Source organism: Dama dama, chromosome 30, assembly GCF_033118175.1.
Source record: "Dama dama isolate Ldn47 chromosome 30, ASM3311817v1, whole genome shotgun sequence".
Classification (NCBI taxonomy): Eukaryota; Metazoa; Chordata; class Mammalia; order Artiodactyla; family Cervidae; genus Dama; species Dama dama.
Genome location: NC_083710.1, coordinates 55,216,079 through 55,288,167, shown reverse-complemented (window position 1 = coordinate 55,288,167; position 72,089 = coordinate 55,216,079). Strand labels below are relative to the sequence as shown.

At 39.6% G+C, this 72,089-nt stretch overlaps 1 protein-coding gene across 2 annotated transcripts; it reads left to right on the top strand.

Moving 5' to 3' along the window:
• The first annotated feature begins 38,792 nt into the window (after positions 1 to 38,792).
• EDNRB (endothelin receptor type B) lies at positions 38,793 to 66,691 on the top strand. 2 transcript variants are annotated; one of them, XM_061133061.1, is made up of 8 exons: positions 38,793 to 38,980; positions 39,798 to 40,329; positions 58,959 to 59,071; positions 59,206 to 59,410; positions 61,036 to 61,185; positions 61,449 to 61,582; positions 62,157 to 62,265; positions 64,169 to 66,691. In XM_061133061.1, the coding sequence occupies exons 2-8, from the start codon at positions 39,850 to 39,852 to the stop codon at positions 64,301 to 64,303; spliced, it is 1,326 nt and encodes a 441-aa protein (XP_060989044.1). In that variant the 5' UTR covers positions 38,793 to 38,980; positions 39,798 to 39,849; the 3' UTR covers positions 64,304 to 66,691. The 2 variants fall into 2 exon arrangements, with proteins under 2 accessions (XP_060989044.1, XP_060989045.1); XM_061133062.1 differs by lacking the exon at positions 38,793 to 38,980 and having other exon boundaries at positions 39,573 to 40,329.
• Positions 66,692 to 72,089: the final 5,398 nt, after the last annotated feature.

Genomic DNA, 72,089 nt, shown 5'->3' with positions numbered 1-72,089 from the left:
TCTTCCCATATTTAACTGTTTCCTTCTTCTGATGCAACCTTTATTACTCCCTCAACACCAAAACTATAAAGTTCTCGGGCATTTCTTAATTTCCTCAATAAATGATTAATTTAAATGAAACATGAAAAGAGTCCTTTTAACCTAATGCTCATTCTTATCCATAAGGCCAAAAATTAGATCAAAATACTCTGACTCTTTTGGCTTTGCACAGCTGTACTTACTGGGATGAAACTGAAAAGAAGTAACCAGTGATCTGGGCTGTGAAATTCCTGGCAGTCTAGTGAAGACTCTAGGAAGACTTGAGGAAAAAATAGTATGCAAACCTTTCTTGTGTCTGTGGACATAGACATGTTTTCAAAGGACAGATTTACAGCTCTCATCTGATTCTCAGAAAGGTATAAAATGGAGGAAGAAAGGTTAAGAATCATCTGATCAGAAATAATGATATTCACATAATTAAGGGCACTTAATCATTTATATAGTGACAATGCTTGTTCATCTCTCACCAAGTTCTTCTTTCTCTTTAAATCCTTATTTATTCTCTCTCTGGTTTTAGTCTTTTATCTCTTGATATTCATGAGAGCCAGTCCAGAAGTCAAAAAGTTAGGAATTCAACAGGCACAGAAAGATTAACAAATTGGTATGACTTTCAAGTCTGATGAAGGATGATAGAAAAGACAAGTATGGGAGGAACTGGATTATCTATGCTCCTATCATCTTCCTCAGTCCTTAGTAATTCAGGGTTTCCCTGGTGGCTCAAAGGTAAAGAATCTGCCTGCCAACGCAGAAGATGCAAGAGACACAGGTTCAATCCCTGGGTTGAAAAGATCCCCTGGAGAAGGGAATGGCAACCCACTCCAGTATTCTTGGCTGGAGAAGTCCACGGACAGAGGAGCTTGGTGGACTACAGTCCATGGGGTGGCAAAGAGTTGGACACGACTGAACAGCTAACACTCTTAGTAATTCAAGATACCAGGGGAGGACCACAACCCTCTCCCTCTAATCTCCATACTCCCCTCCATTTCCCCAACAACTCACCTCGCCATCTGAATATTGTGTTTTAGCTGCAGGCAACAAGAAACAGGACACCATCGTGAAAATCCACATCCTACACTACATCTCACTCAAAGTGGGATAAGGAAGTAAGAAGATGGCTGTGTTAATACTTGGAAAGCACACTTGAACACAAAGCTTTATATTTACAAGAAGCCCTTCCTTCACAACTCTCACCTTAGGATGACTCATTGCTCAACACCATTGTAGAACATCTTTAGCACTGGTCTAGTCTCGTTGGTATAATGCAAATGTTCTCAGTGTTAGTTGCAGTTTATCCCAGTAAGACCTATGTTGGACTTCAGTCTACGGTACAATATTAAATTTGTGCGTTTTATATGTTGTTTGTTTTTTGCTTGTTAGTTTGTTTTGGCCACACCATGCAGCTTATGGGGTCTTAGTTCCCCAACCAAGGATTGAACCCAGGTCCTCATTGGTGAGAATGTGGAGTCCTTACCACTGGACTACCAGGGAATTCTCAAATTTGTAGCAGTTTGTTATGGCAGCAATAGACAGTGAGAGACAGTCCTAGTTCTGACATTATATCACCACTTATAGTAGTTTTGCCACAATGCCTTCAACCCTTCAGGAATAAATATATCCCTTTGTTAGTTCTGATGATTTTTATTAATTATTTGCTAGACGGAGGAGCCTGGTAGGCTGCAGTCCATGGGGTCACCAAGAGTCGGACATGGAGCAACTTCACTTTCACTTTTCACTTTCACACATTGGAGAAGGAAATGGCAACCCACTCCAGTGTTCTTGCCTGGAGAGTCCCAGGGACGGAGGAGCCTGGTGGGCTGCCGTCTATGGGGTCGCACAGAGTCAGACACGACTGAAGTGACTTAGCCGCAGCAGAAGCAGTCTTTATATTTAAAGCTGTCATTAATGGTAATGTCAGTAGTTATACTGTCTTTTGTTTTAAACTCAGCCACTACTTGAATTCCACTACTTGGCTTTTTCATTGTCATTCCAACAGGCAGTTGAATAAATATTTACTGAGGGTCTGCCCTTGCAAGGCATTTTCACTAGTTATAGATGAAAGTTTACCTGTACTTCAGGAATTTTTAAAATAGTTTTTCAGATCCCAAATAGGTGAAACTTAAGCCATTTTCTTGAATTTTTCAAAGTTTTGCTGACTTGCCTAGGTGTGTAGAGGTCAGTTGCATGTTTATTGGTTCATCTCAAATCTTTATTTAAAATGTACATATGCACTGTAAATAAGATTAGCTTATTTTATAATATTGATAAGTTCCAAAAAATAATAAAAATGCAACAGGATTTTGAAGTAAGCTTAATAAAATTTATCATGACCACTATTGAATATTAGTATGATGTTTGTGCTAAGCTGCTTCAGTCATGTCCGATTCTGTGCAATCCTATGGACTGTAGCCTGCCAGGCTCCTCTGTTCATGGGATTCTCCAGGCAAGAATACTGGAGAGGGTTGCCATTTCCTCCTCCAGAGGATCTTCCTGACCCAGGGATCGAACCCATGTCTCTCACATCTCCTTTGGCAGGTGGGTTCTTTACCGCTAGTGCCACCTGGGAACAAATGATATATTAATATAAGGGTAAGTAGATGGGGCCATAGCTAGGGACAGGGTTGGTTTCCTGTTGATTGTTGGATGATGGGTGTATTGGAGCTTAATATAATGTTTTATCTGATTATGTAGCAATGTGAAAATCTTCACAATATGAAATTTTAAAAATAGGGCACATTAGAAAAGGCTCCCAGATGACTCAGCAGTAAAGGACCTGCCTGCCAGTGGAGGAGACATGGGTTCGATCCCTGGTCAGGAAGATCCTCTGGAAGAGGAAATGGTAGCACACTCCAGTGTTCTTGCCTGGAAAATCTCATGGACAGAGGAGACTGGTGGGCTACAATCCATGGAGTTGCAAAAAGTTGGACATGACTGAGCACACACACACATGCACATTAGAAAGGGTGGCCACATTTTTTTTACTTAATGCCAGTTGAAAGGAAAGTTGGAAACTACTTTTTTTTTTTTTTAATGAATTGATTCTTAAAGTCATCCTCTTCTTTTCATTTTCCCTATTTCAGCCATCCTAGTTCAGACAATCTTTATGGGGTCTCTGGTTTCTTGAAATCAACTCCTACCTAACTCCTCATACTTGGACATCTCCCCAAATCCATCCCTTTTACCATTGTCATGATATTCTTTATGCTATTCCAACATCCATAAACTAGTCAAGGCCATTGTGAATGTAAATTCCTCTGTCCTTTTTTTAAAAGGGTTTCTTATCCTTTGGCTCAAACTCTCTTTTTCATTTCTCTTTAATCCACTAGATTCTAGAAAGTCCAGTCTTTTCATTTTTCTGAAGATGTCATGTTGCTTCTTGTCATACAAAAACAATCCTTCTCTTCTTCCTGTGGTCTGATTTTACCAGTCTTTTAAGATTGATTCATTTCCCTAAATAACCATTTTGTTTTTGGATGCTCAAATAAATGGATTATAAAAGACACATGTAAATCTTTCATAACTTTAAAAATACATAAAAAATAATAAAAATACATAAAAGTTCCCTTAAAATATATTTGATCTTAAAAATACACATATAATTATATATATTTTTCCCCTTAATAAGTTCGTGGTATTTACTTAATTGTATCAACTTGTTAGTGTCAGTTACAGAGGCACTGGTCATTTGGATATTCAAAATGTGAGAACCTAGTAGAATTTTTGCTTCCTCTAATCTAGGTTTTAGCATTAGATCATTAAATCTAAACCAAACTTGCTATTCTATCATTTTTAGGTATTACTTAGAGGTAATGTTTTTACCTTTTGCCAGGTTCAAAGTCTCTCTAAAGGTAAACAACCAAATGACAAAGACAATGAAAAATATAAGATGGATGATCTTCTTTGTTTATCTTGCAGTTTGGAATCCAGCACCATTCTCAGATTCTTTTGCCTGCTGTGGACTAAGGCTGCCTAGAGAGTGGTGAGCAGGCTGGCTCCCTAAGCATTTCCTTTGGAGCCATTGTCCCCTGTGCAATGATCTCCCTAAAGCCCTGCTCGGGTTAACCTCAAAGGAATGCTGTTTGCCTGAGGCCAAGACCTCTACAGTGCAGCAGGGTACACTATCAATCTACAGAACCATACAAGGGCCCCTTGATAGGTTAAAAAACATCTTAAGTCCAAGGCATCATGAGATTAGGGGTAAAAATGGATCTCAACTTAAAAATGCAAGCACATTATCTAATAGAGGGTCTCTGTTCTCAATTAAAAAAAATTTTTTTTGCTTTGCTCAGAATATTTCTACTCAAAGAACACTAAATATTATAGTACCTCAATTTCTATCAGATTACATTAGTTTTTTGCAAATGGACCTTATCGCTCTTTTTGCTTTTCTTGAGGTCTCAGCAACTCAAATAGACTAAGATCTAGCCAAATGTGTGGACAGCCTTGGCAACGATGTGTGAGTTGTTCACTTTGAAAGCCTCTGTGTAGTCCTGGGGTGACTTCAACATGCAATTGAATGACCTCTTCCTTCTCAGCCCCCTTTTTGTTTGTAAACTCTTCCTTTAGCATCCTTGACACTAACCTCCTTGTTCTCCCACCTCTTCAACTTCAGAATCCTTTTTCAGTCCACCTATTCATGTTGACTTTTAAAAAATATAGTCTCTTTTTTAAAATGTTGGAACGTAATTGATTTACAATATTATGTTAGTTTCTGTGATAGAGCAAAGCAAATCAGCTATATGTATACATATAACCCCTCTCTCTTGGACTTCGGTCCCACCCACTCACCCCCACCCCACCCTTCTAGGTCATCACAGAGTACCAAGCCGAGATCCCTGCACTACACAGCAGCTTCCCTTTAGCTATTTATTTTATGCATGCTCATGTATTTATGTCAAACCTAGTCTCCCAATTCATCCCACCCCCACCTTCCCACCCTGTGTCCACATGCCCTTTCTTCTATGTCTGTGTCTCTATTCCTGCCCTGCAAATAGGTTCATCTGTACCATTTTTCTAGATTCCACATACATACGTTAGTCTTGACACATGCACAACAAACTCTCTCCCTCTGTTCACTTTTAATTACTTTTCTGTACTTTCAGCCACCAGCACCTCATTTTCACCCAAACAACAGCTTTCTCCTAGTTTCATTCCCTGCAGTGTTCTGTCTAGTCACCTCTGAGATACGCTCTCAGCCTCAACTCCTTTCCCAAAAAAGAAAACAAAAAACCAACTCTTTCTGATAAGGATGTGCAGCTTCAAAAATTCTCCTCATTTACTGCTGGCGAAAATGCAAAATGGTACAGCCTCTCCTAAGACAGTTTGGCATGAAAATCAGTAGATCAAATATTGTCAACTTACCTTCTATAGTGAAAGTGTTAGTCGCTCAGTCTTGTTCAACTGTATACGACCCCATGGACTATATATAGCCCACCAGGCTTCTCTGTACATGGAATTCTCCAGGCAAGAATACTGGAGGGGGGTTGCCATTTCCCAGGGGTCGAACCCAGGTTTCCTTCATTGCAGGCAAATTCTTTACCATCTGAGTTATCAAGGAAGCCTTTCTATTAACTACCTATAAACTTGTTGGCATCTGTTCCCACTCCCCCACCTCATTCCTTCTGTCTACATGAAGGAGGGCCCCCTCCCTCTGTCCAAGGTCAGCCTTCTTTAGGTCTCATCTTCTTTGTCTCCAGTGGCCCTACCCTAACATCATACTTATTCTTCTAATATGTCCTTAGTCTCTCCCTCTCTCAACTGGTTTCCCCTCTCGGAATAAATATGCTTAACTGTTTTCCCATCTTAAAAGAATCTCTCCCTTAACCCCTATCACTCTTCCACTGATTGGCAAGCTATAAGCATCACTTGGTTGTAGTGGTCAGGACATTCAAAATGTAAGTGAAAAAAAAAAACAAAACTCAAATTGAACCGGCTTAGACAAAAACTGGGGTTTACTTACTCCCACAACACAAAGAAGTGGTGACTCACCAAAGAATTAGAAGGGGAGAGATTCAGCCAATACTCAGGCAGAATCAGAGACTCAGTTGTCATCTGGATTCTCTATCTTGGCTCTATATCTCTCTGCATTTGGCTTCATTTCCTCTTAATACAGTTTTACTTTCTTCACCTATTAGGGCATCAGGTCTCTGAATTTTATCAAATATAGCTTCTATCATCAGGGAGGATCTAACCTCTGTTGTCTGAATCTCACATTAAAATCCCTAGAAAAGGCACCAATTGACTTAGTTGGGTACCAGGACTCAAAATGGACAAATCATCATGGCAAAGGTAAAGTCCAAGCAGTCAAGAGTCTGCCTCTAGGTCAATCCCCTGAGGTCAGGGAAGAGATCATATGCTGTTGTGGAAGTCCTATGGTAGCCACACTTAAGGTGACAATTCCAAAAAGGATGAGAGAAATGCCAGCAGAGAGAATCAGAGAAATCCACCAGAAGAACTTGCCCTGAGATATGACCTTCCTTCCCACTCAACAGAAATTCTTCTGAGGAAACATTATATCTCTGTACTCTTGTTTAGTCAGTCAGTCATGTCTGACTCTTTGGCCACCCCATGGACTGTAGCCCACCAGGCTCTTCTGTTGATGGGATTTCCCAGGCAAGAATAATGGAGTGGGTTGCCATTTCCTTCGCCAGGGAATCTTCCTGACCCAAGGATCAATCCCACATCTCTTGGATCTCCTGCATTGGCAGGTGGATTCTTTACCATTGAGCCACCTGGGGAAGCCCATATGTATATATTATCTATATATATGGGAAGCCTATATCTGTACATATATATGTATATATATACATATATAATCATTGTGTGCTTAATTGCTCAGTCATGTCTGACTCTTTGCTACCCTTTGGACTGTAGCCTGCCAGACTCCTCTGTCCATGGGATTCTCCAGACAAGAATACTGGAGTTGGGTGTCATTTCCTTTTCCAGGGGATCTTCCCAACAAAGGGCTCAAACCTATGTCTCCTAGATCTCCTGCATTGCAGGAGGATTCTTTACCCACTGACTCATCAGGTAAGCCCCATATATATTTATATATCTACATCGGCATCTATTAAGACACCTTTTAATATATTTATATATAAGCCCATATCTATATGTATGGGAAGCATACCTGTAAATTATATATCTAACTGCAGGCTTCCCGGGTAGTACAGTGATAAAGAATTCACCTACCAGTGCAAGAAATGCTGCCTGAGTCCGGAAGATCCCCTGCAGAAGGAAACAGCCACCCATTCCAAGATTCTTGCCTGCAGAATCCCATGAACAGAGGACCCTGGTGGGCTACTGTCCCTGGGGTCGCAGAATTGGACATGACTGGGTGACTGAGCATGTACACATACCCCAACTTATACCTATGTATCACCTATATATCTTTATTACCTCTATATACTAGTCACAATGGAAAACTTCTCTCCCCTTAGCGTATAACAACTATTATTTACTGTTTATCACTATTGACAGCTCTTTCTCTCTCCTGAAAGCCACTCCTCCCTGGTTTGTGTGAGGCAGCCTGTTCCCAGGAACCTCATCTTTGGCAATTCCTCCAAGCTGTATGTTACAGACTTCCTTTCCTCTGCTAGATCCTCTTTCCCCAGTAATTCTTGGGATATACAAGCTCTCTGGCTTATTGTAATACCTTCATATGATTTGCTCTGGGTGAATACTTATCTTCCTAGTAGGGTGACTGTTATAGAAATTGGGTCAAAATCTGTGTACTCAGAGAGTATTTCCCTATAATTTTTATCATTATATTCAAATTTCTGAGATCGATGCACATTATGGTCTGGACCCCACTCACTTACTCTTTCCCTCTTTCATTCCTGCCCTTTCTCTTGTCACAGGCCACACCTTTTACTCCTTTGTCTTCTCTAGGAACAGAACTTCTCTGCTTCTACTTTTTTTTTTTTTTTACAGATTTTATTCTAATTCCCAATTTTCCTTCAAAATTTAATTCAAACGGAATGGATTATTTAACACATAGTTTTCAGAGGCAGCAGGGAAGACTATTATTTGGGGTTGAAAATTAAGTTACAACTTTAGCTTTCAGTAATTACTGTGGTCAATCCCAGAAGAACCTAGAAAGAGTTGTAAAAATTTGAAAACAAAGGAAAATGAGAAAATTGAGAGTTGTCAGTGAATAATTACATTTCTAAACAGATTAAGTGTAAAACTAACTTAAAAAGACAATGTGTGAAGATTCAATCAATTAACAATTAATAGTTTAGAGTTTTGGTTAGTTCAAACAAAAAAAAATATTTAAAAGGCAAATCACAAATTAGAGAAATACGTAAAACAGATCTTCTCTTATTACCCACATATATAAGTAGCTTTTGAAAATTAAAGCACTATGACCTAAGGGGAAAAAATTCAAAAGACATAAAAAAACATAGATTTTATAATTTGAAAATGAAAATAAATAGACAAAAATTTAATAGCAGTTATTATTTTGGGGGGCTCCAAAATCACTGCGGATGATGATTGCAGCCATGAAATTAAAAGACGCTTACTCCTTGGAAGGAAAGTTATGACCAACCTAGATAGCATATTAAAAAGCAGGGACATTACTTTGACAACAAAGGTCCGTCTAGTCAAGGCTATGGTTTTTCCAGTGGCCATGCATGGATGTGAGAGTTGGACTGTGAAGAAAGCTGAGCACTGAAAAATTGATGCTTTTGAACTGTGGTGTTGGAGAAGACTCTTGAGATTCCCTTGGACTGCAAGGAGATCCAACCAGTCCATCCTAAAGGAGATCAGTCCTGGGTGTTCACTGGAAGGACTGATGTTGAAGCTGAAACTCCAAAACTTTGGCCACCTTGTGTGAAAAGTTGACTCATTGGAAAAGACCCTGATGCTGGGAGGGATTGGAGGCAGGAGGAGAAGGGGACGACAGAGGATGAGATGGCTGGATGGCATCACTGACTCGATGGACATGAGTTTGAGTAAACTCCGGGAGTTGGTGACGGACAGGGAGGCATGGTGTGCTGCATTTCATGGGGTCGCAAAGAGTCGGACACGACTGAGTGACTGAACTGACTGACTGACTAAGTGGTTAAGATTGAGGTGATTTTTTAGTTCTTATTTTATTCTTTTCTTTACATATTTTTCAATAATTAAATTATATGTCACTGACAAAAATGTAAACTATGCATAAAATTGTTCTAACGGCAGTATTAAAAATGCTGAAAAATTGGAAACAACCAATGCCCAAGAAGAGTCAAGAACCAAGTCATCTCAAAAAGGTATCCATTTCATGCTGAATTGGGTTCTAACTTCTCAGTGTGGCTAAGGAAATATTTCCACTTGCATTAATTTCATCTCACCACCTATTTAACTGTGGTTTTCTTAGCACTAAAATGTAAAGATGTGACTACTACAAGTCCTGAGTTTGAACAACAACAACAACAAAAAACACAGTATCAATATACTTCCAGTAAAGATATCAAGTACATGTAGACAGGGGCACAACTATTCTAAACTTTTATTTCAATCTGTAATCCACTAGATAGTCTTGATAAGCTCCCATATTATAGAGAAAATAGAAGCCAGGTGTGAACTGCATCAGATGAACTCATCAGCTATCACCTGGTTTATTAAGCTCCTTAAAAACCACTAGTATTTGAAAAGGCATGGAGAATTGCAGAAGCAGATTTTGAGCGCCTACCATGTACCAAACACTGCCCTGTGCAAAGATCCCCAAGCTCCAATAAGAACATAGACTTCAGGGAGCTATCTGGGTGTCCAAAGGCTAGTTAAGTTTTATTTTTAGGGCAGAGACTTGTAACCAAATTTCTTTTAACTCTCCAAACCCAAGTATGTTATTCCCACAACACCATTGACTCTAACTTTAAAAATTCTATGAACCTAAAAGAAATCTAGTTTAATCAAAGGCAAATCTCTCTTCTGCTTTTCTCAAAGATTTTTTAACACATTAGAGACTTTTAGGAGAACTGGATTAGTTGACCCCTGAAAGCAATATTGAATATGCCTTGCAGTATATCACTAAGTAGCCTAGTTAAGATCTAGATAGTTTTAGGACAAAAGCAATTAAATATTCTCTTACCACCAGTACTCATTCCTTTCTAATTGCTATTAAGAAAGTTAGAAGTGCATCAAATGTCTTTGGCAGTGATATGTTCAGAAAATGTTACAGAGCTGAAAATGAAGTTAATTGATCTTAAAATCTTGAGGTGCTCATTCAATAGGAAATAAAATCATTAAATTAAATTAAATCCATCCCTATTTTTAATGAATGTGAAGACAGTATAAAATCTATGACATTATGATCAGTGTTATTATTACTATACATGTGGTTGTTATATCAAAAACCTCAAATCCCCAGTTTAAATACACATGTTTTACACACATTAAACCCTCAGAGTTGTACGTAAGCAACACTGAAACTTTAATAAAATGCTTTTTTTTAATTTAGAAAAGCTTATTTAGTTATGTTAAGGCTTTTAAAGAATACTCTTTGGTATTCTCCATCCTGTAACCACATAGGACTCATTTGGAAACATGCTCAAGTTAAATGCTTGCTTTAAAGAACCTTTTCTCACCCTTGCAAGTGTGGAAATAAATCATGTGTATAAACTTGAAACTGCCTGGTGTGATTTTTATGGAAACAACAGTGGCAGTTCAACAATGGAGCAGAGGGTGGGGGTGCTGTTGGTTATAAATACATCACTGATAACGTCAGTGTATTTCCCTTGTCTTCCCCACAATGATCCCTGGGGAAATAAAAACTCTGCTACATGCTAACTTGAATTCCTGTCATTGTACTCTGCACATCAGTCTCTGTAGTCTCAGGCTTAGGGCCTGTGGCTGAGGTTATCATCCTGTATGTCCCACACAGCCACTGACATGGAAATGAAGTCAGTGGAGAAGGGATTGTTCCTTTTTCTTACATAGGAGAGGCAAATGACTCATGAGCTCAGCAATAAATCACAGTGAACCAAGACAACTGAACATTAGGGCAAATCTTAGCTGGAAAAACTAGAGGTTTCCAGAGGAAACGATATTAAATATAAATCCTTTCCTATGTGTTGATAGCTATATTTGCTTCAAGTTCCTAAACCGTTGAAAGTGATGACACAACCAGCTTTACACCATGCCAAGTGGATCATTTCCTTCCTTCTCCCCTCTGCACCGCACCCTCCCCCTGCCTACCATTTAAGAAAAAAAAAAAAAAAGCTGAGGACAGCAAACTCTTCTGGAAGATAGCCTTGAACTTTAGTCTGGTTTATCCTGAGAGCTTTCTGCCCTTTTCTTTAGATAACACCTGTTCTAGAGAGAAGCAGGTGTGTAGTTTCTCTGCAGGGCTTCTGAATTTGGTTTCTCTGACATTTCTATATGTCTATGATAGTTCACATACTTGTGACTTTGGAGAGTCTTATTTTGTAATTATTAGTGCTTCAGACATGAGTCAAGATGTGTGGCACCATAAATCTCAGGAGATGACTAATGATGCCAAGCCCTGGTAAAGCATGACCATCTTACTCTGATAGTTCCAACAGCTGTGTCATATCTGAGTCTGTTTCTCATGCCTGCTTTGTCTCTTCAGGTTGTGTTTCTTGGCTTTTGGCATGCCTCAGAGTAGTTTGCTGAAAGATGGGCATCATGTACCAGATAATAGGAACTGAGTGAATAAAGGCCTTTTATGTGGGGCTTTCTATTAATCTGCTTAGAAATTGGGCTGTATTTAGTTTTGCTGTAGCTGTGGGATTCACAGACTTCAGATTCCTATGGTATCCTTGATTTTAGTCCCCACTATTGACCTGGTGTTCCCAAAGTACTCTTCAGAGAGTCGGAGCTTTGATCTTTCAACTCTCACCCACTGTTGTCATATGGAGCCCTGTATATGTGGCGTCTCTTCCAGGGAAGGAGGTATTGGCTATAACTCTCTGGATTTGCCTCTCTGCAGATTTTGGTGTGAGTTTGCCTAGTGAATTCAGTTCTCTGCTGGGTCCTAGAATTGTTACTGACTTTCTATTTGTTAGGCTTCTTTTTGTCATAGGATTGGAGTCATGACCCCTAAGCTCTTTATAAATGTCAGAGCTGAAAACAAGAGTCCACATTCATGTCTCAGGAATCAGCAAATAGGTGCATTTGTTTAATCTATTTAATCAAAAAGAGTCCAAATGTTTGTACCAAGATCTCTCTAGGAGCTTTTGCTTTTTATTTTTATCAACATCAGAAAGAATCTATGTATCTTCAAAACTAAAAATTAAATCATTTGTACAAAACATAAGATATACACACACACCAAAAAAACCATCAACCTCTGAGATGGAAGATATCAAAACAGGGCAGCACTATCATAGTCCCCAGCTCTAATCCAATAACCTTCTAAACCAAAGGACGGTGAGTTCACAGTAACTCTAAAGGATTCACTCAGTAGTTCAGTAGCTGCAACTTCTCCAAGATCTCACACATGGAAGTTTTCTCACCAACCTCAAATTTTCTCAATTCAACCCTCAGTTTACCAACTCCATTTATTCACCCCAGGGAGCTCTAGCATAAGTCGCACAGCCCAGGAATTAGGTCAGCTTCCTCTTACTTTATGAGGTTGGCTCCCACCCAACTTGCAAGCGCCTATCCTCTAAAGTGGATGACTTACTCTTCACTAAGTACTTTGGTACTTTTACTCATACTGCTTCCACTGCCTGGAAATACTACTCCTTCCACTCTGCCTTTTGAAATTCCATTCATCTTTTAATTAATGATAAAAACTTCATCAAGCTATCAACTGTATGTGAGTTTCTGTTTTTGAACTACACAACCCTTTATTTATACCTTTATTATGCATTTACCATACTCTCTGCCTTTTATCTAAATTTAGGTTCACCTACTTTAACTCCTCTGGTAAATGAGCTTGAACTTCTTGAAGAGGTAATCTATACACAGTGCCTTATACATTGTAAAAAATTGTCCATCTAATGAATGAAGGGAAGAGATTAAGTCTATGCTGGAAGCAGTGAGCTCTTAAAGCCTACTGAATGATAAGCTCAGAGCGGGAATGGATCCTATTGATAACCAGGCCCCTACTTTAGATCGACTCAACATCGAGGGCCAAGAATTCTCTGACAATCTTTGATTAATACTCCCTGTAGAGCATTTCTGTTCTCACCTGGACTCATTAGACATCTCTCTGCCCAGTCAAACAACCTGGTAAATATTTTGAAAATTTACTCCATAAGATTGGTATTTTAGTCTCCAAACTACCTGATAGTCTGAAATTTTGCAGATTTCACTTTACAATCTGTCCTCCAGACTAAGTGTGAAGTAAGACATATTGTTCCATGATCTTCACTGTTTAGATTCTAAGTGGTTTTTTAGCTGCAGTGTGACCATCTCTAATATTAGGACTTCACTTTCTTGAGTTTTCAGAAATTTTCTGTGTCTCTCCCAAATTTGTTTTGATATTAAAGAAAAGAACTTTATTATATAAATCTAAAGATGTGTTGGTAGATATCTTTTTAGAAAATTTTTCTTAAAATTTTCTAGAGAGCTTTGAGAAAAATCTATTTACTTATTCAAAATTCTGGTGTCTTAATTCAGGGTGATGGATGTACTTTTTGATCACTGAAATAAAGTAATAAATAATGAAACTTAAAAATCCATGGAAGAGATATTAAGATAATGAAGGGGAAAGGCCAAAAATAATTAGAGCTTATAAGTCAGGAATAATAAAGGCTGAGAAAAGGATGAGATAAAAATGTACACAACCACTAAGGTATTGAATAAGGCAAAAAAAAAAAAAAAATGACTGAGTGACTAAATTTTAGAAGAATAAAGTTAGGGAACAGTCTGTAAAGTTTGATTAAAATCAAAAGTGGTACTATTTTTGAAATAAACTGGTAAAGTTACATCAATAAATATACCTTCATGACAAATTAAATAAGCTAAAGAAAAGTTTCAGTAAATGAATAGATGTTTCAAGGATTATAAAGAGAAAAATGAAATCCTTGAGTATGTAAGAAATCTCTGTTGCTATGGAAATTACTCTGAACAGTAAGACTTCTTTAATGCCACAGGTTTTAACAACAGTCAAGGCTCTACATAAATATTTAATATGATGAGATATGTATAATCTAAGACATTAAAGTTTGTCTATATATTAAAGGCAATTTAGGTAAATCACTCTCAACTATCATATCCACACAGCAAAATATTTCTTTACAGGACAGGGTGTTGCACATTTTCAGGCAGTTAAATCAAAGAATAGCTTTTACAAAAGAAAGGGGAATATTTAGCTAGAGTGTAATAACCACAATATGTAGCAGTTGGGGAAGTCAGAAATTGATTTCTATTTTAGACTGAGGTTGCCTTAAATGGCAGGCTAACCATTTCCAGCAAAAAAGAATGTTTATACTAGCAATAACTAGTTACAATATATTAGGTAGATTTTTGCAAATGTGTAATTGTTAGGGAAATGAAAGTGGAGGGAGCCTTGTTCAGGCTTCAGAAGCAGGAGAGCAGATCTCTGACCTGCTTCTGACCTGCCTGGATACTGCCTGTGGGGTGAACCCACTGCCCAGGACACTTTCCCAATTAGGACTCCAGCTTGCTATTAACAAGGGACTTCCCAGTGCTGTCCAAGTCTGGATGTAGGTGAGACCAACTTGGTGATGTACATACTGTTACTTCCCTCTATTGTTTCTATTTCTTTCCTTTTAATAACTTTATATTATAATTAAATCAAATGATCTATTAAAAATTGAAATTGTTTATAATGAGTGGTTTCTTTTGTTAATGAACTGTTTGAACTTAAAGTAAATCTTTCAGCAAAACAGCAATACTCCCTGAACTAATGTTATTCATATAATCAGTATAAAATAAAAATAATCTAGTTTGTTAAGAGTTTTTATAATTTGGAAGACAAATGTTTCCTTAAATAGCAATGTTTCTGAAAACACCTCAATTCTCAATTTCCTTTTTTCACTGACGTGAGTTAATAAGAAAAAAACACTGATAGTTTTCTTTTTACCTGCATGTTAGATTCTGGATAAACATGGTCACTACTAAGATTGGATACATTATTAATTCCTCATATTGCAATGTCAATTGAGCTTTATTTGCTGTAAACATTACTGAAAACGATTCACATTTTATGCTTATTAATTGGTGCAATACGATCTAAGCAAAGAAAAGGAGAAATAGTAGGAAAAGCCTGTTTGACTTATCTGAGATATGGATAACCTAGTGGCTACCAAGTAGGCACTGGACTCAGATTTCTTGAGTTTTTGAAATCAGCTTTATCTCTGTCCAGCCTTGGGCGAGTTATTTAACTTCCTTTTCCTTGAAATTCCTCATCTGGAATTAGCTATCTCTCAGAGATGTTGTGAGGATTAAATGAACTAATACAGAACAACAAAAACAGGGCTTGGTTTATTACAAATACTTCATAAATATATGGTATCATCACAGGTTTTTTCTGTTAATACTTTCACATGGTAATGAAGCCCTTTATACAATAATCTTCAAATTGTGTCAAACTGCATCATAAGATTACCATAGACTTTCATGAAACCACAACTTAATATTGAACTGACACTATAACTTTATACTCAAGACAATATTGCACATAATTATGCTGGTATTCCCATCAAGGTTTTTTGCTTTATAGGAGCATTAGTTCACCAAATATTGATTGAGCATTTACCATGTGCCAAATGGATTCCAGGGTGTACAACTGTCCCTAATGCACATACTTAGAAGGCTTCCAATAACTCATTCTTTTGGGAAAAATTTACACCATGGTCATTGTTATGCACTGAATGTACCTCTAGTTCCTAAAACTCATGTTGAAGTCCTAATCCTCAATGAGATGATATATTTGGATGGAGCTTCAGTAGGTAATCGGGTTTGGAAAAGGTCATGAAGGTGGAGCCCCCATGATGGTATTAGTGCCCTTATAAGAAGAGGAAGAGGGCTTCCCTGGTAGCTAAGTGGTGAAAGAATCCACCTGCCAATGTATGTACAAGACATGTTCCATCCCTGGTCTGAGAAGATCCCGTATGCCACAGAGCAACTAAGTCCATGCATCAGAAGTACTAAGTCTGTGCTCCAGATCCTGGGAGCCCCAATTACTGAAATCCACATGCCCTAGAACCTATGCTCAGCAGCAAGAGAAGTCTGTGTACCACAGCTGGAGAAAGCCTACGTGAAGCAGTGAAGACCCAGCACAGCCAAAATAACTAAATAAAATACTTTTTTTAAAAAAAGAAGCAGAAGATACACCAGAACTAATTCTCTCTCTCTCTCTCTTCCCACCATGTGAGGATTTAGTTAAAAAAAAAAAAAAAAAAAAAAAGCCACCTGCAAGCCAAAAATCCTGGCACCATGACCTCAGACTTCCAGCCTCCAGCGCTCCAAGAAATAAATGTCTGTTGGAGCCACCTGGCCTATGATATTTTGTTATAGCAGCCTGAGCTGACTAAGAAGACACTTCTGTTCCAGCTTTCCTACTCCAATTCTGGTGGTCTGCGCACCCTCATTTAAACTGCTTAAGAGAAACATCCTAACCTATAAAACAGAAATGAGGTTGCTATGAGGAAAATGGACTAGCACAAGTGAAAGAATCTTGTGAACATTATGCAACTGTTAGTTATTTGGTATAACACTAAAAGAATTTTGACATTTTTTTTAAATTAAGTTTAGTCACTCAGTCATGTCTGAGTCTTTGCAACTCCATGGACTGTAGCCTACCAGGCTCCTCCATCCATAGGATTTTCCAGGCTTTCCGGGTTGCCATTTCCTTCTCCAGAGGATATTCCTGATGCAGGGATCAAACCTGGGTCTCCCACATTGTAGGCAGACGCTTTACAGTCTGAGCTACCAGGGAAGTCCTTATTTTTAAATTAAGCAACAACCAATCAAGGTAATCCAGTGCAAACAGTTGTGCTCTTTGTGAATACTTGTAATTTCTAGATATTTATTTTCCTCAGAGAAAACAGACAAACCTACCATACCACCTCCTCTCTCCTATGAAATATTTCTTCCAGAAATAATTATGAATGTCTATATGGGTTTCTTGTTGTGTTGTTGTCTAGTTGCTAAATCATGTCCAACTCTTTTGCAACTCCATGGATTGTAGCCTGTCAGGCTCCTCTGTCCTTGGGATTTCTCAGACAAGAATACTAGAGTGGGTTGCCATTTCCTTCTCTAGGGGATCTTCCCAACCCAGAGATGGAACCTACATCTCCTGTATTACAGGCAGATTCTTTACCACTGAGCCATCAGGGAAGCCTCTATAGGGGCTTAAAAACAAACAAAATAAAGTTCTCTGTTACCATCACCCTGAGCCTCTTAAATGTCTTCTCTCCTTTGTGTTTTCTGACTCCTCTTCTTCCTTTTTGGCCATCCTTTTGCAATATTTTTGTGGAATGGCTTCTACGCTCACTCCCATACCCATCTTGGATGAGAGCATCCAAACTAAATGACAAGTCCCAAACATTTAACTGCATCTAAGATGTGAGCTCCAGACTCACACCTCCAATTTTCAACCAGATGTCACACCTAAATATCTCCCAGACATCTTAAATTAAACTAGTCCTGACTCATCATCTTTCCCCCCAAAATTCCTGGGTTTCCCCTCTTAATGAATAATACCAAAATGCACCCATCTAGAGTGAGGCTTCCAGACTCCTCAGTTCCTTCAACTCACATACAGAGACCACACCTTGTATATTCAGAGTCATACAACTTTCTCAAATTCCATCCATCCCCTCTTCAAATATTTGCAGCCAAAGTTTCTTCATCTTGCTCATGGACTGTGACAATTTTAGTCCACATGCTTTCCATGCATTTTTACTTAACCACCACCCCCACACACACACACACACACAGACATAAGCAATCCATCCTCTATTTGACTTAGAATGAGATTGTCTAGTAAACTTATCTGCCCATGATCCCAGTTGTAGGGTTCACTTGCTCCCCAGGTCTAAAAGGTAAACTACAGTCTTCTTAAGTCAGTGTATGGGAGCCTTCTTAAATTGGTGTATGGGAAGAAAAGCTATGACAAACCTAGAACAGCATATTAAAAAGCATTTGTCAACAACGGTCCATATAGTCCATATAGTTATGGTTTTCCCAGTAGTCATGTATGGATGTGAGAGTTGAATCATAAAGAAAGCTGAGCGCTGAAGAACTGATGCTTTTGAACTGTGGTGTTGGAGAAGACTCTTGAGAGTCCCTTGGACTGCAAGGAGATCAAACCAGTCAATCCTTAAGGAAGTCAATCCTGAATATTCATTGGAGGGACTGATGCTGAAGCTGAAGCTCCAACGCTTTGGCCACCTGATGGGAAGAGCTGACTCATTAGGAAAGACCCTGCTGCTGGGAAAGATTGAAGGCAGGAGGAGAAGGGGACGACAGAGGATGAGACGGTTGGACGGCATCACCGACTCAATGGACTTGAGCTTAAAGATGCTCTAGGAGATGGGGAAGGACAGGGAAGCCTGGCCTACTGCTGTCCATGGAGTCGCAAAAAGTTGGACACAACTGAGCGACTGAACAACAGTGGGAGCCTCATTCATCCTCTAAATCTGTCTTTTCAATCCTATTGCAGTGAATGCCCCTCTTCTGTTCTCTATTCCACTCATACTGACATTGAAGCTCCTCGGGTACCTTGGGGAATTTTATATCTCTGAGAATTTTATCAAGCTTTTCCATTTTTCTGAAATTTTCTATCTTTCTTTTCTGCCTAGAGGACATCTGCTCATCTTTCACGGCTCGGCTTCATTATGATCATCCTTATTAAATAATTCTTAAACTCTTTTCTGTTAGAATTAACCATTCTCACACCTATAATTAATCTCTTTTATGGTGACAATAACATCTGACTCCATCCTATGTGTTCAACCTGGGTGCCTAGCATAGTGCTGAGAACCTAGGGGTTAAATCACTAAGTATTTGCTTATTTATTGCAGAAGTAAGTTAATGATCAGATAGCTGTAGTAAGGGTGAATATCAACATGATGTGCATCCCATAAGAACACAAGTCTGCACATAATTTTAAGTCTAACCTGCTACCGTAATTCAAAAGAATCCCTAGTGAAGGGAATCACACGTTTGTTGAGTACTCTCATTGTGCAAATCCTTTATCATCATCATCTCATTTAATTTGCACAGCAATTCTTTAAGATAAACATTATGGATCACCTACAATATAAAGGGCATTTCTTCTCATTCATGACCTCACTTAATCCTCCCAACAAAGTTGTGGAAAAGGTATTATTTTGACAAATATACAAATGATAATATTAAAGCTCAGAGAGGTTAGAAAATTTGCTATAGACCATAGAAGTTAAAATCCAAAATTCAGTATTCCAACCGACTTTTCTGCCTACGAGAGAGAATGTCCCACAAAATTCAATTTTGAAGTTCTTGCCACAATATCTACAGGTATTTTGAAATGGACACAGGAGTTTCTAGCATCTTAAGATCACCACAGAAACAAATATTCCCATAAAAGGACATTTGCAGAAAATTTAAAACAGCCCTGTCATCAACAATTCTTAAATATATATAATGCCACACAAAGGAAATTTGCATGCTTTAATACTTGGCAAAACATCAAAGTTTGCTTCTTTAATGTAATGTATCCTTTAGTTGGCCATGACAGATTTATTACAACTGGATGTTTTCCAGAAGTCATTATGCCTCCTGATTTATTCATTTATTTTAATCTTGGAGAGATTTGAACTGAACTCTAAATTTGTGTTACTAAAACATTAACATTGAGTTCCGCCTTAAAAGGGAGTGAAAGAAAAACTGCTTTGGCCAACACCAAATATTGGAACAATTCACTTAGCATTTTTTGGTTTTGATTGTATTTATTGTCTTTTTCAATAAGTATGTCAGTTGAAGCCATGAACGGACTTTGACATACACTGTCAATATGAGCATGATCAAAACATTTGGAGAGTGTGGGACTGGAGTCAGAGGGACTTAGTCTCAGATTCTCCATCCATGGTTTCTTTGCTCTATGTACATAGGCATCTTGGATGACTCATCTTGAGTGTCAAGAAATATTTACTTCATAGGGTTTTTAAAAATAAGGTTCTAACAAAGTCAGACACATAGAAAAATTAGGCAACTGATATGTCACTAAGCTGTCACTCAGTAAGTGAAAATTATTACTACTAATTAAATAATAAACTTGTTAAATAAGCAATAGAGACTAACGTTTCTCATATCTTTTTCACATGTCACTATGCAGGTATGTTCTGATATATTAGATCCAAGGACAGATACTGAAAGATTAGGAAATAGATGACACTGTCTATGATGTCCACTTTACTTCATAGATTTCGAGTATCTTCGGGTCCTCAGAATCCTAGATTCATCTGTTTATGTTTGTACTGTCTTCAGCCTTCCTTTCTGAGATGGTGTCAAAATTTCAGGACTTCTGTCTCCACCCTTGGGTCTATTTCTTCCTGGTTCTGAACTGAGTCTTTCCTCACATTTTTCCAATAATCTAATTGTCGAGATAATTATGTCTGTGCTATAAAATTGGATTCTGATATTATTTTGTCTTATTTTTGTATTTAAGAAACAGAATTGAGTCTTTCAGAAAACATCTTTATAAAAATTCGTCTGTGAGCTAATGCTTCTTACTAAAGAGAACTTTCATTGTATGATTTGAGCTACCCTAGCCAATGCATTTAGCCAGAGATAACTATTATTAGATGAAAGGATATATAACTTCTATGTAATAATAACATGGAAACTACTTCACTTCAAGTAGACATAACTAATCATCTTATGCTTTCTGAATAGAGAAGCCCTATGTGGTCCCTTCCTATCATTTTTTCCTTCACTCTCAGGAGAGGAGAGGACAGAGAAGATACTGAGAAAGTACTACAGATTTCCTAAAAATCAGAAATCTGGAAGTGCAAACAAATATCATCCATTTAAATAACCCAGGCATTCCAAGAAAGAAAATAAGCTGCTCATAGTAGTTAAGAGGAGTAATCTGAAAGGAGTTTGATGCTAACTTGCTCTAAGACTTGGCAGCTAAATCCTAATCATGACAAAGAATTGCCTCAGACATGTTTCAGGGTGAGTTAATAAACAAACATGCTGATGGACAGTAAAAACTATGATCATGGTTAATTCTTATTACTAAGCTAGGATTTAGTGATCAGGTTGTAAATACTGCATACATACTTACTTTTTAAATATTTGCTTCATAAGACGGTATTCTGCACTGCCTGCTGGCCCCAGCCCCCGGTCAGGGCAGCTCAGTGTCAAAGCAAAAATAAAACTAACCTAAGAAAATCCTCTCCCAAATACCAAAGTAACTTGAACACTCATTTCTAAAGAGCAAATCAGTGTCTCACAGTAAAGGTTTCCCGAAATCCTTGTAAAGCAAATCTTTTTCTGGTAATAGATATGTTGCTCTTGTTTACCAAACGTCTCTTCCCTTTATCCACATCAGGATCACTGGGCAGTTAACATGGTCATGCAAGCCAGTTGAAGTGTGCTCAAAGTACCTTGGTCTTCTATGAATCCAGTAAGTACTTAGCTGTAAATAGGAAGATTTTTCTGAATTTAACTACATACCTTCTTAATGAGAAAACAAACATTAATATATAATGTATTTTCATTGGTTACTATAATTTGAACTTCAGTTTACATTTGATTTTAAGCAATCTATTTTCTATTAGCATGTCAATTATGACTATGTCTGTTACACACACATATAGATATGCATATGAGTATATATGTTATAAATATTTATGTATGGCTATGTAAAAGAAGGAGAAGGCAATGGCACCCCATTCCAGTACTCTTGCCTGGAGAATCCCATGGACGGAGGAGCCTGGTGGGCTGCAGTCCATGGGGTTGCTAAGAGTCAGACACGATTGAGTGACTTCACTTTCACTTTTCACTTTCATGCATTGGAGAAGGAAATGGCCACCTACTCCAGTGTTCTTGCCTGGAGAATCCCAGGGACGGGGGAGCCTGGTGGGCTGCCGTCTATGGGGTCGCACAGAGTCGGGCACGACTGAAGCGACTTAGCAGCAGCATGTAAAAGAAACCCACTTTACAAAAAGGAATTGCTTTTCTTTGAATCTAAATCAGAATCACTTCTATTTTATAAACAATTGTCTATGACAGTGTTTCTGCAATGTTAGTATATTTCTTAAACATCCCCTCCATGTGACAGCTGTTTTGCTTCTCATATCTATGGATTGAGACCACACATAATGAAACTGAGCCGCCATGAATTCAGTGGTTTTTAAAAGTGCTTTCTCATTCTTTGCATACAATTATATATTTTTTGAAATCAAAGTTAATTTGGGTATTCATTCATTAAATACTTACTAACTGTATTACTTGGGCTTCTCTGGTGGCTCATGGGTAAAGAATCTGCCTCCCAAAGCAGATGTGAGTTCACTCCCTGGGTTGGGAAGATCCCCTGGAGAAGGGAATGACAACCCACTCCAGTATTCTTGCCTGGGAAATTCCACATACAGAGGAACCTGGTGGGCTATAGACCATGGGGTTGCAAACAGCTGGACATGACCTAGCAACTAAAACAACAGCAACAGCAAATTGTATTTCTTAACTACTTTTAGGTAACAAATTACATCAAAGTTTAGTAGCTTAAAATATCAGACATTTATTAGAGCAAATAGTCCCAGAGACCAAAAATCCAGGAGTGGTACCGTTGGACAGTTCTGGCCCAGGGATCTTATCAGCTTATCGTCAAGCTATTGCCTGGGAACTTATCATCTGAAGCTCAACTCAGTCTGTGAGATCCACTCCCAAGTTCCGGTTTGTGGCTGCTCATAGATCTCATCTCTTTATTAGTTATTGGCCAGAGACCTCAGTTTCTCTATAGGAAGAGCATCTCTACATGAATGCTTGTAACATTAAAACTGGCTTTCCCCAGATCAAATAAGGAGAGAAGTAAGAATGTGTGTGTGTGTGTGTGTGTGTGTGTGTCTGTGTGTAACACACAGAGAATCAGAAACAAGAGAAAGAGCAAAAAAATGCAGGGTCTTTTACAACTTAAGCTTGGAAGTCACATACTATGACTTCTGTCACATTCTATTGATAACACAGATCAACACATCAACCTTGGCACAGTGTCGGAAAGGACTGCACACAGATCTGACACCACGAGGAAGAGATCATGGTGGACCATTTTGGTGACTAGCTATCACAGTAACTAACTGCGGGCTAAGTAAAACATAAATAACACACACATCTAAAACCCAAAAATGAGAGTCCTTCATAAGTTTTCCATATTCATTACAACCTCAACATAAATATTATAAATAGCTATCTACAGTTTTAATTTTTTCTTTTTTTTTACACATATGGATGTATGTGCATGCATGCATGCACATGTATGTCTATAATTCATAAAAATATTCTGGAACTATACATTCTGTACTGAAGCAGACTCCTCCACACAGTAATCTATTGTAAATATCTTTACACATAGGTCTGCTTTATTCAGTCATCAATGACTAAATTCCTTGTAGCTCAGCTGGTAAAGAATCTGCCTGCAATGCGGGAGACCTGGGTTCAATTCCTGGGTTGGGAAGATCCCCAGGAGAAAGGAAAGGCTACCCACTCCAGTAGTCTGGCCTGGAGAATTCCATGGACTGTATAGTCTATGGGGTTGCAAAGAGTCAGACACAACTGAGCGACTTTCAATTCCACATAGGTCTACTTTATTCAATCATCAATGACTAAATAGTATTTCCTATTACGGATATAATAAAATTATGTTATAACCAATTTTTTTAATGGTTACATGTTGATTGCTTCTAATTTTTCTCCAGTGCAATTTGCATAAAAAGATTTGTGTCACATTAATCACAGTAGAATTTACATACACTTGAAAAGGAAAATCAGAAAATTCAAGTGATATTTTTTTCAAAAGAAAAAAAGCTTAGCATTCCATGAAGGGTTTTTTTTTAGTTAAGTTTTAGAGACATTAGCCATATATTTCTGTTCCAACCTGTGATATACACCTAAGCATATTTGTTCAAAACCTACCCTGTTTGTATGCATGAACATGAGCCCTGTTTTCAAGGGACCTACGATCTTTGGCAGTGGTAGTGATGGTGGTGATGATGACTTGGTGATGATGGTGATGGTGGTAGTGATGGTGGTGATGATGACTTGGTGATGATGGTGATGGTGGTAGTGATGGTGGTGATGATGACTTGGTGATGATGGTGATGGTGGTAGTGATGATGGTGATGGTTGTGAGCTGGTGGTGTTGGTGATGGTGGTGTGATGAAGTGGTGGTGACGGTCATTATGGCAGTGGCAGTATTAGAAGGAGAGAATTGTTGGATGCACTGAGGCAGGCAGGCAAACAAGAAAACTCAATACAGTGTAATAAGTGTTATGGTAAGAAAGCCCTCAGAAGACCTAATCTACTGCAGCTTTAGGAAATCTTCCTCATAAAATAGTTCTTATTAGCAAAGACAGGAAGGTTATCCTGTTAGCCAGGCCATCTGAGCCAGCTATCATTAATTGAAAAACTAATATCTGTTTCCAGTCCTCCTACTTATTAATTTGTACACACAAATTCATTCTTCAGTCCCCTTGACAGAGATAAGCACCGGCTCCCCACCTCCAGAAAAGAGATATGCTGATGGCTACCATCTTTTAAGTTTGTAAATTTGTTCACTTATCAATATTCACTGAAAATCTGCCATGTATCTGAACATCGGTAGGGCAATAGGAGAGCTGGGGTCTAGTACCCCTACCCATCGGCTCTGGCTAGCGAGGCTGTCGTATGATACAAACGTGGTCTCTTAGTAGTACATGTGCTCTCAGTTGCTAAGTCATGTCCAGTTCTTTGCAACCCCATGGACTATAGCCCACCAGGCTCCTCTGTCCGTGGGATTTCCCAGGCAAGAATACTGAAATGTGTAGCCATTTCCTTCTCCAGGGGATCGTCCCAACCCAGGGATGGAACCCATGTCTCCTGCATTGGTAGGGGTACAACCCTGCATAATCAAGACAGAGGAAGAAACTCCTATGGATCAGGAAGCTTCTCCAAGATTGCTATTTATAAGCAGTTTGATTATAAGTTGTTGTCATTGTTGTTTGATACGACTTCTTACACAAAATTTGGGAAATTCCTCAATAAAATGAGGAAAGGCAGATTTGGGGGACATGACTTTAAACATAAACTCTGATAAAACTGAGCCACTTCATCAATGTCTTTACAATATTTGAAGTTTCATTTTATTTTATTTTCAACTATCCATGTAAGTATTTTATATATTATATTAAAAAACAGAAATTTGCTTTAATACAATGGCTTCAGGAAAACAGGCTGAAATTATCTGAGTCAACAACCTCATGACATAGGGCAGCAACTATTTAGATGCTGCTTTTCAAAAACAGCATCTGGAAACTGAATTTTTATTTCTCTTTGGCTTGCAAAAATTGGTATTTTGGAGCTAAATATAGGCCTGTGTATAATACACACTTAGAGTTTGGGGCTCTACCTTATAAGGTAAAAATAGGTGTAGAAATGTCATAAAATAGATAATGCTCCAAATTCCACTGGCACCAATAACAAGACCCAGCTGTGCATGTTAAACTCCTCAAAGACTACACTTTAGGCACTGCAAGGGTTTAGCCAAGTCTCATTATTTCTGCAAACATCTCAGAACTGCTGAAAGTTCTATTTTGGCACATAACAGATGTATCAAAACATGCTAGACTTTTCCCAGTAGCTTTCTGTATGTACTTTTGAAAAGTTAGTATGTTACAAACTATCAAAATTTCTGATATGAGTATTGCGACTCCTGCTTTCTTTTGGTCTCTGTTTGCGTGAAATTTTTTTTTCCAGCCCTTCACTTTTAGTCTGTATGTGTCCGTTGTTTTGAGGTGCACTGGGAAGACCCAGAGGGATCGGGTGGAGAGGGAGGTGGGAGGAGGGATCGGGATGGGGAATACATGTAAATCCATGGCTGATTCATGTCAATGTATGGCAAAAACTACTACAATATTGTAAAGTAATTAGCCTCCAACTAATAAAAATAAATGGAAAAAAAAATTTCTAACATGATTTTGGTCTCAGATCTGCATTGATGGATGGTTCATGTCCACCAACATGGAAATTTCTCCCCCAAACCATTTCTCCATCACAGCGTTATTGTATCCCAGAGCACAAGCATCCAAAGAATGAAGAAATAATTTATGCTAATTTGTGGTGTCATGTAACAGATGTTTAATAATATTAAATATAAAATACTAATGTATTTTGAAGTAAAAATTAGAACTAACACCACCATGAACCAGTTATTTATAGTCGTCTCTGAAAGTAGCTTACTGGAGTATACTTCTCACATGAAAGTACGTTTTAAGAACTTACTGAAATAAACAAGGCATTTGAATCTATGCAGCTCTAAGTTTGTAAGTGAGGCAAAATCTACTGTCCATATAACTAATTCTCCTGCGTTTCCGTTTTCTTGACTGGCTTTCAAGTGGTCATAAAGGCAATGGCTATGTCTTTGAAGACCAATGAAAGTGTCACCAAGATGGTCAGTCTTGCTCATTTCTGGTCATCATAAGGTTGACTATCAAAAGAAAGCAATCCAGTACAACAAACAATGATGGCATAAACTCAACTATCTATCAGTCAATCATAATATACATCAATTCTATTAGAAACAAGCCCTCATCTGAAAGACTCCGTCATGCAGTGTCCCCACCCTAATATTTACCCTCAAATAGAAAATGTGTTATTAATAAAAATGATCTCTGATATTTCTAGATGGTCACTCTATCCCAAGTACTATTCTTTTTTTAAGTGTTTTTGTTGGTTTCTTTTCTTTTTTTTTTTTTTTTGCCACACTGGCCAGCATGCAGGATCTTTCCCCAGCCAGGGATGGAACCGGGGCCCCTTGCATTGGGAATGTGGAGTCTTAACTACTGGACTACCAAGGAAGTCCCCAGGCACTACTCTAAATGCTTTACAAACTGTAGAACTTAAATTTTACAATGGAGTCACTATTCTTACTCCCTTTTTATTCAGGAGATACATGGGGGTAAAATGATTCACTTAAGTGTTTTCAGCTAAATAAATGACCAGGTTTCAGTGTGACCAAGGCCCATGCTCTTTTCTGCTTTTCAGACCACCTCTTTTGTAAAAGGCATGAGCCTCTCCTTTTTCTAGTCCAGGGGTTTAAAAGGAAGATTGTTATCAAGGAAGCATTGGAGGGGCTTCCCTGATGGTCCAGTGGCTAAGATTCCATGCTGTCGGTGGACGTGGGGGCCCGTTTGATCCCTGATCAGTGAACTAGATCCCACAGACTGCAATTAAGACTTGGCACAGCCAAATAAATAAAGTAGTGGAAAGTTTACCTGCCATGTACAAGTCTATTTTCAGGTCCTTAAGAATTATCTAGGGGCTTCCCTGGTGCCTCAGTGGTAAAAAATCTGCCTGCAATGCAAGAGACCTGGGTTTGATTTCTGGTTTGAGATCTCCTGGAAAAGGGAATGGCAACCCACTCCAGTATTCTGGCCTGGAGAATTCCATGGACAGGGGAGCCTGGTGGGTTACAGTCCATGGGGTTGCAGAGAGTCAGGCACAACTGAGCGACTGGGCACAGCACCGCATACCACTGTCGTACATATTTAGTCAAAGAAATCCACATACTCAGTGCAACCACTATTAAAAACAGCATAGAGGTTCCTCGGGAAGCTAAAAAGAGAGCTACCATATGATCCAGCAATTTCAGTTCTGGGTATATACATTCCAGGTAAGTATTCTTGCCTGGAGAATCCCATGCACAGAGGAGCATGTCAAGCTACAGTCTATGGGGTCACACAGAGTTGGACACAACTGAAGCAACTAAGCAGCCTCAGATAGCAATGTCTGATTCATATAAGAAATAAGACAGCTGATATTTCATTGTTTCAAAACAGTGATAGATAGATCTTAGCCAAAAAATAATAGCAAATAAGCCACAGAAGAGGAAGGCTTCTAATGTACTTTTTAAAAAATAAAGGCCATCTAAAGGGAGCCCCAGTGGCTCAGTGGTAAAGAATCCGCTTGCAATGCAGGAGACATGGGTTCAATCCCAGGTTGGGAAGATTCCCCTGGAGAAGGAAATGGTAACCCATTCCAGTATTCTTGCTGCTACTGCTACTGCTAAGTCACTTCAGTCGTGTCCAACTCTGTGCAACCCCATAGACGGCAGCCCACCAGGCTCCCCCATCCCTGGGGTTCTCCAGGCAAGAACACTGGACTGGGTTGCCATTTCCTTCTCCAATGCATGAAAGTGAAAAGTGAAAGTGAAGTCATTCATTCATGTCCGACTCTTCATGACCCCATGGACTGCAGCCTACCAGGCTCCTCCGTCCATGGGATTTTCCAGGCAAGAATACTGGAGTGGGGTGCCATTGCCAGTATTCTTAATGCCTGGGAAATCCCATGGACAGAAGACACTGGCAGGCTACAGTCCATGGGGTTGCAAAAGAGTCAGACACACTGAGTAACTAAAAATAACAACCAAAGAAAACAGAAGCTGTGTTATAAGACCAAGCTGAAGCCAGTATACTTCACTAAGTATCAAAGAAGAGTCACACAGACATGAAGATGAAAGGTACAATTTGTATGACCAGATGTGATATTTATCTTACCCTTTTCCTTTACATATTAGTAACTGTTAAGGAAGACAGAATCCTGTATGCTTTGGTCTTCTCACTCATATACTCTGAGGATTTCTAATAATCAAAACAATCCCTGGTATTAGGCCCACAGTCCGCTTGCTCAAGCAAAACAAACAATCCCTTTGCATGATTATTTCCACTGTCAGTCACTTCCAGAAATCTGTTGTAACAAGCAGCATCTCGACAAGTACAGGAAATGAATCACTCACCTTTTGACCTTCGTCAATGTCTACACCTAAAATTTCAACCTGATACATGTTTGAATACAACTGAAAATGCTTCAGTCATATTGCTTTGGTTCCTCTGCTGACAGCCTGAGCTCTAAGTAACTTTGATACTTAGAGAAATTATTTTAACAATTGGAGATTGGACAATGATTGTTGTTAAATTAAGCATTAGAAATATTTTAAGAAATATTTGGGAAATTCTTCTTAAATAATTTGGTGAAAATGTTACCAAGACCATGACATTTTACCTTCATCCCTCAGGCAAATACAGCTTTTCCCTAAAGGTAAGGATCACATTGTTCCCCGACTTGATCTTCTCTTGATTTCCAAGAAGCTGTATTATGTCTGGAATTCCAAGGGGAAAGGGCTATATTTTTTATCTCGTGCAAAGCCATTTTCATTTATATATTTCAGATTGAATAACTTAAACATGTTTTTTTAGAGCTAGTTTTCAGCCGAACACATTGTTGATGCCTCCAGTGGTAAACTTTTTCAGGAAAAAACATTCCTTTTGGAAACAAATCTCCTTAAAATATCTTGTACTCTAGCTAATTTTATACCAAGAAACACTGTCATGAAAAAAATATATATAAAATATTTGGTAACAATACCAGAACAGAACCACCCTGTGGTGAGCAAAAGGGATGAAATATTTCCTCAGAATATTTCTTGGTGGTAAAAGAGGACCACCAAAGATCAGGTCACTTGGTTCTTGATATAAGACAGTGGTTAACATTAACGCTTTAACATTAGCTTTTTTTTTTTATTAGTTGGAGGCTAATTACTTCACAACATAACGCTTTAAAAATATGATGATATACTATTGTCATGGAAATTAAAATGGAGAAAGTCTTATTCAGGCTTCAGAAGCAAGAGAGCAGGCCTCTGACTTGTTCCTGACTGACCTGGGCTCTGCTTGGATTCCGTGCCTGCCTGCAAGCACAGCAAGTCAGGCAATACTTTAGATAAGAAAGGGAGTGGGTCTTGGAATCTCTTTTAAGCCCTGAGGACCAGGCCAGCCTCCCAGGGTCTAAGAAGTCTTATGACTCACAAGGTGAAACAAACTGTAACAGCATTGTAAAAGTTAAAACAGAGCTGCATTTTTGCACACAAACTGATGATGATGATAGCAGTTTGCAGCCTGGGGTTATAAGCAGGAGCCCCCCCACACTGCCATCTGAAGGCTTACCTGTAGGGTAGATGCACCACCTGGAACCCTTTCACAATTAGGACTCTGGATTGCTATTAACAAGGGACTTACCAGTGCTGTTCAAGTCTGGATATAGGTTGTTAGCCCAATTTGGTGATGTATACACTGTTCTCTATTGTTTCCACATCTTTTCTTTTAAATGACTGTATATTGAAATTGTCAAATAATTTTCTATAAGAAATTTAAATTGTTTATTTGTGAGTAACAAGAGATTCCTTTTGTTAACAAATTTCCTTCCAACCTAAAATGAAAGTAAAACTTTTGGCAAAACAGTTATAGTCATATATAATATTATAGTAAATCTATAATATATGTATACATAATAAAAGTAGCATCTTATTTACTGCCCAAAGGATGATAAAATAAAAGATTAATTGCTTGTCTTCTTGCTTGCATATTAAAGATCAAATATACTTTTTTCTACAAATACTTGACTCCCTCACAAGATATGGATTATTTACTATGAATATCTAGATAGATGAATGGATGGATGGATGGATAAAAGTAGAAGAAAAGCAACTGTGAATGTCTAAAGATGTTATAACTCTTAGTCAGGATAAATCTTATTTAAAGCACTGCAGTGATGATAATCATTCACCTACTTTTTCAACTACTTTGAAATGGGAACAATATCATGAAAACATTTCTATGAAGTTCCTGATTGTTGATTTCACCTAAACTCCTCAGCTGGCCTTTTACCAAATTGTCAAAAAGGAGAAATTTGTCTTAAATTTGTCTTGAGTACACCCACCCTGCTAACCCTTGACCTAGTTTCTAGACATAGACTTCCCCAATCCTCACATTTCCCCAGATGGTTCTGTTAATATCATTCTTGTACAATTTCAGGCCTGTCCAATTCCTCTAGAGTCCAACCCTTAACCTACGTCAACTTGAAAATGTCTGAACTTACTGAGGCTCCCAGATCAAGGATGTGAAGGCTCAGTGCTCACACAGTGATCTTTGAATCTCTGGCTTCTATGACCATGAACAGAGAACTAGGCAATTAAGAACAATCTTTCTTATGAATGAAATAATGGCATTTGCAGCAACATGGATGGACCTAGAGATTATCCTACTAAGCAAAGTCAGAAAGAGAAAGACAAATAACATATGATATCACTTATATGTAGAATCTAACATTCAACACAAATGCACATATCTATGAAGCAAACACAGATTTACAGACACAGAGAACAGATTTGAGGTTGCCAAGGGGGAAGGGGTGGGGGAGGGAAGGCTGGGAGTTTGGGATTAGCAGATACAAACTATTAATATTAACATATTGGATTGATAAACAGCAAGGTCCTACTGTACAGCACAGGGAACTATATTCAATATCCTGTGATAAACCATAATGAAAAAAAGGACAATCTTTTTCATGAAGACAAGAAAAAACTATGTAGTAATCTTACATATACTGTGCGTGTATGTGTGTTTTAACCAGCTTGAAGCCAAAGATTTAGCAAGGTAATGAATTAACAGGCCAAGTTCTCTGAGAAATGATAAAACCAGAGAAGTAAGCCTGGCATTTTGATACTGCTTTTGCCACCCCCGGGCAATGACCAGTTCAGTTGTGGCAAGAGGCAGCTTCTTCCCAGCCTTGCAGAGCTAGGAGGGCAAAAGCTGGAGTCCAGGACACACCATGAGTGGGGGTCCCCGTCCCCCATCTGGGGTTGCACTCAGAGGTGTTGCCTCTTAAGAGTAAGGATGGGAAATAAACAACCTTTCACATGGACTGAAAGTCAGCTTCAGGTTGTGTGCCTGCAGCCCCCATGCAGGACACCAGGGGCTCTGACCCTCAGGAAAATTTTGTTAGAAGTCCAGCACGTGGTTCGTGCTCATCAGTTCTGGCCCAAGTTGTTCTGATCACCAGTCCCAGCTGGTGATATCCTGTTTGCCATCACAGGATTAGGTTTCAACATACGAATTCTGGAAGTATGTGTTCATATCACATCTTCACTGCAATATTACTCACAATAGCCAAAAGGTGGAAGCAACCCAATGTCCATGGACAGAAGAATGGTTACACAAAATGTGGTTTATACATACAATGGATTATTAAGGAATATTATTGGGCCTTAAAAGGAGAGGAGGTCCTGTCACCTGCTACAACATAGATGAAACTTGAGGATTAGGCTAAGTGAAGTGAGCCAGTCACAAAAAGACAATTACAAGGGTATCTAAAGTTCTCAAATTCATAGAAACATTAGAACGGTTGCTACCAGGACCTGGGAGGTAAGGGGAAAGGTACATAGGTTCAGTTTTGCAAGATGAAAACTGGAGACCTGTAACAATTCCCAGCACAGATGAACTGTACACTTACAAATGATTAAGATGGTAAATGTCATGTTATGTGTTTTTTATCACAATAAGAAAATAAACAATGTAGATTTTCAAAGGAGGAACCACTTGCCAGATTCCCTATTGCTATATCCTGTCTGCCTCCCTACCTAACTGCTTGGTACCCACCGCCTCTGCAGCGGCCCCTCAAGTGACCAGCAGCCCCTGAAGGAAGTATGTCTTCTGTGCATTTCCTATGACAGCATGTGGGCAATGTCAATAATTAATAGCTGATAAATCACTTCAGAATCCCTGTTTCCATAGGTAGCAATAACTGTTCCTCCTAGAAGGCCTGAAATAGAAGAGGCAATTCTATGGTCATCCATCTCTAAATCGTTGTTATTGTCGTTTAGTCACTAAGGCATGTCTTTGCGACCCCATGGACTATAACCTGCCAGGCTCCTCTGTCCATGGGGTTTCCCAGCAAGAATACTGGAGTGGTTTGTTATTTCCTTCTCCAGAGGATCTTCCCAGCCCAGGGACTGAACCTGTGTCTCCTGTCTTGCAGACAGATTCTTTACCACTGAGTCACTGACCAAAACAGCCTTATGAAATCAGGCACAGCTTTGAAAACCCCTCATAGTGCCTCACAAGGGTGTCATAATTCTGAGATACTTATTTTAGTTTGGACTGGAGATCAAATTTTTCATCTTATGTAAGGTAAATGAACTTCCAGGAAATTCAGTTTCCCTTTACATTTGTAGTTCAGACTTTTCTATTCTTCTACTAATAGATCTCAACAGATAGGAAACTTTTTAAAGATGTCAGCAGAATTTGATTGAAAATATTTTCATTAAAATCCAGACTTAAATTATTAGCAAAAATGAAATAAAAATACCTCATTGATCAAACACATTTTTTTAAAGCCTGCTGTGTAAATTTGATAAAAAGAATTGTCTCCTAGCACATTCTATTTTGTACTGCAAAGAACTCCTTTCTTTAAGAAAATAGCAATTCTCCTTTATTCAACAGTGAATTATTGAGTTCCCATATTTCACTCTCTGCTTTCTTTCTAACTTCCTTTGACTAATATCTCTTTGAACATTCTTTTTTGGATATTAAAAGAATGGAAATGAGGAAAGGTGAAAATTAAAGAAAATAGTTAGAGGAAATGATCTATAAATTCATCATAAATTACATCCCAATGAAATAACAGCCCCTCAAAGGAGTTCCTGACACATGACGGGATTATTCTAATATCAAGAAATGGGAGTGTTTTGTCCATGATTGAATGGACTAAGAATAATTTCTGTAAATGCTAAGTGTGCTCTTGGCAAACCAAGAGAGCCCAGGTTGAACTGCTTGCTTAGAAGGGATTTCTAATACATTTTTAAGTTGTGCCAAGTAGTTCTTGTGAACAGTTTTAAGGATTTTGTAGACCAGCTTATACTCATTTTTTTTTCTTTTACTGACATTGGTGTCCAAAAAGTACATCAAAGAAAGAAATATAAAAATTTCTTAAGCCATAAGCAAGAGAGCAAATCCTTTAATTAAGTCCTTTAATTAAAGTAGACTTTAGCCTGAGGTATTTGAGCTATGCTGCTTTTCTCAGGAAATAAAGGAAGTGTGGCCTTGTTATTTTCCGTATTTCCTCTAAGCAGATAACTAGTTATGTCTTATTTCTAGTTACTAAAATCCTATCAAACTTTCATGACTTTAGGGGTATTGTCAAGCAATTATCAATAAAGTTTCAAACTTTAGATTCTGTAAATTATAAGCACACCTCTAATGAATCATGTTTCAATCACAGAAACTGATAACATGTATAAAATAAGTTACTAGAGTAGAAATGATGTCTAAATAAAAAATTTCATAGGAATAGTATCCAGATCCAAAATATTCAAATGTTGCTACTTTAAAAGAAGAATAAATGCATTTTCAAAAAATCCCTGGTAAGTATGGGTCACAGGGAGCATGCATTTGTCAAAAGTCGTCCAATAGTGGAAATTGTGCCCTTACTCCCTGTTCACTTGTGGTTGTTTAGTCACTAAGTCATGTCTGACTCTTTGAAACCCCATGGACTGTAGTCCTACAGGCTCCTCTATCCATGGGTTTTCCTAGGCAAGAATACTGGAGTGGGTTGCCATTTCCTCCTCCGGGGGATCTTCCTGACCCAGGGATCAAATCCATGTCTCCTACACTGGCAGAGGGATTCTTTTACCACTGAGCCACCAGGGAAGCCTGTCCATTTAGCTATATGTAAATTATACTTTCACTTTGAAAGCCTTAAAAAAGCATCCTTAGCCATAAGGCCCAAATAGCTACAGTCGCTTAATATATGAGAAAAATTCAAAAATAGAAAGGCTCAGACTGCTTGCTGTTGATTTGTACAGTCACTTTAAATCTTCTATTTGCTCTTACTTCAACCTCTATTTGATCATCAGATCTGTTCCTAGGGGAGATATGTGGAGAGCAGCTGAACCAACTCTTTCTGTTTTTCATACACTGTGTTCCCCAGCATTGATGGTTTAGAGAATGGCAGGCATATTTCGAAAGGTACATTCATAGCAAGGGGATCACATGAAAGTGTTAGCTTTTTCTTGTGACTATAAGGGATTTCTTTTTTCTTTGTTCTCTTACCAGGGGAAAAGGTTTGCTTTGGGTGAGCTCCCCATTTCTCAAACATCTTTGAGAAATGAATTCTGAAGTGCATTCAACCATGTCTTCAAGACTTTCTTGTTAAAGCATTTGAAAGGGATTGTGGGATATTGTTCTTCACCACCCCTTCTGTCTTTGGTGACTTTAGCCAATCTATGATTTTGAAGTACTTCCTAAGGTGCTTCAAAAAGTGTCTTCATAAAAGCAGCTTTGTAAAAGATCCCATATTTATGAAGTCAAAAAAAGAAATTCCCTTCATAAATGCTAACGGTGGAATTAGTTCAAACCCAAAAGTTTCCAGGAAAGAATTATTAAAACTTGATCCAACTCTTTTCTCCTTTTAAAACTGAAAAGTGTTTACACAACATTTTAGCTACTTGTGAATTTATAAATAAAGTTTATCAATACAGGCTTTTAAGTCATTAGGTGAAAAAAAACCCTTATATCTGTAGTAGTAGTGCCCAAGCCATGAGTAGCAGAGAAAGTACAAAGAAGAAAAATAAGGTCTGGCATGAGATCTCTCCTCACTTTTCTGCTTTTCAGGTCACTGAGCACACACGCGCACACACACACACACTTCTAGGATCAGTTAGCTTATCTGTCAAGCTGATGGATTAAAGTGAGACAGCTTTAAAAATCATCTAGTCCTTTCCCTCTATTTTACAGAAGAGGAAACTGAGACTCAACTTCTCGTGACTTGATTGGGGTCATTCATGAGGAGCAAGTAAGAAAACTTTCACATCATTACCTTTACCATTTTCACTCAACTGAAGGTTAAACTTCAACTGAATATTCTGATGTCTAAAATACTGCTTTCCCAAATTAAAAAAATATATATATGTGTAGAATCTATGGAGTTAATTAAAAGTGTGGTCTGTGTAACCAGATAGACTCAGATTCGAATCCTAGATGGAAATCTTAATCCCAACAACTAACCAACCACATGATCTTACACGCATCTCTATAGCTTGATTTCACTACCTATAAAATCATGAAAAATAATTCCTAACCCAAAGACTATGATGAGGGAGTAAATAAGATCCTGTGGATGAGGTGCCTAATACGTCCTCTAGTGTATATGTATTAGTCACCCAGTCATTTCCGACTCTTTGTGACCCCATGGACTGTAGCCCACCAGGCTCCTCCGTCCATGGAATTTTCCAGGTAAGAACACTGGAGTGGGTTGCCATTTCCTTCTCAAGGGTATCTTCCCAAACCAGGGATCAAACCCTGGTCTCCTGCATTGCAGACAGACTCTTTACCATCTGAGCCACCAGGGAATCTCAGGTTTCCTGGTCCTGGAGTAGGTAGCCAATATTGTATTTTAAGTTTCAGGTGAGGAATGTGTATATTTACCTTATTATTTGGCTTTGACCCTGAGACTTATGACTACAATTGTTAAAATATAATTCAATTAAATAACTTAAAATGTAATTATCGCATCTATAAAAATTATTTCTGGAGCTCAGCTTGTGGCAGGTATATTGTGGTGGCTCAGAAAGGACCTATCATTCTGTCCCTGTCCTGAAAAAGAAGAGAATACACATGAAACCAACCTTGAGCCATGAAAGCCTCAATGTGATCAAGTGCTCAGTTGTATTTAACAGCCTTAAAGCACTAAGAGAAAAAAGGAGAGAGAAATCTTGGTGAGGCTTAGAATAGACATCCAGGACTGGGTGGCAGAAGCATGACTGGAGATGGCAGTGAAAATGGGGGAGTGACTAGGGGGGAAAAGAAGGTAACCCCATCGTTGGGCTCTATGTGCCATAGGGGAGAAGGACAGGTCCAAAACTGAGCACGATATACTCCAAATGCATCCGTTTAATTTCTCATTCACATAACACTCTGTATTGTCACTTGACTCAGTTTTGAAGCAACTGAATGTTGACTTTGTTTTTTACCAAGACAGGAAGGATGAGTACTGGGCTCAAAATAGCCAGATCTGGAATTAGTACTCACAACTCCAGACCATATTTCTCATTCCTTTAGCATTACTTCTTAATCATGTTCTTTAGACCATATTTCACACTTAAAGTTCACCTTTTAAAATAGAAATTGATTTCCTACTTAGATTTTCCCAGAAAACTTTGTATCGAAGCCCCAAAATCCAAGATTCTGATCCCACCTCGGCCATTAACCAGCTGTGAAGCTAAGAATGACCCACCTAGACACCAGGTGGATTGCTGCAAAGAGTGGCTCCTCCTGGGTCTGAAATTTCACAGGTCCAACAAGGACTTAGCTGACTGGAGAACAGCAAAGTAACATCCAGTGTACACTGTACAGCCTGAATTTCTGACTTCCATTCTATATAATCTAGCTAAAACTGGCCACAATTCTCAGCCAGTATTATTTCTTTCTACCCCTTAAAAATTGAGCTCAAGAATGGATACGAAGAATTCACTTTATGGCTCTGCTGATAAATATCCTAAATCTGAATGTTAGCTCTCTGATTATTTTCATGCCCCCGATAGGTATCAGGTTCTGACAGTAATAAAATCCGGAGACAGGCTGACAATAGCACTTTAAGACATAGCAGGAAGAGAGAAGAGCCAACGCTAGAGAAAAGGAGGGAGGAATTTTAATTCTCTCTCAGGGCAGTGATGGGGCTTGAGAAGAAAGGCTAGAGCTCTTCCATGCTGGTGGGGGCCCCTGCAGACTTGACACTTAACAGGAAAACTTTTGGACTCAGTGGGAGAAGAGGGTGGGCTGATCTGAGAAATAGCATTGAAACATATACATTACCATATGCAAAATAGATAGTCAGTGGGAGTTTGATGTTGGAAAAGGAAATGGCAATCCACTACAGTATTCTTGCCTGGAGAATTCCGTGGACAGAGGAGTCTGGTGGGCTGCTGTCCATGGGGTCGCACAGAGTCGGACACGACTGAAGTGACTTAGCAGCAGCAGCAGGGAGTTTGATGTATGACGGAGGGCACCCAAAGCCGGAATAGGGTGAGAAGGGAGGTGCGGGTGGGGGTTCAGGCTGGAGGTGACACATGTATGCTTATGGCTGATTCATACTGATGTATGGCAAAAATCATCACAATATTGTAAAGTAATTGTCCTCCAATTAAAGTAAATAAATAACTTTTTTAAAAAGCCAAGAGCACCCTCCACCCCCAACTAATCGAAGTTTAGGTATCACCGTGGGATATTTAACTTTTGGAGGGGGGAGTCTTAGCAGACATTGTGTGTGCCTGTGTTCAATCACTTCAGACTCTGTGCAACCCTATGGACTGTAGCCCGACAGGCTCCTCTGTCCATGGGGCTTCTCCAGGCAAGAATACTGGGGTGGGTTGCCATATCCTCCAGGGAATCTTCCTGACCCAGGGATGCAACCCTAGTCTCTTGTCTCCTGCCCTGGCAGGTGGGCTCTTTACGACTAGCACCACCTGGGAAGCGGGCATTAAACACATTTAATTCAGAGCCAGGTTCTAGTCTGGAGCCTCGAGGGCCAGGAGTTGTGTAAAAACTTGCCCTTGGCCGAGGCTCGTCGTCTGAAGCACTTTGAGCCATGACAAGTCCACAGCCTTCCAGGACGCATCTCTGACCGAGGACTGCCCAGCATGGCAGCGGCCGGTCCGACTGATGCTGTCCAGGCGTCGCCCCAGGGGAAAGGTTGCTGCGCGGTCGCTAGGGACGGGAGGAGTCTGGTGGTGATTGATGGGGAAGGGACGAATGAATAAAAGTACTTGTCTAGGGACAGCAAGGATCCCGAGCAAACTGCGGAGGCTCCACGGTCAGGCATTCCCTCGGCGTTTCGTCAGAGCCAGACCCTCCCGCTGCTGAAGCGAGGAGCGCTCTGCTCCCGGGCGGCCGGGAGCCCAGCCGCGCGCCGGGGGAAGCAAGTCCCAGCCTGGTGCGTCCGGACCGAGGGAGAGGTAACCGTTCTGCTTGGTGTTTAATTCAAATCTGTGATTGAACCTTATCCTGGGGCTTCAGTTTGGATTACTTGGTAGGGGTGTGTGTGTGTGTGTGTGTTAACGTGTAGCTACAGCAGATTAAAATGGGATTGGAGTGAAGGAGAGGGTTTGAGTGTTTGAACTCACTCGGAGCGGATAGAAACTTCCGAGTCAATCCAGATAGAGACTCTTCCAACCAGACCGAGTGGCAATGTCCGGGAGATTTTCCGGGTCAGCCGGCGCAGTCCTGGGGTGTGTGTTTGGGTGGGGGGCGGGGGGCGGGGGGGCGGCGGAGGAGTCCGACCACAGGCAGCGGGGAAGGAAGGGGTCTGGGAGTCCAGACACGCGGCATCCGGGGTTGTTGTGGAGTCAAATGCAAAGACTGGCGATGCCCTTGATTTCTAGGTACCTTGATTTCCCCGTCGCCGCGCGCCCTTGGCCGGAACATGAATACTGCTCTCTCTGCGCACACCGGGAGCTCAAAGCTTTGCTTTGGACACCCATCCTTTCCTCCCCGTCACACCCCTTCCAGGATACCCCGCCCCACTGCGAGTCATTTACCCCTCAGGGGACGCAGGGAAGGAAAAGCCAGCGAAAGCTGGCTCTGGAGGGACGGTCTAGGGGCGCAGGCGAGTACCACGCGCCAGAGTTCCCCACTCCGGCGCCGGCTCGACTTATTAATACTTTCGCGCGCGGAGAGTGCGGGCGCTGCTGCGCTCCGGAATAGCGGCTTGCAGGGGCGTGGCTGGGGACGCTGACCCTGGTGTCCTGTCTTCCTTCCCTTGCTGGTCTCTAGACTCGGAAAGCTGAGGAGCGGGCACCCGACTCCCTCTGGAGCAGGCAGCAGCATGCAGCCGCTGCCCAGCTTGTGCGGACGCGCCCTGGTGGCGCTGATCCTTGCCTGCGGCGTGGCGGGGATCCAAGCTGAAGAGAGGGAATTCCCGCCAGCCGGGGCCACTCAGCCACTTCTGGGGACCGTAGAGATGATGGAGACCCCGACTGAGACCTCCTGGCCCAGGAGGTCCAACGCCAGCGAGCCGCGATCTTCCGCAACACCGCAGATGCCTAGAGGGGGAAGGATGGCGGGAATCCCACCGCGCACCCCACCCCCGTGCGACGGACCCATAGAGATCAAGGAGACTTTCAAGTACATCAACACGGTGGTGTCCTGCCTAGTGTTCGTGCTGGGCATCATCGGAAACTCCACGCTGCTGAGAATCATTTACAAGAACAAGTGCATGCGAAACGGTCCAAATATCTTGATAGCCAGCCTGGCTCTCGGAGACCTGCTGCACATTATCATTGATATCCCCATCAATACCTACAAGGTAAGGGGTGCCTGCTAGGATCGCGATGGGAGGGCGCACCCTTAGGACCGGGAAGATGGGAAAGTCTTTGCGGGGAGGTTCCTCAAGAAGAGCCACCGCCCCTCCCCCCCAACTACCCCACCTCCACCCTTAGGCCCCACACCCTTGATTCCCCCATACTTCCAATAATCATTGGAACTAAACACCCTTCTGGTTTCAGTAGCCCCCTGCTAAACCTAGAAAAAGCATAGTCCCCAGACCAGCTGCCTAAATATAACTTGGGAACTTGTTAGAAATGTATTTTAACAAGCCCTCCAGGAAATGTCTTTTAACAAGCCCTCCAGGTAAAGTTTGAAAGGCACTGGTCTTGAAGGACCTTGTCCCTAAATTCAACTGGCAAAAGTATATTCTCTCTGCTCAGAGATTGATGGACCATGGACTGGCAGATTGTTATCACCTGAAAGCTTTTTAGAGCTCCAGGTCCACCCCAGATTTATTAAATCAGAACCTGCATCTTAAAATACCTATGTGATTCATATGCATACTAACCTTGGGAAGCAAATAGGTTTTTAGAAAACAAATGGCCTAAGAGAAAGAGTCCCAGACAGGTGAGTGGGAAAACACAGTTCATCTGCTGTGAATGACTGTATCGTATCTGGTCTTTACTGAATGCCTATGATGGGCCAAGCACCAGGATAAATGTGTTACTTTCCTTTCCTCCTTCTGACAACCTATGAGTAGATATGACTCCATTTTATCAATGATAGGATGCTCAGGATCTCACAAGGAGTAAGTGATGGAGCTGAGGAAAATCAGGCCCAATCGGTCAGGTTCCAAAGTGCAAACTGCACCCCATCAATTACTTTGTGGACAAGACCAAGAACACTCAACTGCAGTCTGTCACAGTTTGAGTAGCTAACATCATTGTGTGATTACCACTGGCATCAGAGGATATGGGCATGAAGAGTAGGGCAGGACACAAACCCCCACATGATTTGACTCTCACTTGCTGTGAAGCTCTGAACACATCCCAACATCTCTGGACCTCAGTGTCCTCAATTCTACAGTAAGCTGCTAGTATCCACCAACTGGAATTTGGCAGCATTGAGAAAACAGCCTAAGGGAAAGAGATGGAATATTTTAAAGGACTATGCAAATATGTAAAACTGTGCATCCCTATCATAATCAGCCATAGAAAGTCACCCATCCACACAGAACCAAAAGTGTGAGGGACTCAGAATGTACATTGGGGATTTTCCTAAAGCTAGTTCTGGGCTCAGTACCAGAGTGGGGGTCGTGGGGGGGAAGGCATGTAGGGTTAGGAAAAGGTTGTGTGGAATTCTTGAAGCTTTGTGACAGGAGAAGTTACCAGATAGGATGCTTTTAAGTTGCCTTTTATGAATCTCTGGAAATTCTAATCCAAAAAGTCACACATTAAAGAATTCTAGAGATTTTTTTTTTTTTTAAGATTTAGAGATAGTATTTGGATTAGAGGAGAAGGAAATGGCAACCCATTCCAGTACTCTTGTCTGGAAAATCCCATGGATGGAAGAGCCTGGTAGGCTACAGTCCATGGGGACGCAAAGAGTCAGACACGACTGAGCGACTTCACCTTCACCTTCACCTTTGGATTAGGAGCCAGGTCCTAGAAAGAAACACTCCCAGAAATGAGGGATAAATAGATGAAATCTTAATTTCCTGTGTGACTACCAGTTTTGATGAACTCTGAGGATTTCCTGGGAGAAGCATAGGCTGAAACGTGTCCCTTAAATGCAGTCCCATTTCCATTAGAACCAAAAGTAACCCATTTTAGGAGTCCTAAAGACTAAGTCTTACTGTTCCGATGTGGCAGAGGCATTCCTCAAACCTGACTTAAGCAACTTTAGAGTACAAGGTGTTGTGAAAACACTTTAAAGTAAGTGATTTCTTGTTGTTCATTTGCTAACGTGTCCAACTCTTTGTGACCCCATGGACTGCAGCACACCAGGCTCCCCTGTCCTTTACAATCTCTTGGAGTTTGTTCAAACTCATGTCCATTGAGTCAGTGACGCTCTCCAACTATCTCATCCTCTGTCACCCCCTTCTCCTCCTGCCCTCAATCTTTCCCAGCATCATAAGATCCTTCTGAAAAGGGAGATTACATCTAGTTTTGCTAGTTTTGTGAAAGATCTGTTAAGGAATGTGCCAAGAAACGCCATGTGGTGAGCCCACTTAGATATCCTCCTAACTCCTGAGTCAGCTGGCAGGTGAAATCCTGTAGGGAAGGTAGGATTGAGGGCACCAGATGTAAATCAGCTCTTCCAGGGCCATCTTACTTTCTCTGCCCAGCCAAATTATTACATTCAATAAACCAAAGACGAGCCTGTTCCCAAAGGGGCACACAGGTTTTCCTTCCCTTTCAAATTCTTTTACGATTTCCCTAGGAAGTTACATTCTTTTCCCTGAAACCATTAAGTCTGTTCAACCTGTGTTTCTGTTTCTGAAATAAACAAACTAATGAGTCATTACAAATCTGGCCCTGTAGTCATCCTTATTAGCTATGAACAAATCCATCACCTAGAATTAGGTCCTGTTGCTAGGTTTGCCATCACTGAATCCTACACAGTGGCCTTCAGTTTATGTTTATAACATGCATAAATATGTGTCACTTGAGACATAATATAATAATAATGATTACCATTTATTATGCACTGTGTACTTGGTTTTGTTCATTTCAATCACTACGAGAAAGCCTATGGAGGTAGTATTGTTATCACCCCTGTTTGATGGGGAAATTGCATTTTCAAGAGATGAAGAAGTAACTTGCTTGATGATGTCACACCATTAGAAAGTGATGAAACTAGGGCTTGAACCCAGGCCTTCTGGCCCTAAAACCCATGGTCCTCCCACCCTGCACGGATTGAGCTGCTCACAGCATGACCTCCTCCAGCCTGGAATATTGTTAGGACCTCATTGGAGTATAATGGTGCAATTGTGTGATACATTACCACACAGTAGGCTACTTGGGAAGCATTTTCAGTTTTAATTTTGTCATCTGAAGATTTCTATCTCCCGAAATTCCCCTCAGATGATCTATAATGTATAAAATTGATAATATCGCTGTTTGTTATTCTAAAGCCTTTATTTACAAAAACACCTAATCCAGGACTAGTTAAATGCCATTTATTTCTTTAAATAATTGTGTCACTATATAAGGAAGTTTAAATTTTTTGCACTTAGAATTTCACAGTAGTCAAGTATTATACTTCACACAAAGGAACTTAAGTGAATTATGAGTGTCATTTAAATTTAGCCTAAAGTGGGATACTCTAGTGATTTCTAATTTTGTTTTTGTGGAGTGTTACTAGTCTCTTGAAAATCCAGTTAATTATCTATGTTATATGCTATATAAATTAATATATAAATAGATAATTTGTGTATGAAAGAAAAAGTGTTAGTCACTCAGTCTTGTCCAACTCTTTGTGACCCCATGTCCAGCAGGATGGAATTCTCCAGGCAAGAATACTGGAGTGGGTAGCCCTTTCCTTCTCCAGGGGATCTTTCCAACCCAGGGATCCAACCTGAGTCTCTCACATTGCAGGTGGATTCTATACCATCTGAGCATTATAATTAGTACATAATATAATATATATTCACAATTTCTGAGGGTTCATAGAATACTGCAAGTCATCTATTGGTTTACCCCGGGTGTAGAAACTTCAACATGAATCTGTAACTTTAATCTGGAGTTCAGTAATTCTAGAGTTCAATAAAGTTGACAAACCACAAAATGTCACAGATTTGGCTGAAAAGCATGCGCCTTGATGCAGTTGTAGAAACGGGATGGGACTTCTCAGGGAGGGGCTGCTGTGAGCGCTGACAAACCCCACGGCATGTGTATCTTCTGCCTCAACTCCTTCAAGGAACTGTTCTCTGGAAACTTCTAGACAGAGTCAGTTCTCTCACCAGGGCTCCTATGTCACGGAGGAAATCCTGATTGACAGATGTTGTGGGAGACTCAGCAAACTGAAGCTTGAAGGGGGCTTCAGATAGGCAGGTAAGCATGTTAGAAATAAAAGCTTATTTCTCCTTCTCAGCAACACACACTGGGGCTGTCATTGTATTACATAAGAGCATCTAGATGAAAATAAAATGCAAGCATCCAAAGAGGACCTTTAAAAATATATAAGTGTATGTGTATATGGGCTTCCCCAGTGGCTCAGCGGTAAAGAATCCTCCTGCCAATGCAGGGGATGCAGGAGACATGGGTTCAATCCCTGAATCAGTTGGAAGAAGGCATGACAACCCACTCCAGTATTCTTGCTGGGAAAATCCCATGGACAGAGGAGCCTGCCAAGTACCCGTCCCTGGAGTCACAAAGAATAGGGCAGGGCTAAAGCGACTGAGCACACACAAGCACATATATGTATATACATATTCATATGTAAATATATTAAATGTTATAAGAATGTATAGATAAGTAGATAGGTGAATATCATTGGTCACAGTACCTGGTACGAAGTAACTAAGTAATAAATGTTACTAAAATGTGTAAGAGAGTGTGTGTGAATAAGAATGGAAATTTGCTTTTCAACTTTTGCCATTATAAGCGTGACTACAAATAACTTCTTTGTATGGCTTTGTACACATGTGTGACTATAGTTGAAGGATAAATTTCTAGAATTAGAATTATTGAATCAAAGGATATGTGCCTTTGTAATTTTGATAGACATTGCTATACTGTCCCCCAAAGTTATTGTTGTACTAGCTTTGTTGTATTAGTTTGAGTCACTAGTTTTGTAAGATGTTACAAAGGTATACAAAGATGTTATTTGTAGTCATGCTTATAATGGCAAAAGCTGGAAAAAAAAGTTCCCATTCTTATTGACACATGCACTCATACACATTCTAATAACATTTACTTGGTTACATTGTACCAGGTACTGTGACCAATGATATTCACCTCTCTACTTATCTATACATTTTTATAACATTTAATATATTTACATATTAATATGTATATACATATATATTTACATATTTTTAAACATCCTCTCTGGATGCTTGCATTTCATTTTTCATCTGGATGCTCTTACGTAATATAGTGACAACCCAGTGTGTGTTGCTGAGAAGGAGAAATAAGCTTTTATTTCCAGCATTTCACATGATTATCTGAAACCCTTTTAGAGCTTCAGTTTGCTGAGTCTCCCACTCTGTCTCTCAGGATTTCCTCCCTGACTCAGAAGCTCTGGTGAGAGCCCTGGTCAGAAGCCCTCTTTGTATGGGTTTCCCTGGTGGTTCAGACATTAAAAGAATCTGCCTGCAATGCAGGAGACCTCGGTTCAATCCCTGGGTCATGAAGATCCCCTGGAGAAGGGAAAGGCTACCCACTCCAGTATTCTGGCCTGGAGAATTCCATGGACTATATGTCCATGGGGTCACAAAGAGTCAGATGCGACTGAGAAACTTTCACTTTCATATATATATAAAAGTGAAAGTGCTAGTGGCTTAGACAAGTACAACTCTTTGCAACCTCATGGACTGCAGCCTGCCAGTCTCCTCTGTCCATGGGATTTTCCAGGCAAGAATACTGGAGTGGGTAGCCATTCCCTTCTCCAGAGGATCTTCCCAACCCAGGGATCAAACCCAGGTCCCCCACATTGCAGGCAGATTCTTTACCAGCTAAGCCACAAGAGAAGCCCTCATATATATATATATATATATATATATGTATATGTATATATGTATATGTATATATGTATATATATACACACACACACTTATATACATACATATATACACACATATATATGTATCAATGTCTATCTCTAAAATATAACATGAATCACTTTGCCAGTATTTATATGGGCTATGTGTATACTGACCCAAAAACTAGTGTTTAAGTATCTGATGGGAGGGTGAATCTCTCCTTATTCACAAACTACTTATTGTGTCCTTCTTGTAAGACTAAAATGAATTAAATAATCTAGATGTTTGTTGCCTGTAGCATCCTGGCATAGCAGCGATGTCAAAGTTGCATAGGAAGAGCTGAGTGTATTTATAGATGCTGTGAAGGTTTATGTGTTGCTAGTGATTGGTTGATTAGTTGGTTTGGCTTGGTTTGGATTAGCAGTGATATTTAAAAAAACCTTGAATGCAAGTTGAAGTTAAAATTTCTTCAACTTCTCTTAACATCTCAAGAAGTTAAAAATGCTTGAGCAAATATCGAACTTATAAATTGTAACAAATTTACTCTCTTTGTGCTGTATTTACATGCATAACTGAGTTGATATGTATAGTTAACATAAATATAGTAAATAATAGAAATAAGTTTCCTCTATGTGTAAGCAAATTGCATTTAGTATCTTCCCAGGTGGTCCTACTGGGAAAGAGCCAAAAGGTATGAGATGCAGTTTCAATCCCCAGGTCGGGAAGATCGCTGGAGAAGAAAATGGCAAACTGCTCCAGTATTCTTACCTGGAAAATTCCATGGACTTTTTTTTTTTGCTGGTGGGCTACAGCCCATGGGGTTGCAAAGAGTTAGACACAACAGAGCTCTCACACGCACACACCGGGCATTTGAAAACAAATCTCCTTGTAAACTGATGACAGATATCTACATGGACATTATTTTGATAAGGATCCAAGTATAATCAGATGTCTAGTGGTGGTGGAGAGCTTTCTAAAAATTAAGCTGGTGACCTGTTTGGAGTGCCTCTAGATGGTTTTATTGTTAAGACTTTGGAGGCTACTGTTGGAGGCAAAGAGGCTGCCTTCGTATGTCTGAGAGGCAAAAACTACTGATCTTTAACATTTAGCTGCTTCAGGTGGAATACATGTAACATTAAAATGCTGGTATGTCAAAATGGGAATTGCTTCACTGAACCCTCAAATGAGTTTTGAGTGAAATGACCTTGTAGTGACCTTGTCCGATAGGCTTTCCTGCTTGCGACACAATCAAAGCTATATTTCAATCAAAAGCACCTTTCTCACTTTCCAATCTTAGACTACTTCTAGCACTTAACAAGTCTGTGTATGATTAACTAGTTTCATAGTTAGAAGTAGAAGTGAACAGAACACCATCAAATTTAACTTTTGAAGTTATACTTCTCTGATTAATAAATGGAAGTTTATGTGTATATAGCAACACAAGAAGGTATCATGGAGTTGTTCTTATTGTTGTCATTGTTTTGTTGCTGACTCTTTTGCAACCCCCAGGACTGTAGGCTGCCAGGCTCCTCTGTCCATGGGATTTCCCAGGCAAGAATACTGGAGTGGGCTGCCATTTCCTTCTCCAGGGGATCTTCCCGACTCAGGGATTAAACCAGGGTGTCTTGCATTGGCAGGTGGCTTCTTTACTGCTGATCCACCAGGGAAGCCCCCATCATTGAGTAAGCAAGTCTGATTTTGCCCAAGATAACAATACTGTTCATATGTTCAATTAAGTAACTGTGATATTTTAGTGACATTTTAGTAATATCCGGAGATATGTTAGGGTTCACCAGCAGTTTAGCAGTAAAGAATCCACCTGCTAATGCAGAAGATAGAAGTTCGATCCCTGGGTCAGGAAAATCCTCTGGAGGTAGAAATGGCACCCCATGCCAGTATTCTTGCCTGGAAAATTCCATGTACAGAGGAGCCTGGCAGGCTACAGTCGATGAGGTCGCAGAGTCAGACGCAACTGAGCACACAGAGATATGTTAGTAGAAGAAGCGTTTTGTCCCCAGAACCGAACCTAGATACTTTAGAGATTCATTCATTTAAAGCAAAACAAACAAAAAAAAAAATTTAAGGATCACCAATTAATCATATTTGAAGTAGTAATATTTTAAAAGTATTAATAAAGAGTAAGACTATTCATTTTGAATGACCTTGAATCAATCAATAAATATAACTAACACTATATAACCCTACAACAGTCAACTACAGACAAATGCTTGTTGACAGACCTACTCGTATTTTTGTAACTGTCCAAATGAAAAAGAAAGGGGGATTTTTGTTCTTTTATCTATATATATGAGGCTATTGGCCATCGTGGAATAAGAGGTCGATAGCAGATGTCAAATAACCCAGAAACTCAAGGCTTCCTAGTTCTGATTCACTGCTTCACATTTTGCCCATGGATGCCTGTGACAAAATGATTGGGAAGCACTTGGCCATGGACAGTGGAAGGCTTCCCAGGGTTAACTCTATGATTCTTCTTGTGTTTGCCTTTGATCTGTCACTCGGTCACTCCATAAATCTAAGGTTCTTAAAATGTCAAGGCAATGTCTCTTTCAACATGGTAAGGCTTATCTATCAAAGGCTTTACATTTTTTCCTTTGCTCATTTTAAATGAGTTCAAGACTGAAGGTATTTCCATAGTTGTACAAGAGGATGATAGAGCCAAGACCATGTTGTTTTGAAGCCAGAGAGCCAGGGTCTTCATTCTCTAAAGAAAACCAAATAAGGTTTTCACCGTGTAGCTAATATGCAATGGTTGATGATTTTTAGAGAAACATGCCTAGTGCTAATAAACGATTAAGTGCCTTCAAGGGTGTTGACAGATATAGCCTGAGCTGAAATGTGATTCTAGATATAATTTATGATGTGAAGCATTTTCTTTGAGGACTTTGCAAAGTTAAGAAGAGGTCGGTTATGTCTGGAAGATAACTGAGTGTGGGTATATGGATGTAACTTAGCTGGCAAATTCTCTAATTTTAGACTTTTCTTTTTTTCTTTCCAATCCCTGTTAGAGATTTACTATTTCTCTTTCCTAAAAGATCCTCTGGAGAAAATGTAAAGAAATAAGAAAATGGCCAAAATGAGGTGGTAGAAGGAAGAGGGAATGAGGCTTGTTCTTGAGTCAGAAATTATTAGCAAGGATTTCCCTGGGAGTCCAGTGGTTAAGACTTTGTCTTCTAGTGCAGAAGGTATGGGTTCAATCCCTGGTCAGGGAGCTAAGATTTCACATTCCTCACAGCCAAAAAACCAAAACATAAAACAGAAGCAATGTTGTAACAAATTCAATAAAGACTTTAAAAATGTTCCACATCATGAGAAGAAAGAAATATATCAGCAGAGTTGACTGAGGCATTTTGTCCCCAAGATTCCTTTCCAGACATATTCATGCCTTCTCACTCTTGTGTTTCTACTTCTCTCCTCCTTAGCTTCATTTTACTTTCCAGAAAGGAGTAACCCAGTTCTCTGGGTATTTAGGTTCTATATGTCTCCTTCCCCCTCACACGGTGTTTTTAATTTATATTAAAGAGATTTTGACTTCCATAGTAATCAAATGTTTTCTAAGCACAGATTATTCCATAAACCAGTCTCTGGATAGAATTAGGTTTAAGTAAGACATGAAATGACTTAATAAGATTTGTTGAATTTATTAAGTTTGAGAGTCACTTTCTGAACCGTGAGATCATCAGGTTATAATTCCTTAGTTTCTTCAGGTGTCACAGTGATCTTAGAAGATTCAGCTCAGAGAAGTGAAACTGACCATAAAGCTAGATTTGTGAATAGCATTTCTTAATGCTCTTAGTTGAATCTTTTCAACATATGTGACATGTCAATGAAAGCTTTTAAGCACAAATTGAAGATAAGTTTTCAGGTTCAGATAATAGAAGAGTAGCCAACCAGTTATTTATTGGCTTGTTACAGATGTGGAAATAAATTTCATTGTAACCCAAGAAGGGGTATATATTTAAGGTGAAGTTAATTTCCTCCTAAGACATATTCATTTTTTTATCTTTTTTTTTTTCTGTCGCTTTGCTGCTCTTAGAGCTTTTGTTTCCAGAAACTTAACTCATTTTAATAGAGTCGTTCATCTATTTCAGCCAGTCCTAGGAATCTTTTCAGAACAGTGGAAAGCTCTTTGCTGAAGTGCACATGACAGATTCCTTGGGACAGGGTCTCTGTCTTACACAACTCCAGGGTGTGCTGTTCATACTGTAATCTATTTAAATGGCACCTCTGGCCTATTCTTTAAGTGACTAAGTGCATTTTAATGGATGTAAGATGGAACTTGTAATTGATATTAGTCCCCAGGGCACAAGTACCATGTATACCAAGAAAATATTTTCTGTGCACTTGACCAGCAGCTTAAACTCTCACTGTATGTTTTTTTTAAATTAAATTTATTTATTTTTAGTTGAAGGATAATTGCTTTACAATATTGTATTGGTACCCACCAAACATCAACATGAATCAGCCATAGGTATACCTATGTACCCTCCCTCTTGAACCTTCCTCCCACCTGCCTCCCCATCCCACCCTTCTAGGTTGTCACAGAGCTCCAGTTTGAGTTAAAGAAAAAAAAAAAGAGAGAAAGGGAGATCAATCGGACATGGGAAATCCTTGAATGAGGGTGTCTTATCTTATTAAAACGCCAGTTCAAATGCAGAAAAACTCTTATCTGCCACAGGAAACAGAGATAAAAGCAGAAGAATACACCCTTCCCCAAACTTGTGAAACACAACCACTCCATTATTTCCTTCTTTTGACTCTGACTGTAAAAATATTTCTATAATATCAGTCATTTGAAAGAAATGTTCACAGTTCATCACCAGATGGAACAGACAGCAGTCTGGCAAAGTAACCCTGGTTGTCACTTGTAATATGTTGCTCACTCACCTTCCTAAAAGCATCTCTGTGCTTTCCGCATTCATCTCCACCACGTTTACAAATAACACACCTCATAGAATCCCAACAGATAGTGAGAAATAGTGGGTTCTGTTTTATACCAGTCATTTCCCTGACAGGTTTGAGAAGGAGAGAGAGGGGGGAGGGGAGGGATTTTGCTTTCCACTTTTTCCTGTCTGCTTGGCAAGTGGAACTCCCAGAGAAGAGCCAACGCCTCATTTCCAGAGGCCCTGACTTTATGTGTCAAGAAGACTTGATCATCTGGAAGGGAGGAGGACCTGGACTAGACCGTACAAAATCAATCAATCCATAGTAAGCACAGTCATCTCAATTCTCAGAAGAATTGTTTCAAATATGGGAACTGAAAAGCTCATAACAAGTCTTAGTGCAAGATGTCTGTCTTATGATCAAATTCATTCATTCATCCATGAACTCATTCATTCACCATTAAGAGCCAACTCACTGGAAATGACCCTGATGCTGGGAAAGATTGAAGGCAGGAGGAGAAGGGGACGACAGAGGAGGAGGTGGGTGGGTGGCATCACTGACTCAATGGATGTCAGTTTGAGCAAACTCCAGGAGATGGTGAAGGAAAGGGAAGCCTGGCATGCGGTAGTCCATGGGATCGCAAAGAGTCAGACACGACTTAGCAACTGAACAACAATGACAACATTTAATGAGCAGTCACAGTGTGCCAGGCACTATGCTAGCCACTAAAAATGTTGTCAAATATTCTGAAACTAAGAACCAGTGAAAGCTCAGTGTATCCTGTTAATTTTTTTGAAAAATAGAAAGGAGAAAGGTGATTATGGTTAATGAGACAATTGAACATTTGTTAGTGCAAGATGGTTAACTTTGGCATTTCCTGACCCTATGGGGCTAGATTCCACTGGGTATTAAGACTGGTATGTATTAATAGGATTTTCTCCGTTTAATTTCTCAAGAATGTAATTTTTAATTAAAAAGAGAATTGGAAAATATAAATTTCCCCAGTTGGAAAGATTTTGTAGGACTCATTTAGCAATACCTTTAAAGAAAAGACATTGATTTTCTGTTCACACTATTTATCCTTTTAGAAATTTTTTAAACTATGTAATGTAAAAATATGTATATACTATAATAGTATATAGTAATAGTATAAACTATGTACTATAAAAATAATTTAAAATATGATATGAAAATTTTTTGTATTCTGTTGCCTTTTTTCTTTCTCAAACAGGTATTTCAACATAAAGTTATAAAATCATGGGCATCTTTGAGTAAAAACCTTATAGTCAGTATGACCATGACTGTTTTCAATCTAGTGTTTATTTGTTTGTTTATTTGTGTTTATTTATACAAAAGAAATGTGCTAGCAAAGCAGTGGTAGCTTTAGGTGAAAGAGGCAAGCCTGAGAACCGGCTATCATTTGTCAAATGAACACTACATTGCTTCTAGGACCAACACTAACAAAAGCTCTTTCTCAAATGAGTCATCACCATTGCAAACCAGTGTCAGTAACGGGAATATTTTCTGACTGGCTCACATTTGAGAAATGGTAAGTAATATGTAGTCAAACTTAATTTTAAACAGGACCCAAACATTTAAGTTATGTGGCAAGGACCTAGAAACAATATTGATCCCTGACATTTTTTTTTTTCAACCAGAGAGATTTGATTACATGCATGATTTGTCTTCAGTACTCAGATTTTGCCCGTAAGTTATCTAACTGAATGACAAAAACTGAAAATAAGAAATATGAATGTGTTATTGCTGGGTTTAAAGTTAGACTTGCTTCTTCTTGCAATAAAAGAGAATCAGTTTCCTCTATCAAAAGGAAAACTGAATTGTTGAACTTCAGATTATAGGCATTGGGTGTCATTATTTTTGTCAAGAAATAGTGAAATAATTTCCAAGAATTATTGAAACCTCTAAGAACATTCTTTCACCAAATTTTAAAGTGACGTCTTGGTTGAGATTGATTTTTTTCTTTTAATTCACAGCTTTTCCTCCACTCAGGGCAAGAGATTAATGTCTTTGCATTCTTAATAAGCTCCAAGCCCTAAATTGCCAAGACATTCTGGATGGAGGCCATTTAGACTGAGATGAGCATCAACAGTAGGCATGGTCTGTGTCACAGGAGATCAGGCTTCTCAGTGTCTCCACAAAGCCTTCTGATGAGAGAAGCAGAGGTTGCCAAAGTCATCCTTCTGACTACAAAATAATAGAAATGGGCACTCAATCCCCCACCTCTGTGGCCTCTCAGGACTGGCAGCGTTCATGTCTGAATTGAAATCATGAGGGGTTTTTTGGCAGTCTCTTTTCCTTTGGAAGGGTAGATTAGAAAATTGTAATCTGTCGGTTGTGATTAAGTCTCTGACTATCTCTGTGTTGAACTTAAAGAGAACTGCTACAATTTTCAGTTTGTGTTTCCCTGTCCCCTGTGATAACTTGGGTCAGAGGTTGGACTGCAGGCCTCCCAGTGGTATGAAGAACAATCATCCAATGTCTGGTCTGAGCCAAAAGCAATAATAACCTCAAAACAGAGCCTGGATTCAACGCAGAACTCATTTTCATTGGCCAGACGTCTCTCCCTTCAGTGACCAGACACTCATTCATTTTGACTCATCCAATGACTGTACCTTGTGATACTCACATTTGCATATTTAGAGATTATTCAAGACAATAAAATACTTGAAACTACCTGAATTTTTGGACATTAGATGAATAAAATAGCTAGAGAGTTATCTATTAGTTACCTAGGTGAGCATTTTGTGCAGGCTGTTACTTCAGTCGTGTCCAACTCTTTGCGGCCCCATGGACTATAGCCCTCCAGGCTCCTCTGTCCATGGGATTCTCCAGGCAAGACTACTGGAGTGGGTTGCCATGCCCTCTTCCAAGGGATCTTCCTGACCCAGGGATCGAACCCACAATGTCTTATGTCCCTTGCAATGGCAGGTGGGTCGTTTACCACAAGCGCCATGCAGGAAGCCTCACATAAGTGAGTGACCAAGGACAAATATATTCCCTGGTAGCTCAGTTGGTAAAGAATCCACCTGAAATACAGGAGACCCCTGTTCGACTCCTGGGTCAGGAAGATCCACTGGAGAAAGGATAAGCCACCCATTCCAGTATTCTTGGGCGACCCTGGTGGCTCAGCTGATAAAGAATCTACCTGCAATGTGGGAGACCTGGGTTCTCCTGACTCAGAGTCTCTCACGAGGGTCAAGTTATTGGTGGGGCTGCAGTCATGAGAAGGCTTGTCCAAGGCTGGGAACTTGGCAAATCAGTGCCAGCTGTTTTCAGGTGGCCTCAGTTCCTTGCCATGTTGCCTCTTCACAGGGACCCTTGAGTCTCCTCCTTGACACGGCAACTCCCTCAAAGCGATGATCCAAGAGCAAGCAAGGAGGAAGCCATAATGCCGTCTATGAACTAGTCTCAGATTTCAGGCATCATCAGTCCCACCATATTCTATTCACTAAATGTGAATCATTAAGTCCTTCACTCCCTTTCACCTTCAAAGGGAGGGAAATGAGCTTCACATTTTGAAGGGAGGACTGTCAAAGAATTTGTGGGCGTGTTTAATACTGGAGTGAGTTTCCATGCCCTTCTCCAGGGGATCTTCCCGATCCAGGGATTGAACACAAGTCTCCTGCATTACAGGTGGATTCTTTTACTGTCTGAGCCATCAGGGAAGCCCTAAAAAACCAACATAGCAAGTTAATAAACTTCTAAGTACCTCTAAGTCTTTTAACCTATTAAAATGCAGATTATAGTAATTTACCTTATAGGATTGCTTTGGGGATTCAATGATATACCATAGGTAAATGGCTTAGAATAGCGCCTGCTGCTGCTGCTAAGTCACTTCAGTCGTGTCCAACTCTGTGTGACCTCATAGACGTCAGCCCACCAGGCTCCCCCGTCTCTGGGATTCTCCAGGCAAGAACACTGGAGTGGGTTGCCATTTCCTTCTCCAATGAGTCAAAGTGAAAATTGAAAGTGAAGTCACTCATTGTAAATGTTAGTTTTCTTTTTTCTTCCCCCTCTGATACATATAAAGACAGAATGATTAGAAAGACTATCACCTAGATGCAGTAGTTTATACCAAACTGGATCTGGAAGGATTCTTTCAACTGGTTGGAATCTTCTTCTTATGTTTTCAAGGGTAATTGGCAAGTCTTCTAAAGTACCTTGAGCTTGTAGCTGGTTCAGATTTGCCAGATCCTGGGTCTTCTACATTTCTGTCAGTGTCTTCACCATTCATATGATCAACCTCTTTGAGTTTTCTGACTCCTCACATCTTACATCCGACCTATCAACAAATCCTGCTAGCTCTGTTTTCAAAATATATCCCATCTATAATCCATTCCTTTCAGTTGCAAGGCAACACAAGTTTCAGCCCATGATCTCTCATCAAATCTACTTTTCTTGACTATTTTGTCTATTTAGTCTATTCATAGTCTACCATACCACTTTCTAGTCTATCTTGAGCATCCAGAGTGATCTTTTTATGTTTTTAGAATGAGAGGGGTTTGGGGGGTTTTTTTTTCTTTTGATGTGAACCATTTTTTTTTCAAGACTTTGTTGAATTTGTTATTATATTGCTTCTGTTATTTATGTTCTGGTTTTATTACCCATAGGTATGTGGAATCTTAGTTCCCTGACCAGGAATCAAACCTGCAACTTCTGCACTGAAAGGTGAAATCTTAACCACTGGATCACCAGGGAAGTCCCTGGAGTGATTTTTTTAACATAAATAGGATGATGCCATCTCCCTGTTTGAAATATTGCAATGGATTTCCTTAAAAAAAAAAAAAATCATGCTCCTTCCTCTAACTACATCTAGACTGGTCTGGACCACTCCAGCCAGCCTTAAGAGTCTTCTTTTCATCTCTTTCTCTCACTAGGCTTATTTTGACATCAGATCCTTTGTATTTGCTCTTTCCTCTGCTTAGAATACAGTCTGCATGGCTTACTCTTTTATTTTAGTCAAATCCCTACTAAAGGTTGCCTCTTGTGAGAGAGACCTGACTGGTTGTACAGAGGTTAAGACTTTGCCTTCCAATGCAGTGGGTGCAGGTTGGATCCCTGGTTGGGGAGCTAAAATCCCACATGCCTCATGGCCAAAAAAAAAAAATCAAAGCATAAAGCAGAAGCAATATTGTAACAAATTCAATAAAGACTTTAAAAATGGTCCACATCAAAACTATCTTTAAAACAAGAAAGCACCCCAAATTTCATTACAATTTCTCAGTTCAGTTCAGTCGCTCATTCATGTCCGACTCTTTGTGACCCCATGAACGGCAGCATGCCAGGCCTCCCTGTCCATCACCAACTCCCGGAGCTTACCCAAGCTCATGTCCATTGAGTCAGTGATGCCATCCAACCTTCTCATCTGTCGTCCCCTTCTCCTCCTGCCCTCAATCTTTCCCAGCATCAGGGTCTTTTCCAATGAGTCAGCTCTTCGCATCAGCTGCCACAAATCCTGTGAACACCATATTAAGTATTTGTGTGTTCTTTCTCTGCCTCCCTCACTAGACTGTAAGCTCCATGAGAGCAGGGAGTTTGCCTTGTTCACTGATAGGCTCCCATACTCCATATGGTGTTGGCACATGGTGAGTATTGAATACATGTTTGTTGAATGAATAAATGAATAAGCAGAGTTATGAACCAGCCCATGAATCCAGAGGTCACAAGTTAGAGGCTGGTCTGACGTATAAAATTATTTTGTTAACATGATGTTATTATCTGTTAGTGTTTTCGTTTTAATTTTTTCAAAAATATGAATTAGTTGACAATTTTTATAAATTGTGAGATTTTATATAAACATTTGGGGATAAAAATCAAGATATTTTGGTATTGGGGATTTCTTATCAATAATCGCATCATGTTTATTAGCAGGAGCTCCTTTTAGACAGGATTTACCCCCAGACCCCTCTGCCCTCTATTATTTCCTGACACCAATGACTTTCTTGCTCCTGGCTGCCTTCTCTCTTGTGTGATCTACCTGGCCTTGCAGGCTTTCTGACCCTAGAAAAAGCATATTTGCATGACTTTCTTGCTCCTGGCTGCCTTCTCTCTTGTGTGATCTGCCTGGCCTTGCAGGCTTTCCAACCCTAGAAAAAGCATATTTGCTGTAAGTTTGCCAACATTTGTCTACATGTCGGTGTAATTTTTCATGTCTGTCTTAGAAATGAAATTGGTCTCATGCTAGAGCTCTGAGTCATATTTCTACTGAGACACACGTTTCAGCTTTGGGTGCCGTTCTAGTTGCCAAACAGTTACCCAGCATGACAAACTCTACAAAGACATGTTACAAGTAAAAGAATGGAAAGACTTAATTATGTTTCAAACTGGTTGTCAACTTTGGAAGGTTATTCTTTAAGACATTAAAACACACATATGTAGATTTAAAACAGTTTCTTTTCAAACTGCGTCAACATCTGACCCAGATGTGTACCTAATGTGATTCATTTACATTGTATGTGGGGCATAGCCAGTTGTCCTACAAAAGAAAATCATGCGTTTAACAAAAGATGGCTGCATAGTTAGTTTGAAATAGAAATGAATGCATAGTATGTATAGTTTGTATACTAAGTCATTTTGCTCACTGAATAACCAGTGCCTATGTATTTTAGGGACTTGAATACTTAAGCATCTGCTGTGTGTCAGAAACTGTGCTAGGCAATTGCAGAAGTTGTGTTCTGTCTGATAGGCTAGGGGTTGCAGACAGCAAAAACTTAAAAAACAAATAAGTGTACTATATGATACACAATAGGAGTTAAAAAGTGCTGTAGGTGTAAAGTGGAGTAGGCAGATGGAGATGGGGAGGCCTGACCATTTCCTATCCTTAACAGTGTGGTCATGGGAGGTCCTATTGAAAAGATGAGACTTGAGTAAGAACTGAAAGTAAAGGTTTTAGCCAAGTGGATCTGTGGGGGGAAAGCCTTCTGGGAGAAGGACGGACTCAAGTGAAGTCTTCAGGAAGAAGTGAGCCTTGTGTTGAACACAAGCTGAACAGTGGGCTGACTGACAGTGCAGTTGACCAGAGTGAAGAATGAGTACACTTACACACGCTCTGTTCTCCATAGGAGTCATCTGTGCTTAGTCACTCAGTCGTGTCCAACTCTTTGTGACGCCCATGGACTGTAGCCCACCAGGCTCCTCTGTCCATGGGGATTCTCCAGGCAAGAATCCTGGAGTGGGTTGCCATTCTCTTCCCCAGGGGATCTTTCCAACCCAGGGCTAGGGCCCAGGTCTCCTACATTGCAGGCAGATTCTTTACTGTCTGAGGCATCACGGAGGCCCAAGAATACTGGAGTGGGGAGCCTATCCCTCCTCCAGGGAATCTTCCCAACCCAGGAATCGGACCAGGATCTCCTGCATTGCAGGCAGATTCTTTACCAGCTGAGCTACTAGGGAAGCCCAGGGAGTCGTCGAGTCTCTCTAACTGAGGAACACTTTTCACCTGTTTTTGATTAATCTTTAGTTTGATTTGGCCACCAACTGAGCATTGGAGACTTCATAAGAGTACGAGAGGCATTTTCAGCACTACAGGCTCGATTTTTAAAAATTTTTTAAAACTGGAATATAACTGTTTTATAATGCTTTGTTAGTGTCTGCCATGCAATGAAGGAAATCAGCAATATGTAGACATATATCCTCTCTTGCTCAAGCCTCCCTCCCACTGCGCCCCATGCCACCCCTCTAGATCACCACAGAGCACTTATCTGGGCTCCTGGTGCTATATAGCAGCTTCCATTTTTGAAAGGAGAACTTGAGCAATTGGCCCCAGTTGGCCCTACAATAGAAGAGACCTGGACCCTAAACTCTTCTTCATGTGTAGCTCATTCTCCCGAATTGGCTGCCCTTTCATGATTGCCAGTCCTCTCTGGTTCCAAATATCTCATAAATGCAGGTGATTTTCAGAGGAGTCCATGAGAAAAAGAATAAGAACTGGAATTTGTTGTTTTACTCCACAAGCTCATTCACCTCCACTAAGTAGCACATACAGTTCAAGAGCGCCCTGTGAACATCTCCCTAACAGAGCTTGTGTCTCCTCAATGCAGCTGCTCGCCAAGGACTGGCCCTTTGGGGTTGAGATGTGTAAGCTGGTGCCTTTCATTCAGAAGGCCTCCGTGGGCATCACTGTGCTGAGTCTATGTGCTCTAAGTATTGACAGGTAAGAGCATGTGTCTAAGCAACATGTATCCTGACCACGATCCTAGTGGTTGCTACATTACTTAGAAAGTAAACTGTAATTCAATAAAAACCAGGCTCTGCCAGCTTGGCAATTGATTCTGTTTTGTTCTTCAGATATCGAGCTGTTGCTTCTTGGAGTCGGATTAAAGGAATCGGGGTTCCAAAATGGACAGCAGTAGAAATTGTTTTAATTTGGGTGGTCTCCGTGGTTCTGGCTGTCCCTGAGGCCGTGGGTTTTGATATAATTACCAGTGATCACATAGGAAATAATCTGAGAATCTGCTTGCTCCATCCCACTCAGAAAACAGCATTTATGCAGGTAAATTTTACTTTTCTTTCCCTTTTCTGCTCTTGTCTTATAAATGTTTACCTATTTTCCCCCAATCTCCTCTTCTTGGGAAATTATTGATTTATGACTGTCCTTGGCATAAATTAAAAGTATAGGCCCCAGGACCTCAGGGTTAACAGCGGGACTAGTGACCCATGCTGCAAGAAGCTAGGTCATTACTTCTCCAAGAATCCCCTGGTTCTCGGGAATACAGATAAGCCAAATTGACATAGGAGAATTGATGGGAATTTATAACTTTTCTACTCAAATTCACATAAGAACTGGCAGCTACAACATATTTTGCATTAAGCAACACAGCAGTCATTGGAGGGAGTGTGTGGTTAAAGGAATGATCAAGTAGAAGTCACCCTGGTATGGATAGACTGGTAGAAATCTACATGAATTGATGAATCTTGGTATGAATGACAAGCCTGTCCTCTCGCTAAAGTGAAAGCTGCCATTGCAAAGAACTTCATCTTGTCTTTATTTAAGAGTGTTTATTTAGGAAATGGGGGAAAATAGCAATGCGGGTCATCAGAAAATAGACCCTAAGTGAAAAAGGCTCTTCCCAACAGAAAGGGTGAGGAGGAGTTAATGCAAAGGGAGTGGGTCCAAATGTCACAAATAATTATTTTCTATTTTACATGTAAGTTTATATGAGACTTTATGTATATGTGTATAGATCATGATAAACAAAAGACGAAAGAGGGGCCTTAATGGGAAACTGAAAATGAAACTGCTGTTTCCTTGTTTCTTATTAGTTACAATGGAAAAAGTACCGCATAGGGGTGCACCAAGTCACAGTCATGTCCCACTCTTGGCGACCCCATGGAGCATACTCCACCAGGCTCCTCTGTCCACGGGATTCTCCAGGCAAGAATACTGGAGTGGGTTGCTGTACCCTCCTCCAGGAGATCTTCCTGACCCAGGGATCAAACCCCCATCTCTTATGTCTCTTGCATTGGCAGGCGGGTTCCTTACCATAAGCACTACCTGGGAAGCCCAAAGTACTGCATAGATTCCATAACTTCTGTTACAACAGACATATCTGGAACAACAATCTTTAAAAGGAAAAGGAAAAAAGAACAGAGAAAGAGTACGAGAGAAGTCATTTTACAAGCAATTTTGATTTTTAGTTGATAGTTTACATGCATACATCCCTGAGCTAAATGATTACTATAGACCTCTTCCTACCTGCTTTCCCCAGAAACAAACTTGTTAAAGTGTGAGAAGTTCCCCAAAACACTAGAATATCTTTACACATCCAGATGTGTTATTTCACAGAAAGAATTCCTTTCACTTGTGTGAAGACAAAAATATTTGAATTATCAAGTATTTAAAATTTTGCCCAATTGCTTACATTTTTATATTTAATTATAGCACACTGCCTTAGAGAATTGAAACGCCTTTCAGGAAAAGTTTGTTTCACTTAATTTTTTGTTCAGCAGACAAAAAATTCTACATAGTAGAATAAAGATTCTACTGAAAGATTCTACATAGTATTTATAAAATGGATCTACTTTAGAAGATTATTCCTGATGAGCATTTTTTAATATTTGATATGTAAGATTTTCTTACAGAGAAATATTAACTATAACATCCTTTCTTCCCCATAGTTTTACAAGACAGCTAAAGACTGGTGGCTATTTAGTTTCTATTTCTGCCTGCCATTGGCCATCACTGCGTTGTTTTATACCCTGATGACTTGTGAAATGTTGAGAAAGAAGAGTGGTATGCAAATTGCTTTAAATGATCACTTAAAGCAGGTAAGTGCTGTTCACTTGAAACTATCACAACATTGTTTATTGGCTATACTCCAACACAAAATGAAAAGTTTAAAGAAAAAGATGAATCTTAGTCATTTAGGTTCTAATTCACAGTAACTATTCAGTTTAAAACTCTGTCTCCTGAATTTTTACAAATGCCACTGACTTTTTGTGAACAGTATTAAACATTTTGTTTGGAAAGAGAGAATGCTGTGATTATAATGAGCCATCCATTACAGAGTCTGACTGCGGTTTTATTTCAGAGACGGGAAGTGGCCAAAACAGTATTTTGCCTGGTCCTTGTCTTTGCTCTGTGTTGGCTTCCTCTTCATCTTAGCAGGATTTTGAAGCTCACTCTTTATGATCAGCATGATCCCCGTAGATGTGAATTTTTGAGGTAAGTAAGGTAAAATAGAAATAGTTGTGTAAATAAATGCCATTCAGAAGGTTTTCCATTGATTCCTTTCATTGGCAGGAAGAGAGAGTACCATTTTTCTAATCCTAAGGGAGCGATTTAAGATGCCCCCCAACTTTTTTTTTTTTTTTTTACCTTTACTTCTATTTCCAATGGAGAAGTAAGGGGCACTTTGGAACACGGAGAATGGAGAGCCAGGGCTGTCCAAGTAAGTGAGTGGCATGATTGAAAATACCAGATCTGGTTCTCCATTGCACTTTGTAAATCCTTTCTTTTTTAGACAGCCTGAGCACCTACAAAATAGATTTCATCTTAAGGCAGAGAATTGAGCGTGGGAGTGGGAATGGGGGTTAAGGATATGACAGGGGCAGAGAATAAGAGAAAGAGACAGAGGCAAAGAGAAAGAGAGAGAGACAGAGAGAGATCAAAATCAGCAAAGACTAGTGATAAAGTCAAAATAACTATAAATGAGTAATTTTTTAATTTATAAAACACAAATGTCTGTAAAGTATATGTGCTCAAAGCACATAAATAAATTTTTGTATTATTTTTGCAGCTTTTTGTTGGTATTGGACTACATTGGCATCAACATGGCCTCCCTGAATTCCTGTATTAACCCAATAGCTCTGTATTTAGTGAGCAAAAGATTCAAAAACTGCTTTAAGGTAAGAGAGTATTCAAAAATCAAAAACCCTTTTAATCTGGTATCAAATATAACCCTTTCAAACTATTAATATTTCTATCCAGAGTGATCTAGTCAATTGTTTTATAGTTTTCCCTTGTATTACATGATAGATGATTCTTTAAATACAAATTTTGCTCTTAAATCACTATAATCTATTTCTCCCTACAAATCCCAGTCAACCATTCACTACTGCTTCAACCAATCAGTTTTACTCATAGAATTACTCAGAAAATGAGTAAAAAATTACATGCATTGATATCTGAATGCTATCACATGATAAAATAAGAGCTACACATGAATTAAATGCACTATTCCCCTTTTTGGAAGATTTTGGACTAGGTAGCACAGTGCTAATTATAACTAAGTTAGTCTCCTTTTCATACACAGGTGAGAATTACAAGTCAAACAAAGCAACATAATTCAAGTTCTACCTTCACTTTTCTGCCTTCATTTGATAGCAGTATTCCTTGATATAGAATACATGAAATTATTCCTCATTTGGCTGCTTCCATTTGTGTGTAACATCCACCCATTCATTCACTCCTTCAGTTACCTAATACAGAATAAAATATTCCTTCCCTTATATCCACTTGTTTCTAGTGTAACCAAACCCAGGTTGGCTGCTTGTTGTTCATACACCAATAATTCCAGAGGAAAGTGTTAATAAAGAAGAAAAATGCTTTCATCAGAAAAGCCAGCAATCTAGGGAGATGGTGGACTCAGAGACTAACTCCAAAGATTCTGTTCAATCATGACAAATTTTAAAGGGAAAGATGGAGGGAGAAGAATCTCAGTGACTCATCCAGGCAGAAGGTTGGGTTCTACCTCTCCATGGAAGGCAGACTGTCTGGCTCTCTCTTCAGATGTTTTCTTGCCAGTGATCTGCTTGCAGGATTCCTTGGGGGGACTGCTACAGATACAGACCTAGTCCTACTTCTTTTTATCTAGGAAAAGCATCAACAGGTTAGATAAGGCATCTTGTGCACTCAGTTGAGCGTTAAGTCAGGAGTTAGTTTCAATTGCTTAGTGATCAAATCCCTAGGGGTGTGCTGGTCGCTCAGTCATGTCCAGCTCTTTGCGACCCCATGGTCTGTAGCCCACCAGGCTCCTCTGTCCATGGAATTCTCCAAGCAAGAATACTGGAGTGGGTTGCCATTACCTTCTCCAGGGGATTTTCCCAATCCAGGGATTGAACCTCAGTCTTCTGCATTGCAGGCAGATTCTTTATCCTCTGAGCCACCAGAGAAGCCTATAATTAGGTTCTTTTAAGGTTAGAAGTCAACAGAAATAGGCAAACAGGAAAGGGACAAAGGAGCTGCTTTCAGTTCACCACTGTAAACCGCCATTCCATTTCTATGGGATCAGGGGGGAAGTTCTACAGCACCATATTCTCAGAGTGGAAGACGTCAACATGGGTCTGTAGCATCTCTGCTGACAATTTTAGTTGTGTACTTAAATATATGGGCAGAACAAGCTACAATTATTTTGATGCCCACAAAGTTACAGATCATTATGTACATATGGGTATGGTAATATTTCCACTTGCATAGGAAAAAAGCTTTGAGTTATATATTTATCAAATATTAAGAGTATTTCTCAAGTAACCAAGAGTAAGTATCCAAGAATTGTCTATTTCATTTTAATTAAAAGATGAAGAAGTTTAATTACATACATTTTTCTTCTGGTGTAGCTTCTAGTTTAAAAAATTATGATATACTGCTTCTGTAGTTATATGTTTTTAAGGGGAAAATAAAAGGGCATGGCAAGAAAGTGGCCCAGGAATTGCTGTTCCTGCAGAGAAAGCCAGAATTCTGGTGAGCAGGGAGGATTGTGATAGTGTAACTTGATGTAAACTTGTAACGAAGTAACTCTGTTTTGTGCAGTCATGTTTATGCTGCTGGTGCCAATCATTTGAAGAAAAACAGTCCTTGGAGGAAAAGCAGTCGTGCTTAAAGTTCAAAGCTAACGATCACGGATATGACAACTTCCGTTCCAGTAATAAATACAGCTCATCTTGAAAGAAGGAATATTCATTTTCTTTATTTTGGACAGAAATCATTCAAACAAAGGGGTGTCTGCCAAAGTGAAACAAAACAACGTGTGTGTTTGCACAAAACAATGCACAAATGTAAGAATGATTATTTTCTTCACACTCAAGAGTTCCGCATGACATTTGATAAGCTGTTTACAGCTTGAGAAGACAAGCAGTGAGAATTAAGAAAGCCTCATTGTGAAAGCACTTAATTCTTTACAGTTAGCACTTCACTATATTATAGCTCTTCAGAACTTCTGGTCTATTCATACACCACTTACATTTAACTTGAGTTCACTCAGAATTCCTGTGAAAGATGTTTATTTTTGTAAATCAAGATTAATCTGATGTAAAGGAAAAATGTGTCACTGCAAAACAGAATTTTTAGATGAAATTTAAATTACTCAATTTAAAATTTTAAAAATCTTTTAAAGTCTCATATCATTGGTGGGACTATATTTGGAAACAACACGTGAAAATAGTTCAGCTGGTGGATTTTTGACATTAGAGACATATTTAAATGATCAGGAGGGAGAATCAGAGAGACTGAGGTTTTTGAAAATCATGCAACTTTACATTCAGATAAGATCAAATGTCACAAATGGACAGAGAGAGAAGTTTTGGAATGCCATCCCAAGACACTGCTTTGAAATCGCCTATTCGTGTACTTGGCAAAGAAAGGACTACCTACAATTTTTTTGAGGATTATTAAAGCATTCTTCTTTTACCACTGTAGTTTAAATGCTGTACGTTTAGTTTCGTCATCTGTAAATACTTAGCTACAATACACAATGTGTAGATGTTAAACAGAGGGCAGGCCCCGGTGTTCATACCTTCACAATGGAGAGATGCCAGTAACCCCATCATGGACGGAATGTGAGCTGCCTGGAGCATTGACCATATGGTAAAGGAGACAGCAACATCTTCTCTGCAATTAAGACGGTATCTGGCATATGTATCATGTGATAGTTACAATACTGTCTCTAAGATCATAGCTATTACAGTCAGTGTAACAGTCACCTTTAAAGCTTATTACTAATTTTTATGTTATTTTTGTAAATAACTAATAGAAAAGAGTTCTGGATGCGGTGCTTTCCTGTCACAGGCAAAACTGCCACATGAGACTGTTAAGAATCTTTTAACTTTGTGCATTCTTGCTGAATTCTTTCATCTCCCCAGCAAAGTGCCTTAGGTTAACTTAGATGAGATGTGTGTGAAAGTATGTACGAGAGAAAAACGGAAGACAGAGGAAATGAGATGGGGCGGGAGGAGACCCAAGGGGACAGATTCCCATTCTTAGCCTGATGTTCGTCATTGCCCTTTACATCAATGCAAAAGGTCCTGATTCTGTTCCAGCAAAACACAGTGCAATGTTCTCAGAGTGGCTTCAGGAATAAATTGGGCCCAAGAGCTTTAACTCTGTCTTAAAATATAACAGAGTTTCTGATTTTTTTTTTTTTTGGTAACCCAGAGCCACATGTTGGGAATAAATGAGCAATGCTGCTTTCCAGCACCTAATGTGATGATACCAAAAACCCAACAATGCCAGGAAGGAAAGACAAGTCATGGATTCATATGCCACATGGAATTTATTTACACATCACAGTCTCGTTTATTAATGTCTTCCCAATCACATTTTCAGATCCTTGTCATCACAAAAGACATTTCAAACTTCGGATCTTAAATTAACTTTGGGTCACTACTGTTTTCAGTTTGTTAATGGATTTTTTTATTCCTATTTAAATTTGAGCTCATTTTGTGACCATTTCATTTTGTTTCTTCCTCATTTACATTATAATGCCCTTTCTCTGTGTCAGAATCATGGGCTGTGAACATCTTGCCAAATTTTAAACTGCACACAGAAAGTATATGCATGCATTATTTATAATGAACTCATGTTCAGTAGCTTTTCTAAAAATGGTTGATTCAAAATTTGAACAGACTGACAAAGGTTGGTAAGAAACAAACATGATTTCTCAGCATAAATAAAATCAATATGGGGAAAGGGGCTACCATTTGATTTTCCAACATATTTTCTAGTATTAAGAACTGCATAATATAACAATGGACAAAAGTAGTGTTAACATGGTTATAGAGCTTAAAAGACTTATGACACTTTTAGATTTTCTCTTTTATATTTGCTAATATGGGTGTGCATTAGTATTGATAGCTTACAACATATGGCCAAAGGAATACAGTTTATAACAAAGCATGAGTATGCTGTAACTAACTTTATGAAATTGTAATATAACCATGTGAAATAATTATATATTTTGTTTTTCTGAGGTCACTTAAAGTGGCAACTACTATAGTTGCTAATTCTTTATGAAGTAAACAAAATCAATAAAAATTTAAATTGTTTTTGAAAAAAACAGTTTATTTTTTCAATGCGCAATAATTTATTAAACACTAATTTAGTATTAAAGTTTAAAGGAAATATAAATGTCATGAATGGACATTACTTATGTTAAACACACAACCATCAAGAAAATATGAAAGTTCTTAAATTAAAATGCCAAGTTTCTGTTAATGGTTTGTTGTTGCGAGTAACCAGATACATATATACATTCAATTTTCCGAGGTTATCTGATTGATAGTTGCTAATGGCACCTTATGTCTTTCCATCTCTGATTTCTTGCCTGGGTAGCATTTCATTGTCTAAATTATTACTGTACCATAGATGAAAGGTGAAAGGCTGAAATGAGATTTTGGAATCACTCATTTCATTTCACAAGCTCCTTTTGAGTATTTACTAAGTGAAAGATACAATGAAATTAAGAAAATAAGAGGTCGTTTGTTACTTGATAGGAGATAGAAATGACAGCAAAAATTAGTACAAGACAAAATGAAGTGACCACTAAATAACTGTGTTTCGCAGCTCTCATGGTTCACATGCCTGTATCTCTTAATACACAATATCTTTCTTCCCCTGATAAAAATAATCAAGAATTTGCATTTACTCTTTTACCAAATAATTATCTTAAACTCAGTCTAGTATTCCAGAGGTTTGTATGAGTTATTCCTCACCTTTTCTGAATGTCAAGTTGCCTAATCTGAGCTGGGCATTATGAGAAATGCTTGTGTGCTAAGTCACTTCAGTCACATTTGACTCTTTGTGACCCCATGGACTGCAGCCTGCTAGACTCCTCTGTCCATGAGATTCTCCAGGCAAAGATACTGGAGTGAGTTGCCATGCCCTCCTCCAAGGGATCTTCCCAACCCAGGGGTAGAACCCACATCCATCTCTTACGTCTCCTGCATTGGCAGGTGGGTTCTTTGCCACTGGTGCCATCTGGGAAGCCCCCATCTATTTTGAGATATAGATGTTCTGAATTCAGGAGCTATGTGAGAAGTACAAAAAGCAAAACCCAGGCAGAATCCTCTCTAAGGATTCAACAAAAAGCCTACCTTCTCTTCAACTATATTAGTTATCAAGTCACAATAATAATAATAATGCCCACATGATTCATGATAGTAAATGTAGGCAAAACAAATACAATTTAGGTTCTTGAAAGAAAACCAAAAGATGTGGCAGCACTAAGATGGAAATGTCCAGAAATCCAAACAGTTCAGAGGCCAAGCTCATGAAGAATAATGTATCTGGCTGGACTGACTTGCTTTCAGTCATTAGTCAGCCACAGAAGTGACAACATTAAATAATCAACAGGCCAAATGTGTATACCCAACTCAGAAAATCCCACTGAACACTTCCAGAATGTAAGGCTCACCAGCCCAGGGAATAACTCCATCATGGTAGGAAGGCAGCATGTGTAATGGAAAAAATTCCAGATGTAAAAAAATAAAAGTGATACCCTTGATTGTTTTGGCACTTTGGTTGATCTCAAACAAGTCAGTTAACATCTCAGAGTTCCAGTTGAATTATCTATAAAACATAGATATTAACACTCCCAGTCTAACTTTTATATCAAATCAACACATTTATAGCATTGTTGCTATTCTGTCGCTAAGTGGTATCAAACTCTTTGTGACCTCATTAACTGCAGCATGCCAGGCTTCCCTGTTCTTCACTATCTCTCGGAGTTTGCTTAAACTCATGTCCAGTGAGTCAGTGATGCCATCCAACCATCTCATCCTCTGTCGTCCCCTTCTCCTCTTGCCCTCAATCTTTCCCAGCATCAGGGTCTTTTCCAACGAGTTGGCTCTTTGCATCAGGTTCAGCATCAGTCCTTCTAATGAATATTGAGTTGATTTCCTTAGGGATTGACTGATTTAATCTCCTTACTGTCCAAGGGACTCTGAAGAGTCTTCTCCAGCACCAGTTTGAAAGCATCAATCTTAATATGTAATTTTAATGTACCATCTAAAACATCAGTTCAGTTCAGTCGCTCAGTCATGTCTGACTCTTTGTGACCCCATGCATCGCAGCACACCAGGCCTCCCTGTCCATCACCAACTCCCGGAGTTTACTCGAACTCATGTCCATCGAGTCGGTGATGCCATCCAGCCATCTCATCCTCTGTCGTCCCCTTCTCCTCCTGGCTCCCAATCCCTCCCAGCATCAGGGTCTTTTCCAATGAGTCAACTCTTCTCATGAGGTGGCCAAAGTACTGGAGTTTCAGCTTCAGCATCAGTCCTTCCAATGAACACCCAGGACTGATCTCCTTTAGGAGGGACTGGTTGCATCTCCCTGCAGTCCAAGGGACTCTCAAGAGTCTTCTCCAACACCACAGTTCAAAATCATCAATTTTTCGGCGCTCAGCTTTCTTCACAGTCCAACTCTCACATCCATACATGACCACTGGATATAGGTATATTCAAATGCAGAAGACATAGTCCCTGTCCTTCAGAAATTCACACTCTAATGGGAAAAGTAGACAAATAAACAAATTAAAGCAGCTAATATATTATAGGTTCTAGAATATGGATACATACACAGTAAGAATAGACAGTTCAGGGAAACTCATCAGAGCAGTTGGACTTGAATTGAACCTTAAAGGAAGTTTACCCAACAGACCAGGAGATAATGGCATTACTGGCAAAGTGACTCTCTAATGGAGAAAAAGAGGATGAACCAGTATGGCCAGTTCAAGAAAAGGGCTGACCCACAGCATGTTGAAGGATGAGTTGTGAGAGGTGAGGCTGGAGAGATTACAGGTCATGCAGGACCTGTGCTCCATGCAGAGGGGTTTGCCCTTTCCCAAGGCTGAAAGTGAAAGTGTTAGTCACTCAATCATGTCTGACTCTTTGCGACCCTGTGGACTGTAGCCCATCAGGCTCCTCTGTCCATAGGATTCTCCAGGCAAGAGTTCTGGAGTGGTTTGCCATGCCCTTCTCCAAGGGATCTTCCTGGCCCAGGGATCAAACCCCAGTCTCCTGCATTGCAGGCAGATTCTTTATCATCTGAGCCACCAGGGAAGCCCTTTTTTCTAAGGCTACTGTTTTTCAAATGTTTGAGGACCACATGTGCTAATCCATCTGGAGGTTTGTTTAAAATGCAGATTCCTGGCCTTCAACTCATATCTTCAGAATCTCTGGGGTGAGGCCCAGAAGTCTTTAATTTAATGAAGATTTCAAGTAGCTCTTATGCATCTAACATTGAGGAAGCCCTGCAATGTAGACATTTGCAGAACACCGAGTATTTTAAATAAGAAGCAAGAGGATAAATTCTGTTTCCATAAGACACTGGTTTGGAAGCAGCGTGGAGCCTGACTATGAGACAGAAAGCAAGGAGACAGAATAGAGACATGAGGGGCTGAGGGAGGAATGTGTGTGGAGATTATGGAGGACAGACCTGGAAAGACAGAGACATCATAACCTACTCAAGCAGAAAGATGTGGCAGGTAAAGTTTTTTTTTTTTTTTTAATTTTTTTTTATTATTATTATTTTTTTTTTTTTCCAGTGTGTTTTGTCATACATTGATATGAATCAGCCATGGATTTACATGTATTCCCAATCCCGATCCCCCCTCCCACCTCCCTCTCCACCCGATTCCTCTGGGTCTTCCCAGTGCACCAGGCCGGAGCACTTGTCTCGTGCATCCCTCCTGGGCTGGTGATCTGCTTCACCATAGATAGTATACATGCTGTTCTTTTGAAACATCCCACCCTCACATTCCCCCACAAAGTCCAAAAGTCTGTTCTGTATTTCTGTGTCTCTTTTTCTGTTCTGCATATAGGGTTATCGTTATCACCTTTCTAAATTCCATATACATGTGTCAGTATGCTGTAATGTTCTTTATCTTTCTGGCTTACTTCACTCTGTATAATGGGCTCCAGCTTCATCCATCTCATTAGGACTGGTTCAAATGAATTCTTTTTAATGGCTGAGTAATATTCCATGGTGTATATGTACCACAGCTTCCTTATCCATTCATCTGCTGATGGGCATCTAGGTTGCTTCCATGTCCTGGCTATTATAAACAGTGCTGCGATGAACATTGGGGTGCACGTGTCTCTTTCAGATCTGGTTTCCTCAGTGTGTATGCCCAGAAGTGGGATTGCTGGGTCATATGGCAGTTCTATGTCCAGTTTTTTAAGAAATCTCCACACTGTTTTCCATAGCGGCTGTACTAGTTTGCATTCCCACCAACAGTGTAAGAGGGTTCCCTTTTCTCCACACCCTCTCCAGCATTTATTGCTTGTAGACTTTTGGATAGCAGCCATCCTGGCTGGCGTGTAATGGTACCTCATTGTGGTTTTGATTTGCATTTCTCTAATAATGAGTGATGTTGAGCATCTTTTCATGTGTTTGTTAGCCATCTGTATGTCTTCTTTGGAGAAGTGTCTGTTTAGTTCTTTGGCCCATTTTTTGATTGGGTCATTTATTTTTCTGGAATTGAGCTGCAGGAGTTGCTTGTATATTTTTGAGATTAATCCTTTGTCTGTTTCTTCATTTGCTATTATTTTCTCCCAATCTGAGGCCTGTCTTTTCACCTTACTTATAGTTTCCTTTGTAGTGCAAAAGCTTTTAAGTTTCATTAGGTCCCATTTGTTTAGTTTTGCTTTTATTTCCAATATTCTGGGAGGTGGGTCATAGAGGATCTTGCTTTGATTAATGTCGGAGAGTGTTTTGCCTATGTTCTCCTCTAGGAGTTTTATAGTTTCTGGTCTTACATTTAGATCTTTAATCCATTTTGAGTTTATTTTTGTGTATGGTGTTAGAAAGTGTTCTAGTTTCATTCTTTTACAAGTGGTTGACCAGTTTTCCCAGCACCACTTGTTAAAGAGGTTGTCTTTTTTCCATTGTATATCCTTGCCTCCTTTGTCAAAGATAAGGTGTCCATAGTTTCTGGCTGGTGGGCCATTAACCTGAATTAACAAACTGTGGCCCAAGGGCCAAGCCAGCCTACTAACCTGTTTTTTTGTTTTTTGTTTTTTTTTTTTTGCAAATAAGGTCCTGGGAAGACAGCCACATCCATTTTTTACATATTGACTATAACTGCCTTTCACTATAATAGCACAGTTGTGATAGAAACTTCATGGACTGCAAATCCTGAAGTATTTACTACTTGGCCTTTACGGAAAACATTTGCCAGTCCCTGACTTAGATAAGGGTTTCCCAGGTGACACTAGTGGTAAAGAACCTGCAAGACAAGGGTTCAATTCCTGGGCTGGGAAGATCTCCTGGAGGAGAGCATGGCAACTCACTCCAGTTTTCTTGCCTGAAGAATCCCCATGGACAGAGGAGCCTGGTAGGCTACAGTCCATGGGGTTGCAAAGAATCAGACACGACTAATGCAACTTAGCACACTGGCACAACTTAGATAAACAACATTAAGGGGAAAGAAAGGCAGCAATTAAATTGGAGGACA

Bases quoted from the DNA above. Each gene is read 5' to 3' on its own strand.
- EDNRB (XM_061133061.1), top strand. From the start codon at position 39,850: ATGCAGCCGCTGCCCAGCTTGTGCGGACGCGCCCTGGTGGCGCTGATC. The intron at 61,583-62,156 runs GTAAGTAAGGTA...TTATTTTTGCAG, and splicing joins CGTAGATGTGAATTTTTGAG to CTTTTTGTTGGTATTGGACT. The intron at 62,266-64,168 runs GTAAGAGAGTAT...TGTTTTGTGCAG, and splicing joins GATTCAAAAACTGCTTTAAG to TCATGTTTATGCTGCTGGTG.